The 60,948-nt window shown below is 41.2% G+C and overlaps 2 protein-coding genes across 5 annotated transcripts; both read left to right on the top strand.

Moving 5' to 3' along the window:
- Positions 1-576: 576 nt before the first annotated feature.
- On the top strand, positions 577-14,808 carry stxbp6l (syntaxin binding protein 6 (amisyn), like). Of its 3 annotated transcripts, none has more exons than XM_056363569.1 (7): positions 577-789; positions 2,257-2,424; positions 6,824-6,954; positions 9,463-9,703; positions 9,787-9,879; positions 13,541-13,695; positions 13,807-14,808. In XM_056363569.1, exons 1-7 carry the CDS (start codon positions 699-701, stop codon positions 13,828-13,830), a joined length of 903 nt encoding a protein of 300 aa, XP_056219544.1. In that variant the 5' UTR covers positions 577-698; the 3' UTR covers positions 13,831-14,808. The 3 variants fall into 3 exon arrangements, with proteins under 3 accessions (XP_056219544.1, XP_056219545.1, XP_056219543.1); XM_056363568.1 differs by having other exon boundaries at positions 581-789; positions 9,376-9,703; XM_056363570.1 differs by lacking the exon at positions 13,541-13,695 and having other exon boundaries at positions 579-789; positions 9,376-9,703.
- A 24,630-nt stretch (positions 14,809-39,438) lies between these two features.
- On the top strand, positions 39,439-46,735 carry LOC130187148 (uncharacterized). Of its 2 annotated transcripts, none has more exons than XM_056404504.1 (2): positions 39,439-45,073; positions 45,752-46,735. In XM_056404504.1, exon 1 carries the CDS (start codon positions 41,327-41,329, stop codon positions 42,578-42,580), a length of 1,254 nt encoding a protein of 417 aa, XP_056260479.1. In that variant the 5' UTR covers positions 39,439-41,326; the 3' UTR covers positions 42,581-45,073; positions 45,752-46,735. The 2 variants fall into 2 exon arrangements, with proteins under 2 accessions (XP_056260479.1, XP_056260477.1); XM_056404502.1 differs by having other exon boundaries at positions 45,734-46,735.
- Positions 46,736-60,948: the final 14,213 nt, after the last annotated feature.

Here is a 60,948-nt window from a genome sequence, read left to right as displayed (position 1 = left end):
ATCTGGTGAGTGGATGTGTATCGATCCAAACTTTGCAGTGATCAAACATCATTGACAGCAGAAGTCACAGGCAGCAGACTAGATTAGAATGAACCTGTTGCAGATATCATTCAGACCTGCACATTGCTGTAAGAGGAGAAACAGCATTTACAAGTGTCAAGTGCTCCTGGAAAAAGTTTTTTATCAAACTGTCTTTGCTTCACAACATTGTGTTTTACCACTTTCATTTTTCATTGTCAGTCAGGACATACATAGCCTTGTTATTTGCTGTCCATCATTCAGACCAAAGACACAACCTTTAACTGACAGCTGAAGACAGATAATAAGTTTAATTATTAAATAACATTTTTTTCTGTATTCATTCATGAAGTCATGATGTATTTATAAGAAATGTGGGTCAACAAAGAAGAACAGCACACAATCACCACTCGGGTTGGTGTGTGTGTGTGTGTGTGTGTGTGTGTGTGTGTGTGTGTGTGTGTGTTTGTGTGTGTGTGTGTCCCAGCTGTCTCATGGACAGCTGGTGACTGTTCTCTGACTTCCAGCGTCTCACCACGTGTCTGTCAGCCTCTTGAAATGGGATGGACTGTGGTTAATTTGTGCCTTCACAGCAAGGCTCGCCGCTCGGTGTGCCCTGATATAAGTTCATCACACAATCCTTGGAAATACTGAGAGAATTTTAACAGGCGACTAATTTAATGTTTGACCTAACAAGACAGTCTCTCTGGAATAGAAACCACCACAGGAGTCAAGATTCAGGCTTTTGGGTGGAGAAGAGGACAAGACCAGGTAAGTTAACCTCAAACCCATCTACAGGTGAAGCATGAATCCTATACTGGAAATGAAAAGACTTATACATCATTAGCTGCTTTGTGAACTGGTACTGAATAGTTTGTGTTTAACTATGAAGCCTAACAGCAACAGCTGAAAATACTCTACCAACACCAAACAAGACCAGGTCTAGACCTAGTACATGGCTGGACCATGTTGTAGTCTATTATCATCCAGTTTAGTATCAGCTGGTTTAAGCTCTTTATCTGTTTGCTTCTCTTCTCATTTCTGGCTCACATATACAGTATTTTAATACAGTTGAATTCACAATAAAGCTGTACTCATTGACATGACTGATATAATTGACAACGGAACAAGTTTGAAACAGTGACTGAAATGTGGCCCATTAAGACTACATGTTAACCGGCAGTCAATTCCAAGCTGCTGCTGCTAAAATCCTTATTTTATAACCATGACTTTGTCTGACAACATCACCAAACACAGTTAAAGACAGAGACTGAGATGTGATTTCAGCTGTATTTACTGTAACATAATCACTCACACAGAAAGTTAAAAGCTTGTTCACATCAGCTGCTTTGATCATTGGAATTGTCACTAAGCGCTTTTTTGAACAACAGTCACTAAAGAGTCAGCCGGTCAGTCACTCAGTCAGTGACTCAGTCAATCATTTGGTTGGTCATCGGTTGGTCGGTCAGTCAGTTTATAGTGCTGGCCCTGCTGTACCAGACACAGACTTTGGTAGAATATGGACATCTCATGGAAAATTCTGACCTGGTCGTGTTGCTACTTAAACTGAAGAGATGGATGTTAATACTAATATTAATTAATACTAATATTAATATTAATTCACATACTGTATTACATTCATAAACTAATTCATATACTGTATTATATACATATACTAATAATTCATATACTGTATTATATACATATACTAATTTATATACTGTGTAACATTCATATACTAATACTTATTCACATATTGTATCGCATAGGCTACATATTACATACATATACTAATACTAATTTATATACTGTATTAAATACATATACTAAGATTAAAACCCATGAGATGGATCTATGTGTGCCTTGTATTGATGTTCAGTGACAGAACAGCAGCTCACCCTCACAGGGGAGTATGACTGGTGTCTGTGTTTGACAAATGACTTTATCAATAAATTACCAAATATCTGATCATTCGTTTTCTGTCAGTTTTGGAAAATCTACAATTTCATGACAGTAGTTTTTACTGATCAAGACAAATGAAACATAAAAACCTAAAATCATATGAAGTGCTATCTGATGCTGTCATACTATAGAATATATATGATCCTTGTTATGCTTGAACCCTCAGAAAATTATTCAGTGACCTCTCTCTGTGTTGTGATTTTGCACATCTACACTGTCTGGACATTAGTGCACTGTCTCAACAAGCACAGTCATGTCCATCCATCACCTGTGCAGGTCTCAGGACCACAATGAACATTCAGTCTGCCATCAACAAAGATGTCTTCATCCCTCGTGATGAGAGGCTGCTGGTGGCAGTGGAGGTGCGGAGGAGAAAGAGGAAGAGGATGTCCTTTCTGCCGACTGGAGCCAAAGGAGACTATGCCACATTCATCTGTGTGTCAGGTAAAATCTGACCCTGTAGACTCTATTTATCTGGGGACCATTGTATAAGCACTCATAGTCTGTAATGTACAGACAGGAAACAAGGGGAGAGAGAGGGGTATGACATGCAACAACTGCCAGGGTTTCTCACCCGCACTGTGCCCTGGCAGTACATTACCCCCACCCTCATCCAACTTCACCGGCTTCCGGTCAAAGCTGACATACAGTACAAAATCCTCTCCCTCACCTACAAATCCCTCCATGGTCTCACCCCTGAGTACCTGTCTGACCTCCTCCACCCCTATATCCCATCCTGGAACCTACAGTCCTCATAGACTGGTCTGCTCTCCACCCCCTACACCAGCCTGCGATCTTTCAGTGACAGAGCTTTGAGTGTAGCATCCCCCACCCTCTGGAACTCTCTCCCGGCAGAGATCCACACAGCCTCATCTCTGGACATTTACAAAAAACTGCCGAAAACCCACCTGTTCACCTAGGCCTATGGCCTCTAGCTAACTCATCTCCTACAATCTCCTCCAATCATTGCCTCCTTAGTCTGTCTTTCCATGGTTTCATTTATATATTTTATTTATTAGGGTTCTAACCCTGAAGGGTAGGTCTACCAAAGAATTAAGTAGCTAAAATACGGCTGCTTCTCTCAGTTGAGTGAACACTGGTTAGAACCCGTGAATTGCCGCTTGTGGCTATAATTAGGGTTCTAACCCCGAAGGGATAGCCGAGTATTAATGAAAATCTGAAGTGCCATATTGATTGATGAAAGTGGGCAGGGCCTATTCATCAATATGTGCCATGTTAAACCTTTAACCATTCAATTTGCAGAGAGTTGGAATGAGCCAGACACACGAAAATTTGTATCATAACTCCAAATCATGTGTCAGTGCTTCACAAAAAATATTATCGCATTTGGTCATATGGTGGCGGTATAATTAAGACTAAAAATTTTACAAAATTTGAAAGGCTGCCCTCACCACAACGAGAGTCCCATCGTCTTCAAATGTACCTCTCAGCTACAGTTCAATATTCTCTACAAAAAACCTCTGTGATAATAGCGACTACCATTATAGATTTTGAGCTAATTAGTCAAATTAAATGAACTTTTTACTTTATCAATACCAAATTTGGTATATAGCCTTGGGCAACTGAGAGGCACATTTCCATTACAAATGAGCAAGATCAGTCAAAAAACATGGCCGCCATCTATCTTTGTGAAGGGCGGGTCTTAGCTAATATTGTCCATAACTAATTTACCATTTGTTCGATCATCATAAAACATGGTAGATTTCTTCAGGTTATTATAGCGAATAGATCAACCAAAGCATTAAGTGGATAAACTTCCGTTGCTTCTCTCAGTGGAGAGCAAAATGGTTAGAACCTGCGAATTGCCTCACTTGTTTCACACCACCACATTAACCAGCCAGTCTTTGGCCTCTAACCAGAAGTCACATTCACACTCCAACCTTTTAGTGTTGTTTTTCAGTGTCACCCATGCCAACTAAGCCTGTTTCTGTGAAGGTTAAACCCAGTTACCGAGGCTCAGAACAGATGCATTGTTGAGCGATGCATCACAGCAGCCATTGTTTAGAATACAGGGTGGCAGGGATGCAGGAGCAGAGCTGTCAATGGACATGGAGGATAAAGAGCTGCAGAAAATCTACACACCAAATCCCAGTGACATAGTACAGCTGTTTACAAATATTACAAATATTAAATATATGTTAATTAATGTGTAGTATTTTCATATTAAATATTAGGTTCTCATACTCATGTCATCTGTTCGATGCCAGCTGCCTTGTTCATGCTGACCATCATTGGCTTCATGAACCGTCTTACTACTGCAGTTGGAAGTATTGAATTATTTTGTGAATTATTTTTTTATAAATTGTTTCCTTCATGTCAGTTCAAAGATTCACTACATTGTTTTTAAGTCAACAATCGCATCACTGGTCAAATGCACTTCAGTGTGTGCATCAGTAAGTGAACACATCACTGTGTTGAAGTCTTCAGCTCAGTGGTACTTTCAGTGTGTTTCAAGCTGTTACCTTCAGTTCAGTATAAAATGAAACCATACATATGGTGTGCCAATTGTAAAGTGGTCCATACTGAAATTAACAGCAACATTTACAGTTATGAGAAGGGTTAGATTTAGATTAAACATTTGACATTTAGATTGACATGTATCATTTAGATTTAATATTTTGAACTCTCATATTGATTTAATATTCAACTTTTCCATTTAACATTCAACATTTTTATTTAATCCATACATATACATAAAGCACTGTTTGTTAGCAGATCAGCAGCCACTTACAGCTTTTTACAATTGCTTAGGCATGATTTTGAAAACGGGGCTCATTTTTTCAAAACACTTAACACAGTTCACAAAACCAAACACACAAAGTGCAAAACACCTCGTATATCCTGTTAAAATGAAACACTGCATTCAAAACTACATGAACTGGGGGCGCCTTGTGGCTCTGGTACCATTGGGACTCTGTCCTTGCCCACAGCCCTTTGCTGCATGTCATCCCCTCTCTCTCTCCCCCCAAACTTTCCTGTCTCTCTCTCACTGTGACCCTAATAAAGGCATAGAAACCCCCCCAAAAAAACCTTAAAAAAAATAAAAAAACTTGATCAAAATCAAACTTTTGCACCAAATGGCAAACACTACATTCAGATTACCACATTCTTGTTCAACCAACTACACACTGTTGTGCTCAATCCAAAACACATATTGTCATCATAGTTCTGAATGAAGAGAATTCTGCTGAGAGAAATTGTTCAAGTTTAAATATGTGCATTAACACAAATACTGTTGAAACAAAACAACAAATCAAATCAATCAATCAATCAATCAATCAATCAATCAATCAATCAATCAATCAATCAATCAATCAATCAATCAATCAATCAATCAAATACATCCTACATTATGGTTGTAGCACAGTACATCCTACATTATGAGTTCCCAGCAAAACCCTGGACAGACTCCAGTTGTCCAGAACTCAGTTGCCAGGGTTCTTACCCACACCAAGCCCTGGCAGCACATCACGCCCACCCTCATCCAACTTCACTGGCTTCCACTCAAATCCCTTATTCAGTACAAAATCCTCTCCCTCACCTACAAATCTATCTATGGTCTTGCCACCATTACCTGTCTGACCTCCTCCACCCCTATATCTCCTCCTGGAACCTACGGTCCTCATAGACTGATCTACTCTCCACCCCCTACACCAGCATGCAATCTTTCGGTGACAGAGCTTTGAGTGTGGCAGCCCCCAACCTCTGGAACTCTCTCCAGGCAGAGATCCGCACAAAAAACTGCAGAAAACCCACCTATTAATAGCGAAAAAATAAAGCTTCATCAAATACAACATACAGAAAATGAAAATTTGAGGAGAAAATACACAAAAAAAATTACAAGACAAAAGAAAAGTAAATATTTAGGCTGCATCTGGCCACCTCACTGGGTCTTGCCACAGCACCTCATCAAGATCAGCAAGGGAAGAATCATTAACCTCTGTTTTGTTTAAACTTGCCTTACTTCCACTAGCACTAAAGACCACACAGCTTAATGTGTAAAAAATGTAGTTCAATTCAGTTTATTTTATTTATATAGCGCCAAATCATAGCAGAAGTTATCTCAGGGCACTCTTCATATAAAGCAGGTCTGGACCGTACCCTACCCAACAGTCCCCCATGAACAGCACCTGGTAGTGACAAGAAAAAATGTATTTGACAGTTGGAAACCTTCTCAGGACCAGACTCACTGTCTCGACTGTGGGGTTGGGAAACAGTTGAGTCCGGTTAATATCAATCACATTCTATTAATATTTGGAGTCAGTTAGACCTCAGAGAGAAGTACATAATAAATTATTTTCTCAGCGATAAGAAGGCCTGGGGTCTCGAGGACACCAAACAGAAGATTGGGGGTAACAGGAAGTATCACACTGTGGCTCCACCGCTGCTGATTCAGTGATGATTCAATACAGTGAGTTCAGTGGGAAGATTCTGTGTCTTTCACATACTGAAACCTCTCTGGCTCTTTGTTGAGTCCAGTTGCTGACACGTAGCTTTCCGCACCCAGCCACCCTGTTACATTTCTAATGCTCATGTACTGTATATGTCGCAGCTCGGATTCTTTGAGAGCTCTCTCAAAGAGAAGAACCTCTATCACCAAATCTAACTGTACAACCATAGAGGGTTGATTACTGAACTTAGTCTCAGGCTTAGTCTCAGACTAAACAAAAGTCACACCACCACACCAAAAGTCTTGTTAAAATTGATCAGTGGTGTGTAGCTTTCATCCTCAGCTACTATGTAAATCAAGTGTTCTATCAAAAAGTCTTTTTGAAGACTTTCAATAGAGATCTCATTTTTTGTATATGATCTGTTTATATAGTGACCAACACAAGGCCACATCAGCTCCTCATTACAAAGGTGAAGCAGTTTGGGGGCTCCTCGTCCTTCACCAGGAGGTCTCAGTGGACAGTTGAGCAGCTCCGACAGGTGAACGGCATCAACCAGAGGAAGGTGAGCAGCACTCACACATTCTCTTCTTACCAATAGTAGTCTCTAATCATATATGTAATAATACATTTATTTATAATACAGACACGAACACTCAACAATCACTTTATTAGGAAAACCTGTGCACCTGCTTATTCATGCAGCCAATCATGTGGCAGCAGTGTATATACTGTATATATATGACTTCAGTTAGTCAGAGCTTCAGTTAATGTTCACATCAAACATCAGAATGAGGACAAATGTGATATCAGTGACTTTGACTGTGACATGATTGCTGGTTTAAGTGTTTCTCAAACTGCTGATCTCCTGGATTTTCACACACAACAGTCTCTAGAGTTTTTACTCAGACTGCAGCAACAACAAAAGCTTCTAGTTAGCAGCAGCTCTGTGTTGATGAGAGAGGTCAGAGGAGAATGGACAGACTGGTTGGAGCTGACAGAAAAGCTATGGTCAGTCAGATAAGCACTCTTTACAACTGTGCTGAGCAGAGAAGCTTCAGAGTGAACAACACGTCCAACCTAGAACAGCAGAAGACCACGTCAGGTTCTGCTTCCTGTCCCCAAGAACAGAAACCTCCATATAGGCTATGACACAGACATGAGTCAATATACAAGAATAAATGTTATCAGCAAGCATAATCCATCTGTGTCACTATAGGAGTTAACAATGAAGTGAAGCAAGAATGGACTTTCTGTGTAAGGAGCAGGAGAATGTGGACCTATTCCTGAGGGAAAAGATACACAACGTACAGCCACTTTGTGAGACGGTCATCCTAAATTTCTGACACTGTCAGAATTTTGTCTCAGGCTCTCAGTCAACTTGGCAATGGCCATCATCAAATCTCTCTCATAGTGCCATGTAGGTCCACCCTATAGGAGCCACGGCCAAAGATCTCTCCATGTGTCTCCCATCTGGCACAGCCCAAAATCACACAGTGTGTACCCACCTGAATGGACCTACAGTTTTTTCCGATTGCTTACACACTAAAAGTGAATGCTTAGATCACATAAGAAGACACATGCAACCAGATCACAGATCACACAGAAATCATAGCTGGATCACCATAAATAGGAGTCAGGGTTGCTCTTTGGTGTGACCAACAATGGAGGACAATTTTGGAGAAAGAATTAGAGGAAGAGGTGGTCGAGTAAGAGGAGAAATAGGAAGAGGAGAAGGAACAAGAGGAGAAAGAGTCAGACCAGAAAGAGGAAGAAGAGCAAGAGGACACAGAGGACAGGCAATGGCAAGAGGACAGGTCAGAGGAAATAGGACAATTCTTACAGATGAGATCAGAGACAGGATAGATAACTGCTGTACTACTGTACAGAATGTCATCTTCAGTTCAGTATTGAGAATGAAGAGATTTTGTTTTCCCATTGCATTTGTGTTCATATTTACAGCATGCTACAAATGAGAAACATACATCATATATCAAAAACATACAGTAATAGTGTTTTTATACTTGAGAAAGTAGGAATGTGAAAAATGTTTTAGATTTAGTCATGTGCAGTTGGCGGTGGAAAGATCTATATATTTGGTGTTGGTGTGTAAAGTTTGAAAGATAAAGTATCGTTTTTAGAAGAGTTTATTTAGTTTTTGATGTAGTGTTTGCTTTTGCAAGAGATGTAAGATGTTTTGTATTTCGTGTATATGGTTTTGGTTTGTGTGTGTGGAGCTTTGACAAACAGGGCCCTAGTTTCAGGAACTGTGTTTTTGCAATAGTGAAAAACTGTAAAAAGAAAGTTGTGAGGACAGCAGTATCCTCACACTGAAGACACTGCTTTCTTCAGTTGTCATCAGAGTGGTTTGCTGCTTTGAAAGACTCATTCAGATGGTGCATTTGTGTGTGGTTTTGTCTAAGAAATGCCATTTTGAAAAAGGATTTAGGGTTAGATTACATTTCAATTTGACATAGAAGTGAGATATTCAGCTCCAAGTGTTTTGTCTTATTTGGCTAGTGTGTGGAGTTATGATACAATGAGCCAAATTGCAAAAAGTGTGGAAGTAATCGCGAAAAACTGTAATACCAATCAATTATGGTCTGAATGTCACAGTCTCTCTGAGTATTTTTGCTGACCATGTTCATCCCTTCATGGCCACAGTTCACCATCTTCTAATGGCAACTTTCAGCAGGATAATGCTTTCATGCCTGAAACTGGTTCCATCAACCTTACAGTGAGTTCAGTGAACTTCAGAAGCCTTCACTTCAGTGCTGCCAATCTCCTGCCAGCCAATCTCCTGCCCGCCAGGAGATTGACAGCATGAATGTTCAGCTGACAGATCAGCAGTCATATCAACATGGAGCAGAGTCTCAGAGGAAAGTTTCTGGAGAATCCATGACACGAAGAACTGAGGAATTACCCAGTGTTAGTGTGCTGTTCCTAATAAAGTATAGACTTTGTTCTCTGTACCATGCTCTTCCAGGACAGCCCAGAGTTCGACCTGGTTTTTGATAATGCTGTGGACCAGTGGGTAGCCAGCTCATCAGCAGAGAAGTGTATCTTTGTCCAGATCCTGTTCCATGCCTGCCAGACCTACTGGGAGGGTAAAGCTGGGACTCTGGGAAAGGCTGGGAGGCTGGGCAAGCAGAGCCCCCAGGGGAGAGCGAGTCAGGGTGCTCACCGTGAGACTGGAGCCGGTCCCAGTGACTCTTCATCAGGCTCTACATCCAGAGCGCTGCAGGCCCGACGAAAGAGCTACGTTCCTCCCAAACAGACAGAGTTCATCAACTGCCAGTCCAAACTCACTGGAGGTAGTGATCACTGAAGTTCAGGACTCGTATTTAATTCATATGTGAATTACTCTACTTGTAACAGGCTGTCCTTGTTCTTTCAGATGCCTGCACCATGAATCTGGTCATCTACCGCTGCAAGGCCTTCTTAAATCGTATGAAGAACATGATGGTTGCAAAGCAAAGGCGATCACCAGGTACTGATCATAGTCGTTTACTAGTCAAGTCAGGGAAGATAACTGGTGATGTCATAGTGATGTCATCAGGGTGATCTCCAGCTGTGCTTGGAGACTATTTATTTATATCTGAAAGGCTGTGTGATAAGGTGGAGTTGTGGAGATTGAACAGTGTGGGTTATAACAGCCAGGGAGGGTTTAATGAAAAGGTTCTGTTGGATGCGTTATGGGAACTGTAGTTTGAATGATGTTGGGTCACCCCGGAAAAATAAACTCTTATCATGTTATTTTCTTTTTATTTATTCAGTTGAGCTATTTTTATCGTTGGTTTGCTACATTGGGCTGTATGAGCCTACTTTTTTTTCCATTTGAGATGGTGACTGTGTCATTTTCCATCCCAGCGCTGGAGAAACTGACGTTCCACTGGGTTTGTCCACATATAAATCAATATATATAGGTCAGTGCTGATACTGTGGCAGGCTGATACTAATAAATCAATGTTTGGGAACTTGGAAAAGTGTTGAGGCAGGAGAGCAACACTGCACTGAATGGATGTTTATCAGAGAGAGAGGAACTGGGAAAAGTGTTGAAGTAGAAGAGCAACACTGGACTAAATGTATGTTTATCAGAGAGAGAGACATAGCGTAAAGCTGAATTGTCTCCATGACAACAGAAGATGCTTGGTGGGGCTGAAGTCAAACTTTACTAACACCTTTTTCAGGTTATTGTATCAGTAAACTTCCTGTCCCAGGTTTTCTCCTCACCTTCACTGCAAACTACCATGTCTGGTCAGTTCACATGATCCTGGGCTTGTGTGTCTCTGGGTGATTTTCCCCTCTGTCTTTTTGTCTATTGTCCTCACTGTGCTGCACCTCTCTGCTGCAGCAGAAAGGCCTCTTTGTGGTGTGGCGGTCTGATGAGAGGACACTTTGTTTATTTCGGGGAGGTGGATACAATAGCTGGTCTTTAGGAAGCCGGGGACCCTGAGACTGAGAGGGAGCCCGGTGCACCATTGAACCCGGTGACGGGGGCAGTGTAATGGGTGGGAGACGTGCCAGGCTGTGGCCAAGCACCAAGTTCGACAGCAATTCCTACTTGACCTCAATCGACCTGTGCCACGTGTTGTCATTAATCTGACAACAGACTACAGTAGCATGCTTCAGCCAAACACACAGGGGAATTGTCTTCAGAGGTGAAGGCCCTTGCTCACATTCACTTCGGCAGGGTGATACCTCCTGCAAAGAACTCATAGTTGTGAATTTGTTAACTGTGTTGGGGACATGTCATCAGTTATTTGTTTCTCACCAACAGTAAGTACATGTATGGATTTAAAGTTATAATCTGTAACATTAGAGATAATCTGTTAAAACGTTGTAAAAAATGTTAAAACTTTTCCACACTAAAATGTCTAAATTGACTTGACCTATGTTCTATATGTTGTTGAGTTATTTTCTTACATTATCCAAAATTATTCCATCCAATTCCAATTCTCAAGCCAGAGAAATCTGTGATTTTAATCATGGTAATGTAATTATATCCTCTATGATCATGTGTCAGTGTGTTTGTCTGACAGAAGCTCAACATTTAGTTTTAAGCCAAATACACTTTTTACACCTTGGTGGTTTTCAACTCTATATTTGAACCAGATGAAGGATTGTAGTCATTGGACATCTGGATCTGAAGTTATCAGAGAAACAAGCTGAGGAAATGTTAGAAAGCTCAGCTCCCAGCTGCTGGAGACACCCTGTCCTGTGTCAGTGAAGAGCATCAGTGAATCACAGATTTTTAGAGTGAAACTGTTTTATTCAGTGTTTTTACTGGTTTAAATCCCCTGGTCTGTTTGTTATGGAGAGGAGGACACCTCTGTGGATAATTCAGCTGTGTGCAAAAACCTCCTGAACCACTGACACTGAGGGAATACAAACCAGGAGAAGATGACGTTAATGGTGGTGAAACTCCCATGATCCCATGCTACTTCAATATGTCACCCAGTGCCATTTTTGTTATTGTTTAGACTGAAAGACCCCTAGATGCAGAAGTTACAGACATCCCTTTTATCTGCCTTTCATGTGCAAACTGCAGCACAGGACAAACCTGTCTCTGAAGAACAGTTTCTGGTGTGGTCAGGATCAGGAGGATTTCTTTAAAATCCTCATCTTCTCAGGTGTTAGATATGTGCTCCTTTCTGACAGTGTGTCTAGTCTTTGCAGTTGGTTTCAGCTGAAGACTGCACCTGTTGGAAACTCCTCTGAAACATACCTGAAGCTGCAGCTAACAGCTGTGACACCTTGAGATCCTGCGGCGTGATGTCAGTCACTGTCAGGCTGTGCTCACACACCAACCCCACTGGTCTGTGAGGGTTCACACTTTGAAGTTGTCTCCTCAGTCCATCTGTCCATCTCCCTGTCAACACTGACTGTCCTGACATGTAGTCTGCGCATTAGTGGTCCCCATGACTGGAGTGACACTGTGACACAGTGAATATTCATGATCCCCAGAGCTCATGTATGTTCCTCTGATATATACATGTATATACAGTCGAGGAAATAATTATTTGATCCACTGCTGATTTTATAAGTTTACACCCTTACAAAGACATGAACAGTCCATAATTTTTATAGTAGGTTTATTTTAACAGAGAGAGAAACAGAATATCAACAAGAAATCCAGAAAAAAACATTAAATAAAGGTTATAAATTAATTTGTATTTGATTGAGTGAAATAAGTATTTGATCATCAAGCAAAACGTGACTTAGTACTTGGTGGAGAAACCCTTGTTGGCAAGTACAGAGGTCAGACGTTTCTTGTAGTTGGTCACCACGTTTGCGCACATCTCAGGAGGGATTTTGGTCCACTCCTCTCTCCAAATCCTGAAGGTTTCGAGGCTGTCGCTTAGCAACTCGAAGTTTCAGGTCCCTCCACAGATTTTCTATGGGATTAAGGTCAGCCTCAGAAACAGCCTCAAAGCAGAATGTTTCCACCTCCATGTTTGACAGTGGGGATGGTGTTCTTTGGGTCATATTCAGCATTTTTCTACCTCCAAACATGGCGAGTCGAGTTAATGCCAAAGAGATCAATATGGTCTCATCTCACCATATCACATTCTCCCAATCTTTCTCTGAATCATTCAGGTGTTTATTGGCAATCCATTTTCGAATTATCGCGCCAACAGTGGTCTCTTTCTCATCAAGCTTCTTGCTGATGCTCTTGTAGCCCATTCCAGCCTTGTGCAGGTTCACAATCTTGTCCCTGACGTCCTTTGACAGCTCTTTGGTCTTGCCCATGGTGGTGGAGAGGTTTGAATGGAAGAGATTGATTCTGTGACATGTGTCTTTTATACACATAACGAGTTGAGATTAGGAGTACTTTCCTAAAGGGACAGGACTAATTTGACTGCCTCATGGGCACAAAATCGGTCTGTGGGGGTCAGAATTCTTGCTGGTTGGTAAGGGATCAAATACTTATTTCACTCGATCAAATACAAATTAATTTATAACCTTTACCTAATGTTTTTTTTCTGGATTTTTGTTGATATTCTGTCTCTCTCTGTTACAATAAACCTACCATAAAAATTATGGACTGTTCATGTCTTTGTAAGGGGCTAAACTAACAAAATTAGCAGGGGATCAAATAATTCTTTTCTCCACTGTATGTATATAATTTTGTTTGTGTGTATGAATAGGACAGCCTGGGCAGTGCGTCACAGGCACTATGGGTAATGTAGTCCAAAGGGTTAACGTGGCTCTGGGGGAGCGTGGAGACAGACTTACTCGTGCTGAGGACAAGACTGTGGAGCTGATGCACAAAGCTCAGCAGTTTGCAGACACTGCCCACAAGGTGACATAAACACACAGCTGCATACAACACACACCACTTCTACAAGAGAAATTATTAATAACATATGATCATGTTTATTATCTGAATGTGTATTTGTATTTTCCCATGCAGCTGGCCCTGAAGTATTCAAAGTAGATTCTGTTGGAGGATGAGGATGAAAAATCCTGTAACACGGACACTAACACGATCTGGTGGTCTGGGCCTGGCTGATGGAGGCAAGATGACTGGAGAAGAGTCTCAGTCTCAGACTTTCACTAAACTGCTTCTTTTAAACCCCAGTGATTTTAATCTTGACCTGTTAGAGACTCCTCTGCGCCGCCACCTGAGGATTCTCTATGCTGCATTCAGTCTGACTGCACCAGATGAAGCCTGTACTGTATGAGGAAAACTAGTTGAAGTTATTTAACATATGTTTTCTGTAATAAGTTCATTACTTTGAAGTCACTGCAGACCTTCCTGTGATAGCCTTACATAGATATTAGTGACAGGTGGTGCTGCTCTGAGGGAATGGTTCTGCTAATGTATCTCTGCAGGATTTCATTAGATTTAATTTCACTAAATGTTTGATTTGACTCTGAAATTTACCACTTGTTGCCATTACTCTGTGTTCCTGATGTGTGTGTGTGCGTGTGTGTGTACGTGCATGCGTGTGTGTGTGTGTGTGTCCAATACAGTGAACAGTGTACAGTACAGTGTCATGTTGTCAAATCTGTGTTGTCATCTTTGTTCATGTGAGCATCAATCTGTCACTTCATGTTCTGTCTGCTGCTGTGTTGTCTGGTCTGTGTGTGTCATCTCTGTTTGTGTTGGAGTCTGGTCTTTGAGCTGAGTGAAGGAGGGTCAGATAAGGTGGAGTGAAGCTCTGTCTCTATCTCTGTCTTTGTTGAAACCCCTTCATGTATTGGACCATTAAACAGTGAGGGTGTATTTGTCCCTGGAAGATGAATCTGGTTTGGATTGAGGGAATTCATTCTGACCAAACATCTCCTGTATGTTTTGTTTATTGCTTTAGCTGCAGTTTTCATGTGCATGATGTAAATGTCTCTGATGTATTAACCTGCTGACAATGCTCCTACTTCTCTCATTGACCCAATAAAAACAAGATGACCTGTGTGTCGAGCAGTGCTTTGGTTTCTACACTTGTCCAGGATATCGGCTGTTCAGCTTTTGACCAGCAGATGGCGCTCAAGCAGCAAAACACACATGTTGCAGCTGAAGTGTAGCTGATGAAGTTTCACAAAGATTTGTTAATGAGAAACTGAAGACTTTCAGAACCATAGACCATTGTAATGGAAATATTTACTCTTCTCAGTCAATCAAAGCAGTGCATTTTTATTTACACTGTTTTAAAATGTGTCACAACATTAGAACCAGGTAAGAGAACACAGCAGGGCAGAGAGCTGGGACAGGAAGTGGTGGAACAAACTTCTGCTTTTAAACATCTGTGTATAATGGTGTATATTTGACCATCACCATTTCACTGTTGTCAAAGCACTGTTACTTTTTATTTCATCAACTTAGAAAATATAAAGCCTGTGGCATGTGCATTTCTGAAATGTGTAATTTAATAGTTAATGAAGTTAGCAAAGTCATAACATAAAACATAAAACACAAACTCTTGATTTTGTAAAGTCAACATTTAAGTTTTAATATTCTTCTGTGATTGGCTATTATCATCAATCTTACATCTGAGATGGCTCCAGATGAAGTCAGTGAACATTAGTACAGTGTTACCTGTTGGCTGAGGTTCAACAGAGTCTGATGGAAGATACCAGAAAGTGAATAACGCTGTAAAACTGCTCACTATGTGTGATGTGTGATCAGCACATGTGTGATCAGCCTGATGACTGACGCTCACTATACAGATGTGTAATCAGCCTGATGTGAGAGGAAAAGGAAACAGTGAGGATGAGGAATGCTGCTGTGACTGTGGCGGAGGATTAAGGACACACATACATAAAACACTGGGAGCTGATGAAAGTGGGACAGGAAGGAGTGTGTGTGTGTTCATGTCCATCAGCTGTGCTTCAGGACACAATGAGTTTTAGTAGCATGTGACCTCTTTGAGCTATAAGCCACATTTCATGCTGTGAACCACATGCATACATTAGGTGTAACAGCACATGATCCAGATAGCAGGACAGACAACAACAACAACAGAGACAACAGACATAGAAGAGGAAGGCTGCACACCTGTCTCCTCACAGACTTGTTTACCTTTTCATTTAAGACTTCTGCACAGGTTTACTCTTCTTGTTTTAGAGATGGTTATTTTATTCCAATTTGTTTTTGTACCTTTATCACTGAAGATCTGTTTATGCCAATATCCAAAATAAGCTGTGTGATGATGGTGTGTGGAAGCTCCACATTTTCTCAGCCTGTCTCCACATGATGCATTAATAAAGTTACGTTGCTAAGAATAAAAGATGCTCAGTGTTTTCACTGATCAGTTGATGGGCTCCAGAGGATTGTAACAGTTTTTTCAATTGCATAAACACTAAAATCAAAAGTATTACACAACTATCAAAACTTTACACTCAAGGAGCAAAACATCGGCCCAGATTTGCAGCACTATAAGCACAATGTCAGCCTCACACTTTTTGCAAAACAATACACACAGTGATTTGTGAAACACTAAACACACTTGTATACATTAGACACAGAAGCAAAACACTGACTGTCAAATTACCACATATATGAGCGAATTGGTTAAACACAGCCATCAGGTATGCAAACATATGATTGTTTAATTGTAGACACACCAATCAGGTTATGCACTATAAAAATGCAGCACGTGAGTTCACCTGTCTTCAACCAAAATGGAAGGAGTCAGAAGAAAAAGAGTGAAGGTGAGAGGGGGAATCCACGGCAGAGGAGGAGGAAGAGGCCGAGGTTGAGGTAGAGGAAAAGAAAATAGGTAAAATAGGTTAAAAAAAAAAATCTGTCTATAGTTACAGTAATCAGCTGCTTATGGTATGCACCATATCAGCACTTTTGAAACCCATTCCTGTGACATTTTACAGTAGGTTACATGTATTTCTTTCTACATAGGATTGAGGGTCGAGAACGACAAGGAGGAAGGGCGCCCATATTCATGCAAGAATAAGAGAGAGAGAGATCATAACCATGGTTCTGGCGAATAATGCTATCAGGCTCAGAGAAATTCAAGCCAACATTATCGGTGACCATGCCATTTTCAATAATGTCCATCAGGTCTCTCTGTCAACGCTGGCACGCATCCTGAAAAGACATCAGGTTCAAATGAAACAACTTTATCGAGTGCCTTTTGAACGGAATTCAGAGAGGGTTAAACAGCTGCGGCATGAGCATGTGGAGGGATGTATTGTTCACTTTAGCACTGTGATGTTGCATACTACACATGTAACCTTTTTACATGTAAATTTACTGTATAATAGATCTATGCTGAACTACACAATCTTGTCTTTCACTGTATTTCAGAAAGTTTTACAGATGGATGCTGAGGAAATCCCGCATGAGTTCATATACATAGATGATATCAGGGTTTAACCTCACAGAAGGAAGAAGGAGAGGCAGAAATATTATTAGCCACAAGGCTATAGCCAATGTCCCAGGGCAACGTGGGGGTAACGTCACCCTTTGCGCTCCTCCGTCATGCCAATATGGGCCCTTATAACACACCTCACATTCTCACATTTTTGGACCGATTGCACAACATCATAATAGCAGTAAACCAAATGCACAAGGTGCAATACATTGTCATATGGGAAATGTGTCATTCCACCGCTCTGCTCTGGTCCAGAACTGGTTTCAACCCCAATTGAAACCCAATTGAAGATTTTTTCTCTGCATGGTGGTGGAGGGTTTACGATCTCCGGCCCCAGGCTCAGGTACCCCTCATTCAGGCCATGGAGGAGGCCTGTGACCAAATCGACTCCGCAGCTGTGCAGGGATGGATTCGACATTCAAGACGGTTCGTCCCACGTTGTCTTGCTAATGAGGATATCGCCTGCGATGTTGATAAAATTCTTTGGCCAGATCCAGCCAGGCGAAGAGATAATGTCTAGTATTTTCTGTAACGTATTTTCAGTTTTTTTTCAGATTCTTTTTTTAAAATTTTTTTTATGTATTTGCAACCTGTACTGGAAACAGTATTTTATGTTTATCTGATGTTTGCTTAGCTTACAGTATTATGCACACTACTGTAGTAGCATGAAAACTGGGACATGTTTGGTTGTGATTCTCCATGTTGACATTGTAGCAGGGTAGTAGGAAGTGACATCACACACAAGAGGAGGGAGGAGAGGTTACAAATTAGAGACACCTGAGCTACGAGAGGGGGGAAGCTCAAACAAAGGAGAACAAAGGAGGCTGAAGCAGAAACAGTGTGAGAAGTGAGACAAGGAAATGAAGGAAAAGAAACCAGTACTGGGATCTAGAACTGAAAACTCTGAGTAAACTGGAGGTGGCAAAAGAAAAACAACAGAAATGATAAAAGGATCGGTTTAAGGAGAAGGGGATTGAGCTCCGGGGAACGGGCGACAGTCAGGCCGGTTTGGATCTCAGCGAAACACCTCTCTCTGTCCAGGTCAAAGGCCGCGCTCACCCCTCATTCTCCAGGCTTCTCTCGCTGACTGCCCAACTCACCTGCCCCACACATACCCACACACACTTACACTCATCCTCAAACCCCCCACTGACTTCCATTGCATTCATTCATTCAATTGCCTTCATTCTTCCATACACCCTCTCACCCCATCCTCATACACCCACACCCCACAGAACTCCTATGAACTGAACTGAACTGAACTGAACTGAATTGAACTCTTTCGACCTGAACTGAGCTAAACTGCTGTGTTCATTCATAAACCACACACCTGGCCACTCACATTCATTCCCTTGCACACACACCCTCTAGCCTTTGACTATCATTATTATGAGCCTGATTACGGAGTGAATTTAATTTCTGTGAATGAACTATTTAATTTCTGTAAACTGATTTCTGATAACCGGTATTGATGATTAATTTAAGATGATGGAGATTAATTGTTTTAGTTGCTGGCTGACTCTGCCGGCGGTGTGCATTGAAAATCATCTTGACGGGTTCTTCCGCCAGGCTTTCCCAGCAGACCCTCACAACCCGTTTGGGCCTGCTGGGTCTGCGCGGCGTCTTCCCCCGCCATCTGATCCAACTCATCACCAGGTGGTTGTCAGTTGACAACTCTGCTCCTTTCTTCACCCGAGTGTCCAAAACATGCGGCTGCAGGTCTGATGATATGACTATAAAGTCGATCATAGACCTGCGACCTAGGGCGTCCCGGTGCCATGTGCACCTATGGACGTCCTTATGCTTGAACATGGTGTTAGTTATGGCCAAGCTGTGACTAGCACAGAAGTCCATTAACTGAACACCGCTCGGGTTCAGATCAGGCAGGCTGTTCCTCCCCACCACACCTCTCCAGGTCACGCTGTCATTGCCCACGTGAGCGTTGAAGTCTCCCAATAGGACAATGGAGTCCCCTTTCGGGGCACTTTCCAGCACCTGTCCCAAGGACTCCAAAAAGACACCTGTTCGGTGCATAGGCGCTGACAACAGTCAGAACCCGATCCCCGACCCGAAGGCGCAGGGACGCAACCCTTTCGTCCACTGGGGTAAACTCCAACGTACAGGCAGAGAGCCTGGGGGACACCAAAAAGCCCACCCCGGCCCTCTGCCTCTCACCCGGAGCAACTCCAGCAAAGAGGAGAGACCAGCCGCTCTCAAGGACTTGGGTTCCGGAGCCGACGCTATGTGTTGAGGTCAGATCAACTATATCTAGCCGGTATCGCTCAGCCTCTTCCAAAAGCTCCCGCTCCTTCCCCGCCAGAGATTTGACGTTCCATGTTCCAAAAACCAGTGTCTGTAACCGAGGATCAGACCACCAAGGCCCCCGCCTTCGTCTGCTGCCCAATCCACAATGCACCAGATCCCGCTGACTCTTCCTGCAGGTGGTGAGCCCACTGGGAGATGAACCCATGTAGCCGGTTTGGGCTGGGCCCGGCCGGCAGGCGCTCGCCCACGGGCCCCAACCCCAGCCCTTGCTCCAGGGCGGGGCCCCGGTGTCCCTGTACTCGGGTTCTTGTTATTTCTTTTCATTGGGATCTTCTGAACCGTTCTTCGTCTGGCCCTTCACCTGGGACCAATCTGCCTTGGGAGACCCTACCAGGGGCGAAATGCCCCCGACAACATAGCTCCTAGGGTCATTAGACTGACTGACTTCTGAAGACCGATATTGATGATTAATTTCAAATGATGATGATGATAATTGTTTGTGGTTGCTGACCGATTTAATATAAGAACAATGAAACACCTTGGTTATGTTATTTTTTGTAGCACTGAAGTAAGCAAGCAGCTGGATTTTTGTTCTCTCTCCAAAGGGAACTAATTTAAATAATTTAAACATTTGATAGGTTTAAGGTAGATTAACTTTTGCCTGTCTGGCGCCCAACCTTATTCTTTTTAGGAGAGGCAGCTTCTACGCTACAACATGTTGACTGATTTGGCTATATGGAGAGAAATAAATTATATTTTCATCAGTCTGCAGCATTGGTCTTGTGTAGTGTTTGGTGAATTTATTGTATATTTGCACTTTCTTTCTGTACTTCACTTACAGTGCCCTAATCACTGAGAAGTATAATTGCTAAAACTGTTTTAGGTTAAGCACAGCAGTGTGTAACTCGTTCAAACAGAATTAAGTCATATGAAACGTGTGTGTTTCATATGGTAACAAAACATTTTTTTTATAAATAAGTGTATAGTATTTACGAGAGTGATTCATTTTGCAAAGTGTTCAGCTAATTGGGTGTGTGGTTGTGCTAATTGTGTGTAGTGTTTTGAAAAACCGGGCCTTTCCAAATGGTGCTTAAGCAATTGAAAATACGGTTTGGTTTGTCCATATTCCTTGATGACACGTCACAGGTCTGCAGGAGCCATTCAGGGAGGAATCCATGTCACATAGAAGAAAGTGTGCTCAGACATGCAGCTTCAAGAAGGTTCAAGATTCCCCATAGCTCCTCTTAGCCTTGATTTGACCCCTAACATGAACTCTGACCTGCACCAGCCTTTATGAACCTGTGCAATATAGTTTATGTTTATATTGCCTTTAAGACCAAATATGACGTAAAATTATATCCAGGGCTCAGATTTTGTGTGTTGTTATGAGGCTGTCCTTTTGTGGAAAATGAGCAGACAGGTTGTTTGTTCCGCAGCTTATTATGACCCATAGTTATGTTTTGTTGTTAGGTGACATCTAGTGGTCATAGTAGTTATGAGCGAAAAAGTGTGGTGACGTAGTATAAAAAGTGACAAAGTCCACATTAGGAGGAGGTTTGAGTGGATGGATGGGTCAACAAAATGCAGGACAGAGACACAGGAGATCACTGTTCGACTCCTATGGGAAACCAGTAGTTTATATTGTTACTATCATCCATGACCGTTCGTTGTTATTATTGTAATCATGACAACAAAGATTGTCTGATGTTGAGGAAGTACTTATTTTAACCCAAATCATGATTTTTTCCTAGCCCTAACCAAGCCATTACTTTCATTATAGTAACTACTGCAACATTCGGTACGCCCCCCTCGGTACAGTCGTGTGTTTATTATGGTAACCATAACAACCAAGGTCCAGCACGCATGCCCATAGGGGCCCTATTTCAGGAGACACTCCTATGGATCATATCAGAGGGTTGCTCCTGCTGCCAGTAGGGGTGCTATATTAGGATACACTCCTCTGGGTTGTAAATGAGGGTAGGAACAAACAACCGACATCCTCGTATGGATGGGAGGACTTATTGGTTGTTACTGATCTCATGTCGGTTGGATCCCTCCAGGATACAACAGAGGTACACAGTGCCAGTCCAACACAGGACTATATATACAATTATATTTAAAAGCCTGTTTAAAGTGCCTGTAATAAATAGTTCTATAATACCAATGTATGAACTGATGATGTGAACACTTGAAGCTGAACATCTCACTTCTATGTCAAAATGAAACACTGCAATCAAAACCTGACAATCATCTTTCAAAATTGCATTTCTTTAACAAAACCATACACAAATGCACCATCTGAATGACTCTTTCAAAGCAGCAACAACACACTGATGAACTTAACACAAAACACAGCTGTCTTTACAACTTAGTGTATCGTTTTAATTTTGTCATACAGGCTTCACACAACACAAAAATATAACATTGTCAGTAAAACACTTAATTTTACCAGAAGAGGGTTTCACAAAACAGTAGAATTTACAGTTTGTAGCTGCATCAAAGTCCAAAGATCTGTCACAGAACATGTTTACACTCAACTGTGAATATAGTGTAAAATAACTCTGGTGTAAAAAACACAGGTGTCTACATTCTCATACAGGGAGGGGGCTGGGGGTGGGTTGGGACGCAACAGACACTGACCCCAGAATGGGGGTGCTACATTGACAACACACGGGATCGGCGGCCATCACTCTATTACAGTTTTTCTCAATTGCTAAAACACTAAACCCTATTGTCTGAACCAAATGCTCAGTTGCCTGAACCCACTGATTGAATCAGTGACTCCTTTGGCAAAACCATAAGCACTTTTCACCTGTTTAGACACAACTTGCCAACACATTTTCATTGTGATGCACCTGTGTTGCATAATGGTGAGCACAGGTGGCAAAAGTCAAACACAATTAAAACACAGGTGTCACCGGTTGAACACAACAACTCAAAATTGATCACACTTGTGGCTAATGATGTGAGGGAACAAGCCAGTTCAGAGAGCACTGGTTTGTGAGGCACTGCAATGGATAGAAATCTGAGAGGAGTTGGTGTGAGAGGTGGTGGAGGTGATGGAGGTGGTCAGCGAAGACAAAGATCAGTAATATGTAGGCTTACTGTATAAAAGTGCTAAATGCACAAGATTTCTGTTTGTTTTTGTACTGTACAAGTGCTATGTGTAAATGCCCAAGATTTCTGTTTATTGTACTTTTATATTTTTCCTATGTACAAGTGCTAATGCACAGGTTTTTTGTTTTGCAACATGCATTTAGCCTACAGTGAAGAATAAACATTTATTTCGAGAGCTTCATGTCCTAAGCATTGTGTTTTCTATTTTTCTATGTAGTGTTTAGTGACTGCTCAATAGTGTTTTTAATTCTGATTAACTCGGGGCACGATTTGACAACATAGTTCAGTTTTGAGGTAAAAGTTTGGTTTTGCAAGAAGATTCTGAGGTTTTGTGAATGTAGCTTGGAAATTGGGTTTTGTGTTCACAGTTTAGAGAAAAGGAGAGCTGCTTTCAAGAAATGTGTCTTAGCAATCGAGAAAAACTGTACGCTACAGTACAGTGATACTTCCACATATTCATAGAGAAGGTCTTTGACTCTAACACTGTTACTCTCATATGGAAGCCTGTACAGATGCTTATTGTAAGGTGGTGTTGATTCAAGATATGGCAGTGTTGATGTACTGAAAAGAACAGTCTAGAAAATTGAAGACCTGTTCTCCAGTCTCAATGTCCCTATTATGGACGCTACTCTATAGTGACTGAGGTTGGGCTGGACTCTCTGCTCAGCCTCCCTCAGTGTCAGGCCATGATTTATGACATCCAAGGTCCACAAAAGTGGATCTAATGTCAGCTGAAATATGTGTCCATCTATTGCCAGGTCCTCTCTGTCCACCTGATCCTATTCCTCTCACTTTCACTGCTTCCATGTTTGCAAAGTTCTCATAGAAACTCACATGAGATCTATCTGTAGCACTAAGGCTCAGACTGAGTGGTGTTCAATTTCTGCAGAAGTGTTATAGATGTTCATGTGTGTGGTGCAAATTTCTGGTGTGTGCAGTTTGAAAAAGAAGTGTTTTACCAATGACTGTAAGATTTAAGTTTTAGACAAAGTGTCTAATGTAAGAAATTTTTTTGTGTGTTTTTGCAAGTGTGTGCTGTAGAATTGAAAACAAAGTGTAAAGTACAAAATGTGTTTGTATTTTTGATTCCTTTGTTTAAGGCATGGCTTCAAAAGTTAACATTTTGATGCTTTGGTCAGAGCATTCACTTTTAGAGTGTAAGCAATCGCAAAAAACTGTAATACTCACTTCAATACATCTCCTCTCTTTTAGTATTTTATTATTTTATCTGTGTCTTTGTTTTCCAGTCTTCAGAGTTTCCCCAATGCAATTTCTTTTCCTCAGTTCCTGTTGTTATTGGTCATTCCTCACTCTGTGTCCTTATTTGTTCTTGTGAACTGTTATAAGTCATAGTCCAGTACTGTTTCAGGTCAAAGTCCACATCAAGCCAAGCACAGATCAAGTGTTCTCGAGCCGCCCATTTTATTGAGGATACATCGAGACATGACGTCTGTGAACAGCCAAGTTTCCCAGAATGCATTTTGCACCAAACAGCCTCAATGGCAGAGATTCTCAATAAGGTCTGGCTGCGGTCTGTAGCACCTCAAGCCCACATCATGGAACACTTCCTTACGGAGGTACAACTTGTCAGACTGTTTTTATATCACTTCATTAAGTTCTGATATTTTTTTAGGTGTCTTCTGAGATGTGAGGACCACCCTCCCGTGTGAGACCAGCGGTCAAATCAGCAGCAGCAAAAGTTAAAATAAAGTTTGCTTGATTGATTGAGTGATTGATTGATTGATTGATTGATTGATTGTTTGTTTGATGAGTCAGATGTTTCTCTCAGGAGCTGGTGGGGACCAAACACAGAGCTAAAACAGAGGGAACACTGAAAACTGGACAACTGTCCACATGAATCATCATGTTGATCTGTAGCTGTTGGTGCTTGATCCCAGGTGTACCTGCCAACTGATAGGTGATTTGTTGTGTTCACTTGTTTCTGAAACAAAATTAGTTACTGCATGTTTCAAACTACACATACTTTAATTGATTTATTCTTAGAGTGAAGAAGACAAAAGAATTCAGATGATAATGTTATTTAGTTTGAATAAAATAGTGAATGTGACAACCTAATTAAAATTTCTCTATTTTTATTCAGTAGATAAAATGACTTTCTCATAAAACACATGGAGAATGAACTGACTGTGTTCCAGTCAGATCTGTTAAGTATTTTAGCCTCTTTTAGCAAATCATTTTGGTTTTCAGAAAACTCTGCTCTCATCAACTCATCTCAGGATTTTATACTGATGCCCAAAGTCCCCAGTACACAAACCCAATACATTGTAGCTGTAGAGTTAACTTCAGGCGGAGAAGGAAGCCTTTCTTTGGGGTGATGCTGGGTGAGTGTGGGTGGTTGGAGAAGGGAGCCTTCCTTCTCCAGCCACGCCTTGAGGAAGACCCTGTAGGGTCGAAACCGGTCGGTGTTTTACTCCCTTATTTTGGATCTTTGTTTTGGATTTTTACTCTGATATCCCCTAACTAGATAAAGGCATATTATTATATCCTTGGCTCTGCGCGATCGTGCCAGATGTTAAGTCTACAGCTTCATTGTGTCTTACTTCAACTTCAAGAGCACCTTGCATTCATCTGGAGACTCCCTACGATATAACCGAGAGTACCCGATATTTTTCTTTGTATTTATCACAAACCCAATACATGTTGGACAAGCAACAAAAAGAATCACACTCTATAATCAATAATCACACTGAACTTTTTCTTTCTGTACAGTCATATATTGTGTAAGAGTTTTGTTTCCATCCTGCTAAACGGAAACTGTGATAGAAGCTGTCAACTTCAACTACACCTAATGCCAATTTTTATTCAAGATTAAAAGAAGAATGGTAGAAAAAGTACAAACCACTGTTCATGTTAATAGTTAACAGTTTCTCTGTTAAGTTAAAATCCAGGTGTGTGATGACTAAAATACTTAATCCAATTTAAAAGAAATAGTTAAAACAACCAGGATCAAAAAAATATGCCGTTAAATGTGCTTAAAACGGGATGAAATGTCAATTAGGAGTTCTTGGCTAGTATTTGCCACAAGTGGCCAGGTTAATGAACTGTAAGAAAGAGAAACTAAATAAAAGCCAAATAATATGTAACTGATATAATATGGTATTGCAAATTACAATTACAAAAGAGGAGACACAAGAAAAGAAACATGAGGAGAAACAAGAGGAGACACACGAAGAGAAACACAAAGAGAAACATGAGGAAAAAAACGAGAAACACGGGGACAAACTAGAGGAGACACAAGATGAGAAACTAGAGGAGAAATGAGAGGAGAAACAAAAGGAGACACAAGAGGAGAAACGGGTAGAAACATGTAACCCTATCAGTATAGAGGGCTACTGAAAATGTTTATATCTGTAAATATTGTGTCATACAGATATTCATAAGAAAGAAATATATATATATATATATATATATATATATAAAACAGTTTTTTGGAAGTGTTTAATTCATTGTTCATGTAATTTTTGTTCAGAAAGGACGGAAGCGGAGAAAAACTGTACTATATATATATATATCCACATTTGTCAAGACGAAAAATAAACATGAGCATTGGTGCTTTGTAAATATTATTTACAATCATATTTGCATTTCTATTGCATACATTTATGTACTGCCTGTTTGTATTGGTTTATCTCAAATATCTTTACTGCATGTAAGTATTAGTAATGTTATTTTGTATTTACAAAAATACTTCAATACAAATACAAAAACATCTCTTGATAAAATTCATGTTGACCTTGAAGGGATATAAACGGTATACTGTTCTCAATGACCTGCAAGTATTTCATTTGGTATGTTATTGATTTAAAAACTGGTATCTGGAAGGGTCACGTGATGGCGAGCTAGAGGACAGACGTCTGAGCAGCAGCTCCATATCCATTGATTAAAAAATTGATTTTTAAGGGTCCATAATCAAAAATAACAACGCGAACTATCTACTAACTGTCTTAGGGACGGACTATACATGCATAGTAGGAAAAAGTCGCCAGGTAGAAGACAACCGGGTGCGATTACAACAAGAGCTAGCAGTCAGGCTAAAGCTAAGCTATACGTCATGTCTGAACGAGAGGAAGGTGCTCAACGGGAATATAGCTCAGCCGAAATAATGGCAGCCATTAACCAGGGCAACAAAGAAATAACCAGTAAGATTGACGATTTGAACTCAACTATAAGAACTTTGCAACAGAAAACAACACTTATCGAGAGAAAACAAGAACACATGGAGGGCGGCCTCAACAGGCTCGACGGCGACATGGACACCCTGTCAAGACGCCTCGCTCAAACGGAGCAAACTGTTCAGGACTTGAGAGCCAAGGTAGACGATATGGAGAACCGCTCCAGGAGATGCAACCTTCGCCTGACAGGACTACCAGAAGGATGTGAAGGAGGCTCCCCTACTAAATATGTGGAGAAAATACTGCAAAATATCCTGGGAGCTGACACCTTTCCCAACGGAGTTGAGCTGCAGCGGGCACACAGATCATTGATGTGAAGGCCGAAGCCCGGTCAACCACCGCGGGCGATAATTATGCAATTCCTCCGGTACCAGGATAAGGAGCGAGCTCTAACAGCGGCGCGACGACTGGGCACACTACGCTATGAAAACAACACCATCCAACTCTACCCGGATTACTCGTTTGAGCTTCAGCAGAAACGACGCAGGTTTGACGAGACGAAGAAAATCCTGTGGGAGAAAAGAGTGGAATATCGCTTGGTTTACCCCGCTCGCCTATTGATGAAACATGCGGGTAAAGATTTAATCTACACGGACCCAGGCGAAGCCCTTAAATTCGCCGAAAGCCTATCCACAACACGCTGAACACAGTACTACCTGGCTGGGAGTCATTTTCATAATTTACCCATTATTTGTCAAAAACTTTTTCTGGACTGTAACATGCAGGCTCTCTCTGGAGAACGAGGACATTGACTCTGGCGCCAATATTGGATTGAGTGAACTACAGTCGAGCCTGCACTATCTCCATGAAGGACATACAAACTTTCCAACCTCTGAGACACTCTACCGGTGAGTTTGGTTATTAAGAATGATTAAGGACGAAGTCCAGGCATTCGTGGCCTAATGATTGCCCTGTTGAGGAGACATGGGATGGTTACTTGTTTACTTTATTCATATATATATATATATATATTTTTTTTTTTCTTCTGTTGAGGATAAACAGTGGACATGACTATTATATCACTGCCACGTTCCTTTTTGTTTCTTTAATTTTCAAGCAGCATACCATGAGGCTAAGTTGTAGCCTAGTTAATTGTCACATGTTCACATTTTTGCATTTATCTGGCTGCTCTAATTTGTCCTGTTATGGTCCTTGAATTGTTAACCGGGTGCAGATAAGCACACCGCAAAACCCTACTAAACTGAGGGTCCTATTTATTTTGATTATGTATATATTATTATTTATTATTCTTTGTTTCTCATTATCCGTTCGCTTTGAGTATATATTCAGTAATAAGGAGATTGCTGCCACGTTACCACCTAACAATGCGCTTCATGTGTACTATGGAGGAGTGCAAATATGCGCATGTGTTCTTTTGGGTGATTTTCAACTCCCGCTGTTCGGGTAAGGGGGTTGAGGGGGGAGGGAAAGGGTGGCGGGGAAGCGGAATAGTGTTCTCTTTGTGTACATCTACTTTTGTCCCTGTGTTAACTTTCTTTTTCGTTTCTTATGTTATAACAACTTATTTTTGGTGCAGTACAGCTAAACTCAAATCATTGGAAAGATTACCCACCAACTGCAGTGCCCTCACACCACAGCTCATGCCAAGAAAATATTTAGAAGATAAATACACCCAATACCATTCATAATGTCCACTTGGCGATCGTTATCATGGAACATTAATGGCATACATAACCCAGTGAAGAGGAAACAAATACTAACTTATTTAAAGAGAAACAAGACAGATGTGTGTTTCCTACAGGAGACTCACCTAAACATAAAAGAACATGAAAAATTAGGCAAGATCTGGGGAGGTCAGATATTCTTCAGTTCCTTTACCTCAAGTTCCAGGGGTGTCTGTATCCTCATAAGCAAACACTTCCCCTTTGTGCCAGAAAAAGTGGAACGAGACCCAGGTGGAAGGTTTATAGTGGTGAAAGGCAAGGTGTTTTCGGAAACCATTACCCTGGTTAACATTTATGCCCCAAACCATGATGATCTGAACTTCTTCCAATCTTTATTTTTGAAATTATCAGAAGTAGAGGGGGATTTAATAATAGCTGGTGATTTCAACTTGACCCTAAATGTTAAACTGGATCGCTCCTCTGATAAAAACCCAATGAAATGCAGATCAAGAAAAGTAATTAACTCTTATATGAAGGATCTGGGGCTCTGTGATATATGGAGATACACACACCCAAAAACAAAAGAGTATTCATTCTTTTCACCGGTACATAATTCCTTTACCAGAATAGACTATTTCATTATATCTACAGCAATGGTTCATAGGGTTAGTAGCTGTGAATATCTACCCCGTGTAATGTCAGACCATGCCCCCATCTCATTGTTAATGCTTCCTAAAGACAAGTTTGAGAAATTTTACAGGTGGAGAGTTAACCCCTTACTACTGCATAATCCAGAGTTTGATAAATTTATTTCCTCCCATATCGAATTATTTCTGGAGACCAATTCTGAGACTGCTCCATCGCCCTCTATACTTTGGGAAGCCTTAAAGGCCTACCTGAGGGGACAAATAATCTCCTTTACAAGTCGCAGGAAAAAAGAACACTGGAAAGAATTGGAACTTCTGGAAGCAGAAATAAGGAATTTGGAAAAGGAAGATTTTAAAACAAGGTCGGAAGGCTTATATAGGGCACTCATAAGAAAACGTAACCAATATAATGTAATAAACACATACAAAACAGAGAAAGCTTTACTTAGGACTAGGCAAAGGTACTATGAACTAGGGGATAAAGGAAACAAACTATTGGCTTGGCAATTGAAAAAACAGATCTCCTCCTCCTTGATTCAGAAAATTAAAAAACCTGATAACACTATTACATGTAACCCTAAAGAGATAAATAATGGCTTTCAAAAGTTTTATGAAAATTTATACTCATCAGAGTGTGTAAACACCGTAGATAAATGTGAGAAATTTCTTTCTTCATTGAGTCTACCAAAATTATCACTGCTAGATCAAACTATTTTAGAACAGCCGCTAACCAGTAACGAAATCTTGCAAGCTCTGATGACTCTTCAGTCCGGGAAAGCCCCTGGACTAGATGGGTTCACACCCGAATTTTATAAAAAATTCCAAAGTCAATTGATGAAACCTTTAATGGACATGTACCGCCACTCGATTAACAACAAAACACTGCCCCCAACAGCACAAGAAGCTCTCATTACATTAATCTGCAAACCAGAGAAAGACCCTGAAATAATGGCTTCTTATCGCCCAATTTCTTTACTCTCGGTGGAAAGTAAAATCTTTGCCAAGGCAATAGCGATAAGATTAGAAAAACACCTTTCCTTGCTCATTCACAAAGACCAGACCGGCTTTATAAGAAATAGATCCTCAATGAACAACCTGAGACGCCTTTTCTACATAACCTCAGAGATAAGAAGCCCTAAGGACACACCTGTAATCGCTTCATTAGACGCAGAAAAGGCGTTTGATCGCGTGGAGTGGTGTTACATGTATAAAGTCCTGGAGCATTTCAATTTTGGTAATTATTTTATGAATTGTGTGAAGCTTCTATATGATAAACCTAGAGCCAGGGTTAGCACCAATGGAATTATATCAAACTCCTTCGCTGTTGGACGTGGCACAAGACAGGGGTGCCCCCTATCACCCCTTATCTTTGCGCTCATCCTGGAACCTTTAGCTCAGCGAATTAGAGAATATCCTAACATAATGGGAATTCCAATTGGGAAATTTACTCACAAAATTGCGCTATATGTGGACGATATACTCTTGTTTCTATCCAATCCGGACATTTCACTCAAAACCTTACTGAGTCTGATAGATGACTTTAGTAGCTTCTCTGGTTACAAGATTAACTGGTCTAAAAGCGAGCTCCTCCCACTATCTACCCCAGACTCATTTACGGCAACTCTCTGTTCACCCTTTCAGGTTCAATCAAAGATCAAATATCTAGGTATTATAACAGACGGTACTATCAAGAACCTTTATAAACTTAACTATTTACCTCTGTTACAAAAGATCGAGAAAGACCTGGTCAGATGGACAACTCTTCCTCTAAGTCTTATAGGAAGAACAAACGTCATCAAAATGAATATATTTCCTAGACTCATGTACCTATTCCAATCAATACCAATTGATCTTCCACAATCTTTCTTTAAAAAATATAATAAATTAGCTGCAAGATTTATTTGGAGTAACAAGGCCCAGAGAATTAAAAGGTCCACACTATGTCTACCGATAGAGAGAGGAGGTCTAGGGCTCCCAGATATTCAGTTATACTTTTGGGCTGCCCAGTTACGACCACTCTTTTACTGGTTTAGAGATGACGAGGCTCCTTCCTGGACACAAATAGAAAGTGATATTTTAAATACGGAAGACCTATCGCATATCCCATATTGTTTCAACATTAAAACTATAACAAAATGCACAAATAACCCAATCATCACTCACTCACTTAGGATCTGGGACAAAATTAACCGCTTTTTAGGACTAGGCACCTCCCTATCTCCACTTACCCCTATAGGTTCCAACCCTTCCTTAGACTTTGTACAGAAAGACCTGGGTTTCAAGATATGGGGCCAGAAGAACATAAACAAGATAGGTGACCTGTATGATGGTAACACACTAAAATCATTTCAGCAGTTGAGAGACTCCTGTCAATTGCCGGCCACTCATTTTTATAGATATCTCCAGTTAAGGCACTTTATACGATCACAGCTTGGTGGTGCCCTGGAAAAACCGGAGCTTTCTCAGCTAGAATCACTGCTCACTCAAGGAACAAATAAAAAACAGATTTCAAAAACTTATAACCTTTTGATAAAAAATAACAAAGCCAACATTAATTTGATTAAAGAAAAATGGGAAAAGGATCTCGAAATCCAAATAGAGGACGATCATTGGTCTTCACTGCTTACAGATGCACATAAAAGATTTATTAACACAAGATACAGAATTTGTAATTTTAAAACTATTCATAGAGTGTACTACACTCCTGAGAAAATTAGCCGTTTCAAAGGCAGCACTTCTTCATTCTGCAAAAGGTGCAAAACTGAGATAGGGAATCTCCTACACATGTTTTGGACGTGCCCACAGTTAGAACAGTGGTGGAAGGATATAGAACATACACTTAAGAAAGTCCTAAAGATGGAACTTAGCTTATCACCTCTTATAGTGCTCCTCGGTGACTACTCCACTCTCCGGTTTAGTTCGAAACACTTAGCTGACTTCTTTGGACTGGCCATGACGGCAGCAAAAAAATGCATTCTGTCCAAGTGGATAGCTGAAGATTCCCCTAATCACTCTCACTGGGTAAATGAACTTAACCACTGTATGCCATTAGAAAAGATCACATATAATGTAAGAGGTAACCAACAGAGATTCCTACAGAAATGGAAAGCTTGGATTAATTTCCTAGAAACATGACTCAATAAATCTGTACTGCACCACTCTTATTTATTTATTTATTTAAATTTTCAATTCTTATTTTTTTTTATTTACTTATTTTTGTCTGTTTGTTTTGTTTTCAATATCCTTACTACTCCAATATTTATTTTAATTAATGCTGCAACTTTATTATTATGTTAATACATTACTGTATTGTGTTTTCCTTACCCTTTGTTTTGTAATGTAAAAGTTCAATAAAAATAATGTTCAAAAAAAAAAAAAACTGGTATCTGATATTTAGCTTGGCAATGATCCTTAGTTGCGACAACTGCAGTAAGTGAAGGCACATTCTTCTTTAAACATGCAAATGTATTGTTAGCTTTTATTTCTTTAACCTAAAACATTTGTTCAGAACTAAACAGTAATTGTAGCTTTGAATGAATGAAGTAATTGAATATATCTATAATATATATTATTATATATTAATATTCATGGAAATTTGTACAAATAACAAAAGTGTCATTTTACATTACGTTTTAAAGTTTTCAGACCTTAGAAACAATCTTATTCAATGTTTTTTGATGTAAAAAAAGTAACTGACGGTTTTTAATGGATATATATATATATATATATAATATATATATATATATATATATAATTATTTCTCAAAGAAAAAATCTTGGTCTCATATTTAAGGGCCTAGATGCTGCTGTTACATTCTTTTGGTAAATTATTATACATCTACCAGGTCCAGGTCCAGGTGCTTGGGACCGGGATGATGGAGGTGAATAACAATGTGTTAAGCAGCTTAACAGAGAACATCCCTAATCTAACAGTTTCTGATTTGTGACATTGGTGAGTATAAGTGTCTCTCTCTCTCTCTCTCTCTCTATAACACCATTAACATGTCCTACTAGCCCCGTTTGGGGAAATCCAGGGAAGACTCGACACCATTGTTTCCAAGGCAATGATAGGATGTTTTTAGAAAAATACGTGGAGATCCCACCTGAGATCGAGGTATGATTTTACTATATAAGATGGTACATAGGCACTTTGTTTTCAGTACAGCACCCAGGTGATGGCTCAGGTTATTCCTGTGAAAAGGAATAAACTCTATTGCATTGAACTCTGACCATCTCTGGTGAATTCTTTGAACGTAACCAATCCTCAGACCACCACACTGGTCACCAGCTGACCAAAGGAAGTTCTGTGACTGGCCCATAGATCACTGAATGGTTTAGTCCTGGGATACTCCTGCTGGGGGAGATGAGGCAGAGCAAGACACTTCTTTAAATTACTTCTTGTTGCCATACCATAATTGTAAACAACACCTGCAGCACACATCTAACAGTTAATTGAATGAAACATTCAAAAAGTATAGATTTTTAAAATGAGAGAGCAGAGAGAGACAGAAGACAGCAGGAGAATGAGAAGGGAGGAGAAGAAAAAAGGAGAATGTACACTGTGAACAGTAAGGAAAAGAGTACTCCTGACCAGTGTCTGTTGTTTGTATTTAGTAAAATTATAAAGAGAGTTGTGTTTGAAAGAATGCACCTCAGAGCCTCCTGTCTTCTTATTGTCTCAATGACCTGTTGTTACTAAAACTCCAGAGAGAAGCCTGAGAGAGGAGATGTAAAACTACACTGAGATGGTTTTTGGTTCTTAAAACCACAAATATATCTTCTTATTGATCAACACTTCAAATAAAATAAGCTTTAAGACTCAGACATGAGACATGAGTGAATGATCATCTCACTCTGAGAGAGAAAGTGAGTAAACCAATTCATTTAATTTGTTTGTTGCTTTGTTGCAACAACAACATCAAAAAAAAAAAAAAAAAATGACACAGATCTTCATGCTTGAATCAAATGATGACCATGTCAGCACAGATATCACTGACATCTCCATCTTTGGTCGTCATGCTCACTGATATAATGTCACCTGTCGGTCAAACATCATGTAAGGTACTGGTGTGTTTGGTTGTTTTTGTAGAAACTGCTGCAGAGCGAAGGACCCTATAAAAGGCTGCAGACTGTTACAGGGTCAGAGTCAGGACTGAATGGTAAAATGAGTAGTGGACTGTGAGTTCAAAGCTGCTGAAGCCAGGCCGACTTTAGTCACAGTGTCCCAAACCACTGGCCTACTTCACCTGAAAAACAATGAGGCACAGAGGCAGCTGCAAATCCCATAATCCACACATGCTGCTGCTGCTGGATGATTAAAGAAGCCAGACACAATCCCAGTCTGTGCTTTGAATAAACACCAATCCCAAATATGCCTAATGGTCTCGCCATCGAGGGACGGAGCCAGATGAAACGAGGACAAAGCCTGTTAAAGAGGACTTTACCAAACTGACTGAGGCTGTTAATCATAGACAGCACACATTTGTCTGTAAGAGGAACACAAACTATTTTCAGAAGAATAGCAGAGGATCACACCTCCTCTGATCTGAACTCATACAAATAAAGAAGCTTTTATCATTTTCAGTTCATCAACAACATCAAATGTGTTCTTGGCTGAATGATGACTGTTAACCCAGTGACTCCACACACCAACATCATGTACATTAAACATTCAGGGATCAAATCCCCCAATTTAAACCACAGAAGACAGACGGGCATATTCCCTCATCCTCTCTCGCTGCAGATAGACAGGGTTTTACTTGTCCAAATGGTCTCTGGAATGGACTGTCTGACCTTTTCTCTGCTATAAAGCCAAAGTTCCCATTTCTTCATAAGAATCATCATCATTGAACACACACACACACACACACACACACACACACACACACACACACACAAACACACTACTGGTTAAAGGGGAACAGGAAGAGTGTAGATGAGGTTTTGATGAACAGATTTCACCCACAACCATGATAATAAGGGTACAACAGTTGACTGGTGACAATAGCAATCATCGGGACAACAGTCCATACATAATAACAGGTTTAAACATAAGCATATAAAGGGTTGCAAATGGATCCTTTGCAGGGGCTGATTTAGTCAGTTTGGAGCCTAAGGCAAACACAGGCATAGGGCCCTATGATCTCTTCTTCTTCCCCTTTTTCAATCCTTATTATAGTTATTTTTTAGGGCATTTTTTCCTTTATTCAGATAGTGAAGTGAGAGACAGACAGGAAAGTCAGGGAGAGAGAGAGGAGATGACATGCAGCAAAGGGCCATGAGTCAGATTTGAACCCATGGCCACTGCAGTTGGGACAAAGGCCATGCGCTCTACCAGGCGCCCCTTTCAATCCTTATTTATCTCAAAAAAACATTTACTTTCTACGTAACTTCTTCTCTTCAACAGTCTTCATACATCTATGATCTCCAGATATCCAGAATTGAGTCTGTAAAAAACACAACAAAACATATTCATGAAACAAATGTGCAACAAATCACTCAACTCACTTCTCATAAATAACATGATCTCTGTACATTAAGTTTGTACTTTATTTTCCATTCAGACGGAAGACCTGTCATTGGTTGTCATCATTTACCTTGTTTTTCCAGGAGGTTCTCTGATAGAAGTTGTTTATGGTCTACTTCCATCTTCTTTCTTCCATTTTGTGTTACTAATGTGAGATGACACACAAGACAAGAGAGGTATAGAGAGATAAGAGGTCAATTATAGAGACACAAAAAATGGTATTTTTTATTTACATTGGTTGACTTTCTCTTGCTTTCTCTCCCTAATCAACACAGCTTTAGTGGGTGGGGAACATATGAAGGATAATGTTGCTGTACTGCATCAAGAGAACAGTGATGGATCATGGATTGAGTTACAGTTGAGGTACATCATATGCCATGAGGCAATAGTGTGTGGCTGGGAGGTAAAATTTAGATGGTCATACAAAATTTTGACTCTGTGAGCCTTGGCATCAGCAAATCTTGTTTCACTAACTCCATATCCAGTGACTTCCTGACTTCATGCTCGATGGAGAGAACAGCGAGTGCAGACAGCCTGACCTTTGACATTGTTGATATGAGGTATGTCTTAAACAGTTTCAATGATGAGAAACTTCTCTCACCTGAAGCTAATGTCATGGGGAAAGTCTGAGAGCTATACTCAAATTTGGGTAGATGTCACGGATGTTCTCCTTATATATAATCAAACATTTCAGATGAGATATGTGCAGGGAAGGATGTAACTGCACCCTTTATCTCAAGCTTCAGGTCCTCTGCATCAATGTCATCCATTCTCTGCTCCAATCTGTGGCAGCATTCATCCAGCTTCCCTCCCTTCTCAGTGCTTCTCATTATGTCAGTGGAGTAGAGAAATCCATACAGCTCATAGATGGCTTCCATGTGTGAAAATCTGTCCTCTAATGTGACAAGGGCTATATCTATAAGAGACAGGAAAAACTCTCTTTTGAAGAGCTCTTCTGCAGTTGACTGAGTTTGCTCTCTTCTTGCATATTAAAGCTGTCTTGCTGTTTTTCTCTGACGCACCTCTGGCCAGCTCATCCCCACCTCAAGTCTCTCTGCGATCTCCCTGGCATCTGTTTCGGCTGAGTTAAAACCATGATCTCAAAATTCCTGAAGGAATTCTGTCACTGCCCTGATTTCTTTCCTCACTGTCTTGACTGATATTTCGGGGCTTTACAGGATCTTGCGCACTTTATTTATTTGGAATAACACATTGTACCACACAATGGTACCTACCACAAAAGGCCATCTCTACATCTCCTGACAGACACTTCCAGCTGTTGAGACCGCATTGGCATTCCGTTTCTATGCCATATGCCTTTAGAGCAATCAATGGCCTCACAACTTCAGTCAGCTGGTAACAAACTGCTTTAACTTAAAACGTTTTTTTATGCCTTAACTTTCAGTTAGCTTCCTATTCTCTTACAAACTCAGGCTTTGGACCTGTTGCCATCGTACCACCAGTGGGTGGGCCTCAGTCTCAATAAATCAGCAAACTCAGGACAATATAGTCCAGGTTGTTCTGCCAACTGTGAACTTTCTGAATATCACTGTATAATTCTAACCGTTGCTTTTAAGCACATGAAGCGCCCAGGCTGTGTGCCTCTCTCTCTCCATTCTCCTTCTCTATCTCCTCCCTGTTACTCTCTGCAGGTCCTCCCGCCTCCAGAGCTGTAGAGTCTGGACCTGCAACTGCAAATGCTTCCAAGATCCTGTTTAACACCTGGTGCTAAAGCTTCTAAAATTTACTATAATTAGTAATGATTATTATTAATGCTATTAGCTGTCATTACTATTTTTATCAGTAGGAGCACTACAGTTGCCATTTTATTACTATTGCTGTTACTGTCGCTACTGTCACAATTATTATATTGCTATCACTGTACGTTCTTGTTCTTTTCCTCTGTGCTCTCTCCTGCTCTCTCTCTCTCTCTCTCTCTCTCTCTCTCTCTCTCTCTCCAACCCAACTGGCCGAGGCAGATGGCCGCCCACCCTGAGTCCGGTCCTGCTTCTGCCTCTTAAAAGGAGGTTTTTCCTTGCCACTGTCGCCTAGTACTTGCTCTTGGTGGGAATTGTGGAGTCTCTGTAAATATTATTATAAAGGGAAGGTCTAGACCTGCTCTATTTGGAAAGTGCCTAGAAATAACGTATGTTGTGAATTGGCGATATACAAATAAAAATTGACTTGACTTGACTTGACTTTAGCAGCTTCAACTCGACACTCCCACCTGGTTGTTGACAATGTAACACTCACCTGGAAACCTGTACTCCGTTGTGAAACCCCTGACTCCAGACATGCGCTCACGGATGCCCCTGAACCTCCTCTCCCCTGAAACCAGCCCCAGCCCCAGCAAAAGCCAAAGCCCCCCCCAATAGACTTATATTAGCCAGCTTCAGCTAAGACAGTTTCAAATTCTTAACCTTTGAAAACAAACATCCTTTTACTTGCAAATTCCATCGCCCCTGTTTCTGTGTCTGCACGGTTGGTCCAGTCTTTTAAACTTAATCTAACACGCCCTTTTCAACCACACTGACTGCTCAAACAGATTAGCTCTGTCCTGTGCCTCTATTAGAGAAGATAGAGTTGTTACAGGGTCACAATCTTCAGCTACCAACAATAGGCCCAAAGCAGAGCCAACAGCTGCACACTTTGCAACTTCATCTGCCAAGTTATTGGCCTTGGCATTTAAAGAGTCTGTCCTTTGATGTGCTGGACACTTAATGATAGCGACATCTTTAGGAAGGTGCATTGCATCTACAGAGCAGAGACAGCTTCCCTGTGTGGGACTGGGGTGCCATCAGCTCTAAGAAAACCTCTCTGCTTCCAAATGTTTCCATGTATGTGACACACACCATATGCAAGAGCTGAGTCTGTGTGTACATTAAGATGCTTTCCTCATGCTAACTTAGATACTTCTGTTAAAGCTTTTATTTCTGCAAGCTGTGCAAGACATGGTTGTACAACTTTGGATGCTTTCCGTAAAGGTTTTATCATTATCTAATTGTACTTAACCAGCAAGGTTTCCTGTAGCATCCTTGAAACAGGAGCCATCTACAAACAATGTGAGATCTGCTGTGATTGCTTGATTATACAGATCAGAACAGAAAGTGTCTGTTGTTTGGATAACAGTCATGCGCCACTCCATCTATAGGTAATACCATCCTAGTTGCAGGATTTACTGTGTTGCATCTTTGGATGGTGAGTTCAGGTGCTGAAAGTGTAATTTCATAACCTGTTCTTAAGTTAGAGCGAACCGTAGGCTTGTGAGCAAGGCATGGAGCAATTGGTGAGATGTGTATAGGATGACCTTGTGTCCCATGGTCAAAACTGAGGCCTTTTGAAAGCAAAGGCTGCTGCCGATCCCTGATAACAGGGTGACAATTATCCAATTTGGTGCTGTAGTAGGCTAATGGCTGTTTACCTGCTGGTGTATCTTGCATCAATCTGCACTTGCATATCCAACATATACATGAAATGGCTTAGAGTAGTCGGGGTTTCCCAGTGCGGGGGCAGATTGCAGGTCTCCTTTTAGTGCATGGAAGGCTCCTTCCGCCTCCTCTGTCCACTGAATGCAAACAGATGTTGTGAATCTGGCTGCAGTTGCACACGGAAAAAGGCTGAACATAGGTCAATGACTGTATACCAGCGTGTATCAGGTGGAATATTTGAGAGCAGCGTATGGGGGTCTGGAACCATAGGTGTCTCAGCATCAACAATGTAATTGATAACTCTAAGGTCATGCATTAATCGATAATCATTAGAAAATTGGGAGTATTGCAGGGGCTTTTTGTTTTTACCAAAACCTCTGCCTCCATCAGGCCCTGAATTATGGGCTTGATTCCTTGTATAGTGTTGTAGTATTTTAGACTATTAAAGTTAAAACTGTTTAATGATTTATACTAGTGGATATTTAGGTGCTAAGGGTGAGTGGTCATTTAAACATCTGCCTCAGGGAAACTATTTACAACCACTGATAAAGATCACCCTATGGCCATGTGTAGGGGGGCAGCCGGAGGTAACAGAGGTAGATTAGTGGTAATTTATATGTATGCATTAACTGTCTTCCTTTGAGAGTGCTGAGCTTTAGGTGACATTTGAGGTCGGAGTCAGATGGGAAGGAGGAAGTCAGCAGAGCCAATCAGAAGACGACAAAACGCCCATGCACATTTCTTTGTTTGTACTTGTATAAATACACTGGATCAGGGAAAGTTAGGTTGTCAGACTGTGGACTGACCAACACTTGTTATTGGTTAGGAAAAGGCACATCTGATCCAGAATTCTGTAATTGTTCATTGCTTGCTGAAAAGATTCACTAAACAATTTGAACTAAATTCTTTGGTGTGGACATTCACTGGTCTTTTGAGTATTTTGAACACTGCACTCACCCTGTGGGGGTGAGAGTTTTTTTTCTCTAAACAGCAAAAGCTCCTTCAATTTGGTGACCCCGACGTGATGCTTAACTGACCAGCAGCGACTGGATAATGAGTGCGGGAGGCAGGTGAACACTGCGGAGGAGAAAAGGGATCCCAAATAATAAGGTAAGCACCACCTTTTTAATAAAAGTGTGCAAATTGGACAAAACTAAATTATCCCCCAGCATGTGGTTCATTCTTCCTCCTGCTAGTATTTAACGTGTAATCTGAGTAAAACCAAGCAGTGAGCAAAAAGCAAATAACGTAGAAAATTCAGAGGAGGTTTCGGACCTAAAATTCCTGAACTCTAGTGTTATTTGTGTATATGCACGTGTTTGTATGTTGTAGGGGGCCTACACATACTTTTATTTAAGTAGGGGGCTTCGGGCCTTAAAAGCCTACACCTTGTGTTGTACGTTGTAGGGGGCCTACACGTACTTTTATTTAAGTAGGGGGCTTCGGGCCTTAAAAGCCTACACCTTGTGTTGTATGTTGTAGGGGGCCTACACATACTTTTATTTAAGTAGGGGGCTTCGGGCCTTAAAAGCCTACACCTTGTGTTGTATGTTGTAGGGGGCCTACACATACTTTTATTTAAGTAGGGGGCTTCGGGCCTTAAAAGCCTACACCTTGTGTTTGTACGTTGTAGGGGGCCTACACGTACTTTTATTTAAGTAGGGGGCTTCGGGCCTTAAAAGCCTACACCTTGTGTTGTATGTTGTAGGGGGCCTACACATACTTTTATTTAAGTAGGGGGCTTCGGGCCTTAAAAGCCTACACCTTGTGTTGTATGTTGTAGGGGGCCTACACATACTTTTATTTAAGTAGGGGGCTTCGGGCCTTAAAAGCCTACACCTTGTGTTTGTACGTTGTAGCGGGCCTACACATACTTTTATTTAAGTAGGGGGCTTCGGGCCTTAAAAGCCTACACCTTGTGTTTCTACGTTGTAGGGGGCCTACACGTAGTGTTGATAAATGTGTTCAAAAGGTGCCGGGGACGCCTAGTATCTACTGTAAAATTGTGTTGTTATAAGGGGAAAAATTGGGTTGGGCCTGGTGTATGTTAACCATACACGCACTTCCAAGAAGGTAAAGTATTGGGGTGGTTTGGATGGATAATTATTTCATGAATTAAAAGATCGGGATACTGTGTGAAATTTAAACACCCAGTGAGAGACCGCAGCCTCTCCTTAGGAGGGAACTGTAGAAGATTGTCTCTCAGCAGCCCCGATTGACCTACAGGAGTCATTCATGAGATATTTCCATGTGTGAAGTGCATTCATTAATTTGTAGTGCATAATTGAGGAATTAGTCTGTAAACATGGAAGGGGAATACAATCGTGAAAAAATAGAGTCTAGCATTCCCACCCTGAAAAAAGATTTTGGAATTCCAGGGACTTGGGGAAATAAATGGGAAGTAATAAAAAACAATGTGCTAGTGTGTCAGCCAGAGAAGAAGAGAGGGAAAATCTTAAAACATTTAGAGGACTGGTACGGAGCAAAGCGACACCTTGGCTGGTTTCCACATGATGACTGTAAAGAAAACATAAAAAAGACTCTCCAGACACGACTAACACAACTTAAGAAACAGCTAAAAGAGGCAGAGCGAGACCATTACACAGCAGGAATGTTTAATAAACAAAAAAGTAAGAGGCGAGTGGAAGAATTGGAGCAAGATCTTATGTATGTGAATCTGATATTAGTTTCTCATCCTCTCACCACACCAAAAACACACACACCCCCCTCCGCACCACCCTGTGGAGGTGAAGAGTTACAAATGGTAATAAAACACCCTGACATCCCTCCTCCCTATAACCCACCCCTTAATCCAACCTCAGGTTTAGTCCCTTCACTCCCACTCCAGGCACCAGTGGTGAGATTTGATGGAAAATTGAATATAGAAATAGATGAGGAGGGGGGGAGTGATGTGTCTCCTAACAACTCGACTCCTACCAATTATTCATTTGATGAACCAAATAAGAAAATCTTGCTGCAATCTGCTGAAAAAGCAATCAAGGAAAGGGAAAGGAGATTTGCATTTGGTCAAAACCAGGGTCACACTAAAGAGGATAAAAGATCACCAACTATACTACAAACAGAGCCACCAGTTAAAACACTTACTGACTTTGAACAGGATATGGAACAAGGAATCAAGCGTGCAAACTCAGGACAGGGGTCAGAGATTATGGGAGAGTGGCGAGATAGGTGGGAAATTGAGAAAAAGAGAGAGCAGTGGGAAGTTGAGAAAAAGAGAGAACAGTGGGAAGTTGAGAAAAAGAGAGAACAGTGGCTAATTGAGAAAATGAGAGAACAGTGTAGATTGACGTCGCAGGGAGCATGTGGAGGGAAGGATGATGATTTATGGCTAGAGGGAGAGAGTAAGAATTATGGTGATGATGAGGGTGACAGAGAAGGTGAAGAGAAGATACTAGGAAACATACGTAGTGTTCTAGTAGAAGGAACAGGATTAAGAAGGTCTGAGAGACTTAAAGAACGTAAGGACAGAGAAGAAGGATTCCAACAATTCAAAGATCTGCAGAAGCCCCTTTTTGGAGCAGCCACGCATAATATTTAAGCTAAACATAAACCATTCTCATTGGACAGCCTTAGTCTATCAGTTGCCTCCTCTTAGGGATGGAGCCCAACCATGGTTAAACAAAGTATCAGCTCACACAGGGACAGACATTTCACACATCATATGGATGCCCAAACTCAAAAGCAGAAAAAGAGAGAGGGTGAGATGGAGGAGCTCAAAGGTCAGCTCTTAAAGCTGCAGTTACAACAGGCTAGAGATCAGGCGACAGATAAGAAAACTAGCACTAAGCAACACAAACAAATGCTGCACATGCCTTCTACAGATGTTGTTGCTGCTCCAGCTCTTTCCCTATCCCCATCTCCCCCTCCTAACCCTTCCCCCTAATCCATACCCTTACTACCCTGCACATATCCCAGTGCCAGTACTCACACCAGGTCAGATGTTCTAGGGTCCAGGAAACCAGGGAGGGTATAATCAAAACAATGGACAGAGAAAGGGAGGGAAGGCAGGCAATAAGGGAGGAGCAGGGTGAGTGAAAAACAAGGGATGCTTTATTTGTGGAGCAATGGACCATTGGGTCAATGATTGCCCTTATAACGGCTATGCTCGGCAGCAGGGAAGAAGCGGTGGTCCCCCAGGGGGAGCAGCTTTAAACCCACCCCAGCAGGCACCCAATCCACATATGGCCCCAGGAGGATGGCCTGCACATCCTGGTGCATGGGGACAGTTCCCACAGCAGCCATAGGGGTGCCAAACAGAAGGGGAACTACAGGGCTTGGGAGCTCCCTGTTTTTCTCTGAAGGTGAATGAGAAAACAAAATGGGTCATGGTGGACACAGGAGCTCGCTACTCAACCTTGAGTGATCCACCTTGCAGACTCTCATCCACCTATGTTTCTGTTTTGGGATTTTTTGGCACTGAACAAAAACTGCCTTTCACGGAAGAAACTGTTGTGACTGTGGGAAACCAAATGCTGAGACACTCTTTTGTCTACGCACCTGACTGTCCTGTGAACTTGATGGGAAGAGACTTGTTGGTTCGCCTGGGAGTTGCAGTGAAATGTGCACCTCAGGGAACAACTATGCATTTTCCAGATGGAACTGTGATCACCTGCAGCTCTTCTATCGATACGTCTGTTAAGCAAATGCCCCTGGGTGCCTCTGCTCCATATACTGCTGCTGAACCACCAGCTGATGTATATTGGGTATTGTTAAATACAGAAAATAATCCCTTGGTAGAACAATTTGATTTATGGGCTCCGTGGATTCACTCTCTCAACTCCTACCACTCTGTTCCCGACCCTCCCCATTGTACTTTATATTATGATAGGAATGAAGATTGGATATATAAGGCTGAATTTGAAGACAAAATAGAAGGAGATACCTGGGCCCTGCATGTAGAGGTCATATATGTGGGACAAGAAGGAGTGGCAGCAGCAGTTGTGCTTCCTGAGTATAGGAAATCTTGGTATAAAATGTCTAACACTGCCACCCCCCACGTATCTGTCGCCTTGCATGCAGGACATCAGGCTAAAGAGTTGGGTCTTACAGGTTACTCCAGACATTTTGTGCCTGATTATGCCGGTAGGACTGAGTCTCTGCGTGCACTGGTTAAAGCTCAGGGGTGCCGCAATCTCAGTGCCAAGTTGGACTGGACGGTTGAGGCTGATTCAGATTTTATTTGTCTCAAATAGGATCTGTCACAGGCCACATCTTTGGCGCCCCCCGATTACACTCAACCGTTTTTTCTTGATGTTTCTGAAAGACAAGCGTCTGCATATGGTGTTCTCTATCAGAAACAAAGGGGGATTAGGAGAGTGTTAATATACTGTAGTGTACGGTTTGATGTACAGGAAAAAAGAGCCGCTTCATGTGTCAGATATGCAGCAGCAGTAGCTAAATTGACAGAAGAAATTGCACCTGTAGTCATGCACCACCCACTGATAATCTTAACCTCTCACGCTACAGTTGCATTTGTGACATCCTCTGCATTCACACTGACACCACTAAGACAGAGCAGGATTCTCAAAGTGCTAACACAACCACACATAACATTTGTACATCAAGGAATCAACATGGCAGAACAAATATTGGAAGGGACACCACATTGTTGTATAACAGCTACAAAGGACAGGACCAAGGTGAGGACTGATTTGAGTGAAACACCTTTGGTAAATCCTGAAGTGGAAATATATACAGATGGCTGTTGTTTCAGACATCCAGACCGTGGCTTGCAGGCAGGATACGCTGTGGTGGAACTAGGGATAGATGGGACCCCCATAAACAGGAAGCGTATCAGCGCAGAAATCAGAACTAAGAACAGTCAAAGCAGCACAAGAAACTGCATCACAAGAGATAAAGACTCAGTGGAAGTCAAAAGGGGGACAACAGAACAGCCAAGGAATATGGCATGTAAATAGTCAGGTGATAATGCCCCCTCAGTGGCTAAACAGCATGTTGACACAGACTCATGGACCTGACCACAGGAGCACTGGACAAATGACACATGACTTACGACACTGGTGGATTGACGGTAAGAATGCTGTAATCAAAAACTTTGTTAAAGATTGCTCAGTGTGTCAGACATGTAATGTAAGACCAGCCCTTAGAGTGGAGGCTGGCAAGTATGCAGAACCAGCTGCACCAGGTCAGGAAATCACTATTGATTTCACAGACATGTTAAGCCGTGAAGGTGGGAAACGTTATTTGTTGGGGATTGTGGACTCCTTCTCACGGTGGGTTGAGGCCTATCCCACCGCAAAGGAGGACGCCACATCAGTTATAAAATGTTTGATAAATCACTACATTCCCACTCACGGTTTTCCCAGACTAATTCGCTCTGATAATGGAACACATTTCAAAAATAAAGACATGGAGAAAGTTGAAACCGCATTAGGATTAAAACATAAATATGGGACGGTATACCATCCTCAGTCTCAGGGCAAAGTGGAGAGAATGAATCAGACATTAAAAAACAAATTATTAAAAATTGTAATGTCATACAACCTAAAGTGGCCAGAGGCTCTGCCGTTGGCCCTCTTGGGAGTGAGATCTGCAGTAAACAGGGAGACTAGTTTGACTCCTTTTGAGTTACATCACGGCAGAGAAATACCTGGTCCAACTCACTCCCTGAAAAAGATTTCTAATTGTGGATATAAACCATATTATGTGAAAATAAACGCTCTGGTGTCAGAATTTTCCATCCCCACAGATTCACCAACAGGAGAGAGTTTCTCCACGCGGGAACAGGAGCCAGAGCTAGGATCAGGAGGACCTCCAGAGTTCCTGTATCTGAAGGCCATAAAGAGGAAGTGGAGTGAACAACGATGGACAGGATCATTCAAAGTGACAGCCAGAACAAACTCGGCAGTAAAACTGGCTGGGAAGGGTTACAACTGGTATCACCTCTCTCAGTGTGCTAAGAACACCACAGCACAGGAGAAGGAAGCCGAGGGGAATAAAAAAAAAAAAATAAATAAAATGTATAATCGAGTTTTATAATCATCATTTGTGTGTGTGTGATTAAAACAGAAACCAGCGCCACTCGTTTGGAGGAATCGGAGAACGAGGTGGAGGATGGTGTCTGAGGAGGAAAGTAGTCCCACAGGGGAAGGTTAAAACGTTAGGTATGGGGGGAGGTTCCGCCCCATCGCAAGGTTGACCTGTTGAGGACACAGAATGTTGAACTCAGGTTGTTGAGTTCAAAAGGGGGACTGTTGTAGTATTTTAGACTATTAAAGTTAAAACTGTTTAATGATTTATACTAGTGGATATTTAGGTGCTAAGGGTGAGTGGTCATTTAAACATCTGCCTCAGGGAAACTATTTACAACCACTGATAAAGATCACCCTATGGCCATGTGTAGGGGGGCAGCCGGAGGTAACAGAGGTAGATTAGTGGTAATTTATATGTATGCATTAACTGTCTTCCTTTGAGAGTGCTGAGCTTTAGGTGACATTTGAGGTCGGAGTCAGATGGGAAGGAGGAAGTCAGCAGAGCCAATCAGAAGACGACAAAACGCCCATGCACATTTCTTTGTTTGTACTTGTATAAATACACTGGATCAGGGAAAGTTAGGTTGTCAGACTGTGGACTGACCAACACTTGTTATTGGTTAGGAAAAGGCACATCTGATCCAGAATTCTGTAATTGTTCATTGCTTGCTGAAAAGATTCACTAAACAATTTGAACTAAATTCTTTGGTGTGGACATTCACTGGTCTTTTGAGTATTTTGAACACTGCACTCACCCTGTGGGGGTGAGAGTTTTTTTTCTCTAAACAGCAAAAGCTCCTTCAATAGCATGCTGCTTCAGTGGATATTGTTCTTTGAACAGCAATTTGGGTCCTAGCTTGAGCTTAATATGTATAGGTTGCGCTAGTGTAATCTTACCTATGTCAATCTTAAATTTTGACCATACTTCCTGCACATCCGTGTGAGAGTTCTTTTGTTCATTATAACCTTTTCTGCTACCCCTTCATCACATGCTCTCAATGATATTCTGATATACTGCTTTCCTGACGAGATGTGGATGTGCTTATTCTCAGTAGGTTTCCACTCTTGTATTTGTGAAGCTGCTTTCACCATTGGACCAAGGTCATGTCCTTTTGTCACTAACAGTTTGACATGTGGGGTGGAGTTGCACACTTGGAACTAGTCTTGTAATTCAGATGGAAAAGTCAGAGCAGCAGCTATTGTAGTAAATTTTCACTAAAATATACTATGAATTATAAATATACGGAATTTTAAACTTACATATCCAATGAAATAGCTATATTCACAACTTAGATTAGATTTGTATGTGAACCAGCCTTTGCTGGAGCAGGATTGCTACAGAATGGAACCTGGAGTGAATAGTTAAAATAAAAAAGAAATGAACTGAAGGGCCCTGGGAGCAATGATGTTGGAGTAGCAGCTGTAGCGAGACCCACATTGAGGATATATAGGAGACTTAGGTTGAGGATGGATAGGAGGCCTCTGGACACCTGGCACTACAACTATGCCCTGGCATGTCTGGTTTGGGGAAATTCCACGTGGGGCTGGACACCATTGTTCCCATTGCGTTGATAAGTTCACTTTAGAAAATAGATGGAGAACCCACCTAAGAAGGAACTATATATAATGGTGCACAGGCACTCTGTCTTCAGTTCAGATGCGGATCTGATCTTGCTTTTGTTCCTGTGAAAGAATAAATTCTATTACATTGAACTCTGACCATCTTCAGTGACTTCTTTTTTTAACCTTTTTTGACTCCAGTAAAACTGTAGTTTTGTTTGAAAGTTAAGTGTTAGTGAAAAGGTGTGGACTTCGACTCTGGCCCGGACATGGACTTTTTTTCTCCAATATAAATTGACAAGCCAGCCAGGAGAGACAGAAGCCTGAGGACTCCTGCCTGGGAGGATCAGCCTGCATCTCATACTGTCAGTTGGCCACAAAACTTCAGAGGTAAGCAGAGCCGTTTTAATTTCTGCAAATTCTGATTGTGTCTGAGTACAGGTCTCCACTCGGGTGAGGTAAATTAGAATGTCTGTTCTCTAAAGAACTATGTCAAAATTATTGAAAAGTAAAAGACAAATTAAGTATGAAAGTGTTTAAATTTAAATACAGTCACCAACATTAATGCAACTAAAACAGTGAATACACTAAAGTCACTGCAGAACAGAATTGAATGCAAGTGTGTTTTATGTGTGTCTTAAGTGTAATATATGTGCTATGTCTCATCATGGAGCGGAAAGAGAGAATGAGTTTGATCAACTGCTAATAAATGTGTTAATTGAATGCTGGTTTATAACATGTCTTGTGTTTTGTGGGGGGTTGATGTGGTTATCACTACAAGGCTCGGAGCGAGGTAAGCCGTTGTAACAGTCGTAACTGTGAAATGTGCCTTTAAGACATGCTGTGCAACCTAGATATGGGAGGGGCTGCGTCATCTTTATTTTCTTGTAGTTGAGCGTACACCTTGATGGAAGTGGATTCCTGTTAATGAGCTCCGTATTCATTAAGCTCCTCAACTGAAGAGTAACATTTAGAGTGTGTGGTTTCTGTTTTGTTCATGTATGATAAGATAAAGCTGTCCAACCGGGCATGGTAAAGTTGAAGTCTAGTAAGTTAATAAACAACGAATATTGTGGAAGTCCCAGGCTTATGTGAATGCAAGTTTTTGCCTCCTCACCTTTTCTCAATGCTCTCCGACTGCCTCAACCCAAATACCAGACCCAAACTGTTAAAAGTGGCGCCCGAACATCTTTTCCCTGGACCTTTTCCTCAACGACTAGAGTTTGCAAGTCGTAAATGAGACGTTACCGCCGCAAATACACGAAATTAAGGGATTTTCATTAAAACATCATGTTTTTCACCATGCGCTAGCTTAGCTGCAGTGTCAACGAGATGAAAGTTTGAGACTGGCATGCACAGATGCTTCTCGACACCGACCGAGAGAGGGACACTGTTTTTGTAACCCAGTGGTTATCCAGCCAATCTGTTATTCAGTGGCAATAGACACACTGTCTCTTTAAGAGTTACAGCAGTAAGCTCTGCTTTACGGCTGTAGAGCAGCAACTTCAGAGCAGGAGAGTTCGCAGGTTTACACTTGATTTATGCTGAGAGGGGAGAAGACATAGCCAAGCTGTAGTCAGTCTGTTATTCATCTTTCACATCAAGTCATCGCTTCTTATGCTGTTTTTCCTGCTAGCGTGGGTGGACCGGCCTGCTCACAGCAGCCTGCAAACAATCTTCTCCTCAACAGCAGCGACCTGCTTCGGATTAACTGAGAGTGAACCAAATTCTCTTCAGAATCAGCAGCTACGACCCACCTGATTTTCCAAGCAACAGGAGTCATAGCAGAGTTAGCGTGGAACAGCTAACTCTTTGAGGAGAACAAAGGAGATAACAGCAAAGCAACACAGCCAGACAGGACTTTACTCCACCAGGGAGCCTCCCAACTCACTGGACTTTACACCAACACTGGAAAGGACCTCTTTGTTTGTTCCAAGGACTGGGCAACGTTAACTGACTGGGCCTAACCTTTCCCAGCACAGCACAGCACAGCTAAGCAGCAGAAGTCTTAACTTTGTTAATGTACTTGTTGATTGATGTCTTGTTGTTGTAATGTTTGCTTAGGTTGTGGTCAGTCATACAGTTAATCGGGTATTTGTATGTTCACACACACAGTAGTACGTCTCAGTTCTAGAACCTGCATGAAGCTAACCTCCTCCCTCTAACCCGGTACGTTTAGATTACATGAGCTTGGCTAACAAAGAAACTCACAGCTTCCCTCCCACACACACCAGGTGGTCTCAGTGGCCATTTTGAGTAGTTTCTTTGTTTACCGCCATCTTGTGTAGTCTTCTTTGTTCAGGTCATGTGGTCACAGTGACCACTTTGAATCGGCCATCTTGCCTTTGTTTGTGTCCCCACAGACACACACACATACCCCTACACACACACATACACACACCTGTATATACTAGATAAGACATTTAAAATAAATATCAAATAAATGCCTTTAAGTATAACTACTGGTGTGTTTAATGTTGCACAAGCATGAATTTTGCCAACCTCTACTTTGTAGAATTCCAATCCTTCAACTTTAACTTACTGTTGATTTGGTAATTTGGTTATAGTTAGTAAACTCTAATTGTTAATCAGAGTTCCAGATTAATGGTAATAAATTGAGACTGAAACCATACTGGCTATTTTGCCTATTAGTTTAGGCTGGTGCCCCGAGGACTTTAATTAATTATAAAGTTATTATTTCATATTAATATTTTTAATATTAATATTTTCTTAATTTATGATAGCCAATAAATTGATAGACAACTGAAATCCAACATATTTGGTGTCCAGCTCATGAAGTAGAGCTCAGACCCAACAGTTATTTCACATTTCATTCTTACATTAACGAGCAATAGATTTATAGTAGTCTTAGCCATTTAAAAAAAACAAACAAACAAACAGTGATTTTAGGAAGAATACTGTTTTCATGCTTGTGCCTTTTCACAACCTTATGTACAATAGTGGTTATGTAAACCAATGGTTATTGATCTGTGACATACTACAAGTTAACTGATATTTGACTTTTGACAAATACACACTATGGCAACTCATCCTTGACCCCTAGGATAACACAGACTTTGTGCCCCTTCCAAGCCAGGTCACACCCAGACATACTGCTGCAGACCTTGAACTAAAAGTAAAGAGTTTGCAGATGGAAGTTGAGATGCTCCAGTGCTGCCTGCTTGGCTCCCTTGATTTACACAGAAATATTTTGAATCACTTGGAGCAAGACAGCAAGGTAGGCAACATAGCTTCCCCTGCTCAGCCTACGGATCCTATCCCACTGGCTGCTTCAACCCCCTATGTGACAGACCACTCCAGCAGAAGACCTGAATATTCCGACGGAGTAACATCTGATTGCACCCGAGCAGCCCAAGCTAACTCACACCTCCAGCCAGAGTCTCTTTTACTAAGTTACATATCCAGGGTCCTTGAAGCTGCACTGCACCAAGCTAAACTGGAGCCACCCATCTTCACTGGTGATTGTGTGACCCATTCAGAGGACTTGCTACAGTCTGTTAATACCTACAGATCCTCCCTGGACTTGACAGATGCTCAGATTCTCAGATAGCTGCCATGCTTCCTAGCTAGAGAACCAAAGAAGTGGTTCAGTGTGCTCAACACTGTTGTTACTTGGACTGACTTTTTTGAGCTGGTCTTCCTACCTGCTGATAATCAGGATGCCCACATGCTCAGTGAATTCAAAAAGCTGAGAAGCCCACCATCAGATGAGGAACAAACTACAGCTTATCTGTAAGCATGCCCTAGAGAAGTACAGAATTGCTCTTTATGGCACAACAGTTAAATCAGTCCTTGAGCTAATGCTGCACGCACATGAGCTCCACTCTGTCCTTGGTCCTGGCACTACACAGCAGCACCGAGCACAGGTGAAAAGTAAACCTGATAACGAAACCTACTGCTTCAAATGCTCCATGCCAGGCTTCACGTCTCGCACCTACCCTAACTGCTCCACAGCACCCAAAGGTCCCACTCCTCCTCCCAAGTCTAATGTTAAGTCAACACAAGCTCCGCCACTTGATCTGGAGTTCTGACGCAGTTGCTGTGAGAGCTGAAGATTGGAACACGGCAGTGGAGACCAGGCCAACCGGTAGATAGCAGGGAAACTTCCAAGTGGGGAGGACATTTCAAAGAGGCAACCCTCCCCCCAAACACTGACTCCGCCTCCTTCATTCCCATCTACCCCACATGAGCAGCCTGTGCTAAATCATGTAGAAGATGAAGCTTCACAGTCACCTTGGAACACCCCTTTTAAAGTGAATATGAACTTTAAGGGTGCAGCACTGGATGCCATGCTAGACACAGGTGCCTCACTCTCAGCTGTGAGGGCAGACTTCCTGAAAACATTCGAGGTCTACCCTTAACCAGTAAATGGTCTGCCCCACCGATTCAGCTTGCTAATAGCACATCCTGTGACCCACTAGGGATCACCTTGCTTACCACTGGGTTTATGGGCAAGCGTGTCTACCAGCAGTTTGCAGCTATGCGCCATGGGGGTAAAAGGTGAGACTATCCAAATCTTTTCCAACATTGCGCAGTAGTTTTTTTAACAGGAGTGAAAGACATACACAGACAAATAGGGGCTTGCTGGAAAGTGCTGATTCTGCAGTTTAAGAGGAAAAAAGGGCATGTCTCTAGTTCAAACCATTGAAGAGCAATGTCTTTCGAAAGACATATCATCATCGTATGCGCTCCGGTGGATTTCAGGAGTGTATTTAAATTAATTCAGCATATGGATTTTTTATATATCTTACCATCAAGCCACCCGTGATGCATGTAGTCTTTTTGTTAAGATCAATGAATTGTGGGTTGATCCAGGCCACTTTGACACAATATCAGTAAGTCACATTTGTGCATTACATATTTGCACATTGATGGAATGAAAATGCTTTCTATTAACAGGCAAATCCATCCTGTGATGGAGCCTTTGTTGCAGTGTGTGTGCAGTTGATTGCTGTGATTTCTTCAGGGAAACCAACTCTTGCTGCAAACGTTTTTGGAACTTTATACACCTGGATGACATACAGATGATCCCATCCCATACAGCTGGCATGGTGTGGCTCAAGGACGACTGGCACAGTCCTGACCAGTCTGCCAGTTTCCTGGAATGCCCCACATCCCAAAGGTGTTATACTGGATTCAGTTCTGGAGACTGGGGAGGCTGAAGTTCACTGAACTCACTGTCATGTTGATGAAACCAGTTTGAGACAACTGGTAAAAATGGTAAACTGTGGCCATGTAGGGATAAACATGGTCAGCAACAATACTCAGACAGACTGTGACATTCAGACCATGATTGATTGGTATTAAGAAGAAAATTTTCTCCACTCAATGACACCACCATCGCCAGCGTCTACTATTGACACAAGGCAGGTTGGCTCCATGAGTTTATGCTGTTGATGCCAGATTCAGCAGGAATGCATGTAGGGAGTGTGTGGTTGGAAGGTTGTGGTGAGATGGATATCATTGTATATGCACACCTTCTTCTTTGTTGTCCCACGTTTAAACATCCCAGGGTGTGTCACAGGGAGTACCCACATGCTTGATCAGTTTAAAAAGCAAGAAAAGAAAAAGAAAAAAGGAGAAAGGCAAAACCAGACCAGCAGGGCTAGAACACTACCAAAACTCACCAGACAGTGTTGAATGAGTGCAGCTGAATGGAGATTGGGAACAAGTGAGTAGGATGGCGTGGCTGAAAAAAAGAGCTGGAAGAAGTGGCAAGGTGTGAAGTGACAGAGTTAGGAACATGACATGGACAGGCACAGAATTCGTGAAAGTCTGAGATACTGCCTTTGTCCTCATGTCAAACTGTGTTCTGTCCACGTCCTGTTACACTGCAAAGAACTGTGACCAATCTTTCTAAATCTGATGAGTCTGTCCTGAGGTCGCTGCCAAGGCCAGAGCCACAAGACACCAGAGGAGTCTGGGCTCCTCACATTGAGTTATTACCCAAAGGGTACTGTTGCCAGATTTATAGCTGATTTCCAGGGTCCCCACAGTGAGACCAAGTAAACTCCATCAATAAGAGACCAGCCTGTAAACAGCAGGCAGGGGGATTTACTGACACACTGTAACGTGAGAAGGTGTAGGCGGAGAGGCTAGCAGGTTTAGCCGTTAGCTCAGTCAGTCAACAGACAACAAAGCAGGGATTTCCACATGGTATTTTAATTAATAATATTCTAGAATTCAACATAGACCATATTATGCCAGGTCTCCACGGCGCTACATTCACAGTTCATACATGAGCGGTAATATGTAGACAGCTTAACCGTCACCTTCGTGTTACAGAGAATCTTAGTGCGTGTCTTTCGTTGTGGAAGTCCGGAGGTCAAGAACATGGCGGACAAGAAGGCCGCTGAGTATACACTGTGCCACAAAAAGGAGGTAACACCACCTTGTGGCGTTATTCAGTATTGCAGTAAGCACGTTAAGACTCTGACTGTTACAACACGACAAATTTTGTCTTTAATTTGACAGCCAAAATTTCTCCTGGAGTCTGTTCGTGCGCACAGGCCTAAGCCATCAAACAGCAACACAATGAAAAGGCAAAATGTCACATTTTAATCTCAGATTACTCATTACCCAGCTCCACTAATCCTTCTGTTCTAATCTGATCTACGACAGAGAGTCCAACTGAGAATTAATGTTATACACAGGAAACACAAAGTGAAGATGATACTAGAACCAAAGTCCCCCCCCAACCCTCTCCATCAGAGCCACATCAAACCACATGGCTGTCACAGCAGCGCAACCCCCAGATACAGAATAAAAGATGATGATTTTGTGATTTTGATGATTATGTCACAAAAGAGCAGCAGCCCCTTCATTTCAGCCAAACTTCTAATCATAGATAGATGGGATAGAAGAGGCTACTGTGCTGTTGGGAACCTTCAATACAGCAGGATGGATATTTTAAAACTATGTCCACGGTACTTGATTTCAAATTGCAACCATGTCTAGTGTTAGCAATCTTTGGTATCCCTATTGAAAGACTTGGTCTAAATGCTATACAAAAACAAATAATTGCTTTTTACTGTGCTACACCTGATTTTTTTTTTTTTTTTTTTACTTTTTGGAATTCTGCATTTGTAATGTAATTTGATGTGTGTTTAAATATTGTTCCTGCTTAATTAATGTTACTGTCACTTTTTTTTAAATAATTTTTGTTACTGTTAACTTATTTTTGCCCAGAATTGTTACTTTGGTAATTTAAAAAATGGTTATTTTACAAATCAGTATACAGTACTCAGTCATTGAGTCTCACTGTCTACTTCCCTCCTTTTGAAAAACAAAGAATTAAAAAAAAAAGGTTGTTATTATGAAGGGTGGAGCAGAGCAGTCAACAGAAAAGTCTACACTCGTTACTTTGAGCCCAATAAAAGTCATGATGGACAGATGTTGACCCTGCATGTCTGAGAGTCAAAATCTACATTTTTAACTCATCCAACCTGAATCTGGAGTGTGTGACTACAATGCTAACGTGAACTCTGCAGCTGATCCTGCTAACATCACTTATTCGGTATATTTGAATAATTACTGTATCCTGTTAAAGTACTACACAATTACATTCTTATTACTCAATCAGAAGAGTAAAATTCATGGGCAATTGGCTGACTTCAAGCATTTTTTATTCTACTTCATAATTTCGAATGACCAACAACATCTTTTTTGTGACTGGTTCAGCGCACCTTTCAATAGCTTGGATTTTTTCTGTCATTTGGGCAAAGTGCACCCAGTCCATCCACCTTGCCCAGGTACGAACTCACACTTAACAAGGTTAAGGGTGAGATGCATCAGCCAAGCAGCTAAACAGAGCCCAGACCATGTATCTGAATAAACGACTACATCGGCTACATAGAGTGTACAACCCTCCAAATCCCCCAGGACTTTGGTCATCAGCTTTTGAAAAGTTGCTGGCGCATCTCACACCAGAACGGAATGACTGTATAAGAGTACAACTCGGTTGGTTATAAAGGCAGAAATTTCACACAACCGGGGAAGCCCAGGTTGATGACATGGTTTAACATATACCTCTTTTCAGCATCCATATGTGTTTTCCAGGTTTCACACAATAGAATCTCTGCTATGCCATTTCCCAAAACTAGCCTGATGGCCTCAATGCATGCCAGCTATTTGGCCCTGAAAGAGATCAAAATACAGCATAATAGGGGCGTCAAGTGGCGTAGTGGGTTGAGCAGGCACCCCATATGTAAGGTCCTCGCTGCAGTCGGCCCTGGCTCGAATCCCGCATTGGAAAGCCCTTTATTGCATATTATTCCCCCTCTCTCTAGCTCCTCTTTTCCTGTCTCTCTCTACTGTGCTATCCAATAAAGGCTTAAAAATATACAGCAGTGGAATTTCCCATTTCAAAAACAGGGACAGAGCACCCTGAGACACTTTCTCCTGAAAATGGCAACACTGAAGCCTGGATAACAGACTCAAAAGCAGCTGTGTTACACAGTATCACCTCAATTCCCACCAGAGAAACCAAGCCATCTGACACACAGGGCAAGAAAGAATCCAGTTCACCAGGTAAAGGTCTTTCCTGCATCCCTTCACTTGTTATATCCACCAAGGACGACTTAGGCACATCTGAACAACACAGTCAAACAACACATGTGGAAATGTTTTTGGCTAATGGGCACTAACACTGAAAAATAATGGTTCTTAAATGGTTCTTCAAAAGGTTCTATGGTTCTACAAAGAGCCAACACCAACTGAAAAACCCTTTTTATTTGGGGGATAGTTCTTTGCATACTAAAGGTTCTTCATTTTTATTTAAACTATTTGGTGGCAGATAATAGCATGAAATTAGGGCTCCAAACACAATTATTTCCATATTTTCTTTTAATCTATGGATTACTTTCTCAAATGACAAACAAGTTGACATCTTGAAGTATGTAACTCTGTCTGGCCAACAGCCCAGAACCCAAAATATTAAATGTATTACAATTGAAGACCCACAAATGCAGCAAATTCTTGTTGACTTTTTGCTTAAAAATTATTCCTATTATCAAAGTGTTTGACAATACATTTTCTGTTGATTGACTAATCCTAATTTGTTGCAGCTCTGTGAAACATGGAACCACACCCCTCCGTCATGATCTGGACCATTAGACCTTTAGTTTGACTCTTTGATTATTTCCTGTTTTATTTTGAAATTACTTCCCCTGTGTATCTGGTTATTTTACTGCCTATCTTTGTCTTGTGTTGTCTGCCGCATCCATCCACACCTATCTAGTATTTACCTGACCACTCCCCACTTGCATTTGATTTATACCAGTTTACTCACTTTGTCCTTTGTCAGTTCATCTGTTTTGTTCCTGTGTTTGATCCCCTTTGTTTTTTCCTTGGTTGGATTATTTTATTCCCTTGTATTTCTTTTATATCTGCTTTCTTGGACTCCTGATTGATGTTATCCACTCCAGTAAGTTTTGGACATTTGGGTTTTTTATTATTAAAGTTATCTTCACTGCACCCTCCTGCCTGTGGTAGTCTGCCATTTGGGTCCCTCCCACTGTGTTCTGGCCTCTTACTGTGACACCTCTCAGTTGTTTGGGTGGCTTGCTTGATTGTGGACACAAGTAAAAATGTTGACAGAGAAAATAAATACAATTATAGCCGCAAGCGGCAGTTCGCGGGTTCACATTTTTCTTCACTCAACTAAGAGAAGCTGCCTAATGTTAGCTACTTAATGCTTTGGTTGACCTATTTGCTATAATGACATGAAGATATCTACCAAGCTTAATGATGATCGGACAAATGGTTAATGAGTTATGGCCAATATTAGCTAATCCCTGCTCTTCGCAAAGGCATTTCGGTCAACATTGGCCTTGTTTTCCAACCAATCCTGCTCATTTGTAATACCAATGTGCTTCTCAATCACTTAAGACTGTATACTAAATTTGGTATTGATAAAGTGAAAATGTGAAAAGTTCTATTAATTTTACAGTTTTTAATGTTATGCTAATTAGCTCAAGATCCATAATGGTAGTTGCTATCATCACAGAGGCTTTTTGTAGAAATTATTGACCTGTAGCTTAGAGATGAATTTGAAGACAATGGGACTCTCGGTGTGGTGGGGGAGCCATTAAAATATTTTTACAATTTTGACTCTTAATTATCTTCTGCCTCGGCTCAAATTGCCGTGAGTTAGAATGAGCGAGAAACATGAAACTTGCCCGCATAACTGGAAATGATGTGCGCTACTGGCCCAAGAAGTATGAGTGCAATTGGCCACATAGGAGTGCTTTAATTAAGGCTCAAAAAAGTTATTTTCAGGCCCCGCCCCTCACACCATTTGTCTGATTGACTTGAAATTTGATACACATGTGCAGCTCTATGTGTTCTACAAAAAAGCCTCTTGGACCATTAAAGTGCACCTGGATAGATTTTTTGTTAATTTGCATAATTTGAAAAACAGTACAATGAATAGAACTTTATGAATTTTGAGATTAGAAACACCAAATTTAGTAGACTTCTTAGGAGATGAATATGCAAATTTCTTTTATGAATGAAAAATGTATGAATTCATGTCATTATAGCAAATAGGTCAACCAAAGCATTAAGTAGCTAAAATTAATCAGCTTCGGGCTAGGACAGGGAGTAAGCCTACCAAAGCATTTTTAGCCTGATCGCCATAAATGCCAAAAATGCTTACCTCAAAATCCGGTGAACAGATGTTCACCAAAATTGGTACACATGTTCTGGAGGCAAGTATTAATTAAAATCTGAAGTGACACATTGATTGATGAAAGTGCGCGGGGCCTATTCATCAATGTGCGGCATCCTCAGCCTTTGCTCAATTTGCAGAGAGCTGGAATGAGCCAGACACATGATAATTGGTATCTAAACTCCAAATGGTTTGTAAATGCTTTACAAAAAATATGATCCTGTTCAGCCATATGGTGGCGCTATAATAAAGAGTCAAAATCATAAAAAAAATGTAAAGGCTGCCCCTGCATGGCTGAAATGTAACATGTAAACTTTAAGACAATGTCTTTCATGTGACCATACTGTCAGCATCCTTCACACAAGGTAACACACACTACATGACATCCAGAATGTCCATATTATTACTATTATAGTAAAAGAACTACTGTGTAATCCACATTTATAGACTATTAGCTCTAGGAAATGTTTATTTTGTTGTTTGATCAGTTAACCGCTTGTATTATGATTAATTTCAGGTTGAAGGATGTAATATGAAATCCACACTTATATTATTCCTGTCTGTCATTATTGGTGCCATTAGGTTTATATGTTGTTTCATTTAATGTTTTTATGGTCATGGTGGAAGATTGATGTGTGAGTTTATAGGTAAACTCTAGAATGAAACAATTCATTCTAGTTCTGTGTAAAATTACTATCTTCTCCAGGTTGAAACACAGGAGAAGACAAGTAACGCCCTTTTGACAGTTTAGAGTCACCTGGTAGCAGAAGTTAGGTGCTTTAGAGTTTATTTCATATCAACCCACAAGCGACGCCCACAGATAACACATCTGCCCATGACCGCCAGCAGAGAAGCCTACCAGAATCAAGAGTGCCAGAGACGGAAAGACTCCTGGCAAACTCCACCAGAGCTCAACCGATGAGACACTGGCAGAATCTGTCACTGTGATATCGGGACACGGCCTCCATGAGAATCCACCCTGATCCTGCGTCTCCAGGGTTACCACGGCAACCTCAGCCACCTGGGTTCCAGCCAAGGGTCTCCAGCTACAGTGCAATTCACAGTAGGCAGGTCTTAACACTCTACTCTACTACAAGAATAACTACTTGGGGGCAGTCTTTTTGCTAACAAATCAGATCAGTAAACCAAATTGTATTTTGTGGTTAACTGAAAGTTTGACAAAAATTGATATTATTTTATTTCCAATATCATTCCTTGTTACTGATCAATATATTAGTAATTCTGCTCACACTGTGGTTTATTGCTTACAATGGTGTAAATCAGAGTGACTCTGTTTTGACTTCCCCCTTATTGTTTACACAAAATGTCAGTCTTCGTTATTCTGCTTTAGATTGGTTGTTATCGATCATATCAGGAAATGCAGACTTTCCATTGGTTAGAGAGAGTAAGTCCCACCCCTCCAGCTAGAATCTTGATGACACAGTTTGTGTCGGCCGACAAAGGCACCAGGTTTAATGTGTATTTTCCTTTTCACTATGCAAACTTGACATTGCATTTATATTGCTGCATTGATAAGCTAAGATAAAATTCCATGTTGATGTAAAAAGGGATAAAATTTTCCATAAATTTAAGTTGAACGAATCAATATAGTAATAGCCTTGTTTCTATACAGGCTTGGTTTTTTGAGATACCTTGGGAATCTGAATTGGATTCTCCCTGACGAGGGAGATGGCGAGCCTTCCTTGTGCCAGAGGAGCTCATTCATTCCTTCACTCTCATCAAGTACCTCAATGTGGTAGGAAGGTTAAAGCCTTTTCTACCGGACTTTCGACTGAACTAAATGCACTTTGTAACTGAACCTGATTTGAAATGACATTATTTGACTGAGACTAGTGAAACTGAACGTATAAAGGAACAAAACTGAACTGGAGTGAACAAACCAGATGAACTCTGAACTCATAATCTTCATGGACACTTTTCTTTCCCTTTTATTTTAATTTCATATATCGTGGTTTAAATTGTGAAGCACTGAAAACACTGTATTGTGATAAAAGAGGTAACATTTATCTTTGTTTATTGCAAAAGGTTTGCAATACATTTTTAGTCAAATGCACAACGTGGCTCGAGTCGCTTATTTTGTCTGTCATTCATTCTCAATTCACTTTCAATCCCTCCCTCCGAATCTAGACACTGGGCAATATATTTGAGTATACTGTGATCACTATGTGGGTTACATATTGCTCCATGCAGCCTTTCATCTCCAGCCTCAAACTGAACAAAGTCTGGAGTAAATGCAGCAGACTTCCAGTACTCTCCACATCCATTGTTGCCAGGTCCTGGCTCACCACCACCACCACCATCATCACTTTTATCACACTGTTTAGATATAGTTCCTTTGGATCTATACACATGGCTCACTGTCATTTTCATCACTGCTCTGCTGATTAGATCCTGATGAATCAGGTTAAAAGTAATCATTAGTTAGGTGTTCCACACCAGGATTGCACCATCAAAACAAATCCAATTGTCACTTGTCTCTCAGATGCCCGGCATCTTGTTTTTGGACTGATTGGTGCATCATGCTTTTGCCAATACTAGAAGCGCATACTAATTGAGGACAACAGTTCTAAGTTAAAGGTCCATATTTCCCTCTTCTCAAGTGTTTTATTTGAAGTCTTGATCCATAAGAAGATATATTTGTGG

The sequence above is a fragment of the Seriola aureovittata genome, chromosome 19 (genome assembly GCF_021018895.1).
Source record: "Seriola aureovittata isolate HTS-2021-v1 ecotype China chromosome 19, ASM2101889v1, whole genome shotgun sequence".
In the NCBI taxonomy this organism is placed as follows: Eukaryota; Metazoa; Chordata; class Actinopteri; order Carangiformes; family Carangidae; genus Seriola; species Seriola aureovittata.
This window is presented reverse-complemented; position numbering and strand designations above follow the sequence as displayed.

Bases quoted from the DNA above. Each gene is read 5' to 3' on its own strand.
- stxbp6l (XM_056363568.1), top strand. From the start codon at position 699: ATGTTTGACCTAACAAGACAGTCTCTCTGGAATAGAAACCACCACAGG. The intron at 9,704-9,786 runs GTAGTGATCACT...TTGTTCTTTCAG, and splicing joins CCAGTCCAAACTCACTGGAG to ATGCCTGCACCATGAATCTG. The intron at 13,696-13,806 runs GTGACATAAACA...TTTCCCATGCAG, and splicing joins TTGCAGACACTGCCCACAAG to CTGGCCCTGAAGTATTCAAA.
- LOC130187148 (XM_056404504.1), top strand. From the start codon at position 41,327: ATGGAAGGGGAATACAATCGTGAAAAAATAGAGTCTAGCATTCCCACC.